This window comes from Nicotiana tabacum, chromosome 5 (assembly GCF_000715075.1).
Source record: "Nicotiana tabacum cultivar K326 chromosome 5, ASM71507v2, whole genome shotgun sequence".
Taxonomy (NCBI): Eukaryota; Viridiplantae; Streptophyta; class Magnoliopsida; order Solanales; family Solanaceae; genus Nicotiana; species Nicotiana tabacum.
Genome location: NC_134084.1, coordinates 160,790,682 through 160,862,770, shown reverse-complemented (window position 1 = coordinate 160,862,770; position 72,089 = coordinate 160,790,682). Strand labels below are relative to the sequence as shown.

General features: G+C 36.1%; 2 protein-coding genes and 1 long non-coding RNA gene across 3 annotated transcripts; all 3 read right to left on the bottom strand.

The window, feature by feature from the left end:
- Positions 1-37,954: 37,954 nt before the first annotated feature.
- On the bottom strand, positions 37,955-39,754 carry LOC107777244 (gallate 1-beta-glucosyltransferase 84A24-like). The gene has a single exon (XM_016597232.2). It carries the CDS (start codon positions 39,615-39,617, stop codon positions 38,136-38,138), a length of 1,482 nt encoding a protein of 493 aa, XP_016452718.2. The 5' UTR covers positions 39,618-39,754; the 3' UTR covers positions 37,955-38,135.
- A 7,651-nt stretch (positions 39,755-47,405) lies between these two features.
- On the bottom strand, positions 47,406-48,472 carry LOC142181056 (uncharacterized). The gene is made up of 3 exons (XM_075253178.1): positions 48,463-48,472; positions 47,745-48,136; positions 47,406-47,636 (listed from the first exon to the last, which is right to left on the bottom strand). Exons 1-3 carry the CDS (start codon positions 48,470-48,472, stop codon positions 47,406-47,408), a joined length of 633 nt encoding a protein of 210 aa, XP_075109279.1.
- Positions 48,473-48,954: 482 nt separating this feature from the next.
- LOC142180665 (uncharacterized) lies at positions 48,955-51,007 on the bottom strand. The gene is made up of 3 exons (XR_012709294.1): positions 50,848-51,007; positions 50,611-50,700; positions 48,955-49,171 (listed from the first exon to the last, which is right to left on the bottom strand). It is a non-coding gene; the product is annotated as an uncharacterized LOC142180665 (long non-coding RNA).
- Between the last annotated feature and the right edge of the window lie 21,082 nt (positions 51,008-72,089).

The following is a 72,089-nucleotide window of genomic DNA, read 5'->3' as shown; positions in this document are numbered from 1 at the left end:
GACTATTTCACCGGTCCCCCTCCTTACAACATCTCGGAGTCTTTGGGAGTCTGTGTTATGCAACCAACTTGAAGAAAACTGATAAGTTCTGCCCTAGAGCTATTCCTGATGTTCATCTAGGCTATTCCTCTAGTCAAAAGGGTTATGTTCTGTATGATCTGAGCTCCAAAATCTTCTTTGTTAGCAGGGACACTGTGTTCAGAGAAGATATCTTTCCATTTAAATACCTACATACAACTCCATCTCCCTTGTTCCAGTTCTAGAGTTCAGAGATGTTGAATGTCCTAATCTGTCCTCTACTGATGTTCACTCAATCTTCCTCTCCATCCCCTTCTCAACCTCCCTTGAATGTTCCTCATATTTCTCCATTTCCTTCTCCACTCTCTTCTGATCATTCTCCATCTTCAACTTCTACTTCTCATTCTTCCTCTCTTTCTCTTCCTTCACCTACTCATGCTTATTTAGGAAGATCTTCTAGATCGTCTAAGCCTCTTGTATGGATGGAAGATTACATTGTGATGTCTAAGCCCTCTTTCTGTGCTCACCCAATCTCACAGTGTGTATCCTATGAGTCAATCTCATCCACCTGCAGGGCATCACTTGCAGCTTATTCAGCTGTCACTGAACCAAGGACTTATGATGAGGCCAAGACAGATCCCAAGTTGATTAAGGCTATGAAGACTGAGATTTCAGCCTTAGAAACTAATCAGACTTGGACTATTGTTGATCTCCCTCCTGGTAAGACTCCTATAGGATGCAAATGGGTCTTTAAAGTGAAATACAAATCTACTGGTGAAGTGGAAAGGTATAAGGCTAGACTAGTTGCCAAAGGATATAGTCAACTTGAAGGCCTGAATTACAAGGAGACATTCTCTCCTGTTGCTAAGATGGTGACTGTTAGGTCTGTGGTGGCTTTGGCTGCAGCATCTGGGTGGTATATTTTTCAGATGGATGTCCACAATGCTTTACTTCAAGGTGATCTTCTTGAAGAGGTGTACATGCACATTCCAGATGGCTTTGTCAGCTAGGGGGAGTTATAGAAGGTTTGTAGACTTCATAAGTCATTGTATGGGCTCAAACAAGCTCCCAAAAAGTAGAACTTGAAGCTGACCAGTGCACTGACTAACATGGTCTTTGTTCAGTCATACTATGACTATTATCTGTTCACATACAAGGCAGGCTGTGATCTTGTAGTAGTGCTGGTATATGTGGATGATCTGCTAGTGACAGGAACTAGCTTGGCACTTATTCAATAAGTAAGGAAAGATCTACAACTCTGATTTAAGATGAAAGCTGTGGGAGAGCTGAAGTTTTTTCTTGGCATTGAGTTCTTGAGATACAAGGAAGGAATCTTGATGAATCAAAGAAAGTATGCACTTGAGCTAGTGTCTGAAATGGGATTAGCAGGCAGTAGAACAACTGCCACACCTCTAGAGTTCAATCACAAGCTGTCCTCTCTAGAACTAGACAATTTTCTGCACACTAATGAAACTTTAGTTGACAAAGAATTAGAATATAGAAGCAGCTACCAAAGGTTGATTGGTAGACTGTTATACCTAACCATGACTAGGCCTAATATTACCTTTGTAGTTCAGGTACTTAGTGTGAGCACGTGATTTTTGCCTCATACGAATTACTCCAAAAGAATTCCCAAAATTAGGTCTTTTCTTTAATTATGTGTTTTTTTTAGGAATTATTGTGTGATTTCCCTGATTGTTCGCATATATTTGTGTGCATGTTTTTATTAATGCATTAAAAATACAAAAATATAGCATTTTCATTTAAGATTTGATTTTTACATTTTTTGGAATTAATTAATAATTAGATGTTTTACAAAAATGAAAATTCAAAAAAATGATAACATATTTTTTGTAATTTTAGTCAACTTGTTGTGATTTTCTTTTAATTTGGCATTCAATTATTTGTGATAATTATTAGTTGGAGTTAATTAGTATTTTTAAGTTAATTTTGTGTTTTTATAATTTAATTTAGGATTTTGGTTTTAAGTTTTCAGAATTGGGCCAAAATTAAGTTGATTTAGGAAGCCCAAAGCCAAAACCCAGCCAAAAACCAGCCCAGACCCGTCCCAACCCGGTCTGCCCTTACCAGAACCAAACGACGTCGTTTGGACACGCTTTGATCAGGGCCGTCAATTTTATTTGATCGAACGGCCCAAAGATCTGCCCATCACCCGTATCCGACCCATTACATCTGAGACCGATCCGGTCTTCAGCTCACTCAAACGACGTCGCTTCATTTAGTCAGATGATCCAAGCCGTTGATCTCGTTTGATCGAACGGCCTGGATCCAATTCCACCCCAGTATATATACATCCAAACAAACCTCGCCCCACCCCCCCCCCCCCCCATCTCGTCTATCGTCTCCCTCACCCCAAACCCTAGAGACCAGCCGCCACCATTCCCCACCGCCTTCCGGTGGCGGCGCCGGCTCTGTTCCCCTCCAAAATCACACCCCAGAACCACCCCAACCCCCTCTTTCCATATCCATGACTCGTTTCCCTCGAATCTTGCCCGAACCTCTCGAATTTTAGATCTAAGGTTCAAATCCCAAAACCTCCGAACCCTAGCCGACTCCAATCCCTCCCAAATTAACACCACACAACCGCCTTGACCCCCTCATACATAATCCATCACCAGTTTCCCTCGAATACCCTTGAAGCCCCTCGAATCTGGATTGGAAAGAAAAAAAAAACCCCAAATCCCAAAAATCCAAATCGTTAGATGCTTGAAGATTTGAGATCGAAATCGACCTTATTTGTGTGTTCTCAGTCGAGAACACTCGATTAAGGTCTATTTCGGCCACAAATTCGAAGAAAATCAAAGGCCTAATTAGAGACAGTATTCAGATATTTGGAGGTAGATTTTCTGTTATTAATTTTTTCTATTTTTCTTATTATTATCTTATTCTACTCCTTTCTGTTATTAGAACATTTATTTGGTCAGTATTGTTCTATGTTATTAGTTAATAGATTGTTTGTTGATTTTGTTTGGTGTTGTTTTGTTTCTCAGTAGTTTAAACTCACAGTAGTTCTTGAATTGATTCCTGTTAATTTTATTGAAATTATTAGGCAGTCTGCTAGGAAAGTTTGTTTGTATAAAGATTGAATAACCTAAAACAATATGAATTGAGTTTAGCCTGGCCCATGAATTTAAGTTTAAAAATAGAAACTTTAAGATAATAATGGGAATTATTTAAGTGTTCACCTACTTAAGAAGTTTCTAGTGGATAGTAGGGTAGTATTTGCACTAATGGATTAAATAATTAAGTGGATAATTGAGTGGACAATGGAGTGGAGGATTAAAGAAATGAAAAGTTAAATTGGCAGTGGAAAATGCACTAATTGAATTCCCATTTAAGGGAGTTGAAATTCAGGAGAGGAAGGGTGTCTAGTACTTGGAAAATAGAGAAAGATACACTGAGAGAGATTGGAAGAAGGACATTCGGAGAGAGATATAGGAGGGAGATACACAGAAATAGATACAGAAAGAAAAAAATAATAATAATAAAAAAAAACGATTGCAGAATTTCAGAAAAATACACTGTTTCATTAAGTCATTTGGTATTTTCTGAAGTTTTCCACTAATATGGAAGCAATTTCTGGTTAGCTGATAATAAAAAGGGTTTAAGTCGAGTCTGGTTTGGGGTCTGCTGATCCACTAAGACTAAAATTAGGGTCTGACTATCGTATCACGTCCCTTGGTTTCAAAATTAGTCTACTGGTTCATTTTCTGGTGTTGAATACTACTGCTGCTGTTGGTTACTGTTGATGCCTCATTTTTCTGCTTCCTTCTTTTATTTCCAGGTACATATTCAAAATTCTGATGTAATTATGAGCTTGAACAAGGAATAAATTGCACACTTGCTTGGTTCTGAGAACTGTTGCTAGCTATTGGATTTAAATAGATGTTAGAATCATTAAGCATAGTTGAGTAGTGATTTATGGTATACAAACGGTGGATTTATTTTTATTCATGGACTGTTAGCTGATTCAAGGTCTTCTGATGCGAATTTTGTAGTCATTAGGTGATAATTGGATCTGATTTAAACTTCCAAATGATATTATTGAATGTTGATTGAAGTTACTGAATTCAAAGTAGAAGTTTAACTACAAATTGAAAATTGATTTGAGCCCAGTCATGATTTAATGTTGAGGTCAGCTCAGATGTGATAATAGTTTAATTGGACTAGGTTAGTAATATGGTTATCCACCGTTTTAACATATACATGAGAATAAGTGTTCTGGACTTAGTTAATATGTGTATTTGAATTGTTATCGTTGAATTAACGTTATGATTTATGAGTTTTCAGGTTCATGGAATTGGTTCATTGAGTTTAGTAGTTTGCTTTAGTTAATAACCTCCCTTAATTTAACCAACACCTTCAAATAAATACCTTCAGTTATTTGCATGCCTGAGTATGAAGCTACAATCAAAACAATCAATACTAGCTTGAATTAAGTGAATAAACTTGAGACAACTCAGGAGTAATTGCTCAATTCGAATTGTTGTGTCTAGGCTTTTGACTCAATATAATTTCCAGTCCTTGAATGAGCAGCCCAGGCCCATCTCTGATGGCCGTGTATATTTAGGTCCAGGCTGAAATCAGCGCATAGCCCATCATTGGCGTGAGCATGAGCGTAACACTCTCTTCGTTGGGTTTGTCTTAGAGCCCGATGGCTTTGGTGCAGATTTATTATGTGGTTGGCCTTAGTCCAACAACAAATTAATTAGGACCTTTCTTTTATCAGTAGAGACAATAAAGGTAGAAAATCATAGTCTCTTTAGGATTGACCTTTAAATAAAAATGAGATGAGCCTCGCCGAATAAAAATGCAAAATTGTGAGGCCCTCAATAAATATTTGTTTAAAATACTTAGATTTAGGGACGGGCCGTTTAGCGAATTTCATGGCCCTGCCTAAAGATAATAACGCGTTAGACTCTTTAGGCGTGATTTTAATAAAATTACATTCTTAAATTCGGGTTTGCATTTCATGCGACCCAAATCCAAATCCTAAAACGTTATATAAAAATGTGTCAAGGAACCGGGTGCATTTCATGTGACATGATCCGAAAACACGTTTGTTAAACGACGTTCACTTTCTTAAATTTTTTAATTAAAGCAGTAAATGATCTTTAAAATTGGCACATAAGTTCAACATGTATTAAAATCAGATAAAAGCTAAACATGACAGTTGAGCAACCGTGCTAGAACCACGGAACCCAGGAATGCCTAACACCTTCTCCCGGGTTAACAGAATTCCTTACTCGGATATCAGGTTCGCAGACCGTAAATAGAGTCAACCTTCCTCGATTCAGGATTTAAAATCGGTGACTTGGGACATCATAAATTATCCCAAGTGACGACTCTGATTTTTAATGTAAATAATCTCGTTTCGATTGTCACTTAAATTAGAAAAAACTCCCTTTACCCCCCTTTCGGGGTAGTAAAAAGGAGGTGTGACAGCTCTGACGACTCCGCTGGGGATCGAACCCAGAATCTCTGGTTCAGGGTTCAAGAATTCGAGCTTAGAATAACTGTTATATTTGGCTTTATCCATTATCTGACTTTGTTACCTGATTTGGGCCTAATGTGCTAATTGATTGCTTTTACCGCTTTGATATTCCGTGAACTGTATATAAATTGTTGCGAAATCCCTCCTCTCTCTGAGTCTCCTAAATCATGAAGAAGTGTGCACTTCGTGTGACTTCTTTTCTGTTAGAGTCATATTCCAAATTTAGAACGAGGTTCGGACAAGTTGCAAAGCCGGTGAAGCTTCTGTATTCCCGGTACGCTGCCCCCCCCGGCTCGAGCTGTCTGCTCGGGTAAGCCAGGTCTAGAACAATAAACCCAGGTTTTGAACCTAGTATAACAAGACCTCATGCCGGATCCCTAGTAGGAACGTTTATTTGTATCATGTGCATTTGACTTAGGGGACTCAACACAGGGGTTAGGTCCGTCTAGGACAAGCAACCTGAAATGAAAAGACCATCCTGATGCATCCTACTTGTTTTCTGTGCATTTATTTGTTCAGACTTGCATGTTGACCGACTTTTGAATCTCGGGAATATCAGAAATTTGAGAAAAAGAAAAAGGAGTGAGAGGAAATAGCAGTGTAGAGAGTTAATTACCTATTTTTAGAATAAAACCAATGCCCAAATACTGTCGAAACTCTGCCGAAATTTTGAGAAAATAAAAAGAAAATATTTTATGTTTTTAAAATTATTTTTTTTACTCAAAAAGCAAAAATGCGTGAAAAAGAGTCTTTTATTTTAGTTTGTCTTGTTTTCAAAAACGGAGAAGAAAAATAGTTTGTTTGTTTGTTATAAAAAGAACAAAGGAAAAAGAATCTTCTTTTCAAAAATAGCTAGTTTCTCTGCCCGAACTACGCAGGTTTGATTCTCACTGGATGTGAGATACGTAGGCAACCCTCATCGGGTCCAACCTCCCCTTTTGTAAAAATAGCCAAAAATGTCAAATTTTAGTTTTCGTCATAAATAAGTCAGGTGATGCCGTTTTTGTCAAAAATAGCCGAATGTCCCCAAAAGGGAAGTCGGAAGGCCGATTTTGCATAAATAACCACCTTTGGTCATTTTTAAGATTTCGATCGGTTAATCCACACAACCTTAAAATTTTCGTCTCCGAAGTGCTGAAAGGCCGTATTTGAAAAAATGGGTCTTTCATTTTAGTTTGGAAAAAAAATAGTAGTTTTATTTTGAATCAAATAAATTTACCTTTTTCTTAGTCACCTTAATAAATGTGCAGGATGAGCACAAATGCAAATGAATCTTTCACCATACTTAATGAGGTCCCCCTCCAGCTCCACATGTGGTGGAATGATCTGGGAGAAGGCAACAAAGAAATAGTGGCTAGAATCCTAGGAGGTCTTGTCGGCCTACTTAATGTCAAGCCAAAGTCGGATGTCATCGAGGCCTTAATACCATTTTGGTACCCGACCCGCAATGTGTTTTGCTTTGGGGGTTTTGAGCTTACGCCCACGCTGGAGGAAGTCGCGGGTTATGCGGGTCTGAATGGAAATCTGAGGGGTCAATATTTGCTGTCACCAAGACCGGTATCTCCGCACAAATTTTTGGATTTGCTAAACATCAGCCGGAGTGTTCAGAATGATGATTTGTCGGAAGGATGTTGCACTCTTCAGTTCTTATATCAGCGTTATGGTAATCCTCGGGGTTTCGAAGAACCAAATCTGGGACTAACCCATGCTGGGAATAGAAGTAAATGGGAAGCAAGACGAACCTTGGCGTTCATAACGGCATTCTTGGGAATCGTGATTTGTCTATAAGCAGATAAGAAAATAGAGACAGGTCTCGTGGGGATGGTTGATGTTGCAATTAAAAGGGCAGATAGCACTATAGTTCCCCTGATTTTGTCAGAAATTTACCGAGCATTGACTGTTTGCAGGGAGGGAGGACAATTTTTCCAAGGTTGCAATTTATTACTTCAGTTGTGGATGCAAGAACATCTGTGCCACCGGGCGGGGTACATGAACTATGGGCTGACTGGGTTAAGCTGTATCGAAGAATTTGAAAAACGGGTAAGGGGTATTGCATTTCCTGAGGGTACCGAAGCTTGGCTCATACGACTGAGGTCATTGACTTCCGATCAAATTGAATGGGCATTTGGGTGGTTGCCCGTTACCGAGGTGCTATATATGTCAGCAGGAGAGTGTCATATTCTTTTAATAAGTGTTCGGAGTATCCAACCGTATGCTCCCCATCGGGTACTACGCCAACTGGGAAGGTTTCAAGTTATCCCCAAAGATGAAGACTTGAGCAAGAACGTCATTGAGTTAAGTTCGAGAGCCACATTCCCGGAAGATAAAATTCGCAGATTGTGGAACGAATGCCGGTTCCTCGAGCCTAAGACTATGGTCCGAGATCTCGCTAAAGGTGAGGTGGACCCGAAGTATAATGCGTGGTTTGGGAAAAGGTTCCAGATTCTCCAAAGGCCCGCCAAAAGAGCCCATGTCCAACAGTTTACTAATGATTCACAAGAGCAATGGGGTTGGTTAGCAAAAGAAGAGAGTTACAGGGCAGAAATAGGCAAGTTGAAGCAACAGATTAAAGACCTGGAATTTGAAAATAGTCTGCAAGTTGATGCCGATCAGGGAGAAAAGAACAAATTGGCCCAAGAAAATGAGGCGCTGAAAGCCCAAATCCGACAAATGAGGATAGATGCTGACAACCAACAAAGGAGTCGGTTGGATGAGCGGTTAATAAAAGGGTTGAAAAAGGAAATCAGTGAGTGCCGGGATGATTTGAAAAAATCTGAGGGTACCATAGCACAACTCTAGGAACAATGGGCAAAAAATAACAAAAGAGCGCACACAGTACTTACAACAGGCGAGGAAGGATTATGAAAAGACAATTGCCAGTCTAAAAAGGAAGGTGACCACCCTAGAGAGCGAGGCGGCTAAACAAGCCAAGGCTTTTGAAACCGAAAGTGAACACTGCTATGATCTAATGGCCTTGATGGAAGATGAAATACAGCAGTTACAAAAATAACATCTGCATGATTCTCGGGTTTTGAAGGCTAGAGGGGATCAGATAGAACGCCTACTCCTAGAGAAAGACCGAACCAGGGACAAGATTTTGACTATTGCTCATGCTATTACCAGGAAATGTCGGGTGTGTGAAAACATGACCCGCACTACTTTCTTCTCGACAGTAATGATATTTGTGAAGTAAATCATGTATGAATTGGAACAGCTGGAAAGGGGCCTTACACTTAAGCCCGCGGCAAGGCTGAATGACGCCCCGCGGGCACCAAAATTTAAAACTTTATTGTATTCGTAGTTCGAGTCTGCATTTTCTTTTTTCCTTAGAGTTTGTTGTCTGTTAGAGTCTGTTTTTCCTTTCGCATCAGAGTCTGTCAGAAGTTTTTGAGTTTGTACTTGGTTTGGTTTCGAGTCTGTTATTTTCCTTTCCGAAAGCGTCTAGTTTGTAATAAAATGTTTATTTATGAAAAAACAAAAATTTCCAAAAATTGTGTCTTTGCCTTTCGCACTTATTTTGATAGAACTACGCACGGTCTGATTCATGCGGGGACATGATACGTAGGCAATCTCTATAGGATTCGACCACCACTAAAAAGAAAAAGGGGAAATAAAGAAGGATAGAATAAAAGAAGCTTAAAAGAAGGGGTACAATTATGAGAGGCCGGGATGACGCACGCAACCGAAGCAAATGCATGATAGAAAATGGTTAATTGCCTAGGAGCATTGCATCCCAACGTGTAATTACATATGTGTTAAACTCTAAGAACTAACAAGTTTGTTGTTTTCCAGAGAGTTCAAGAAGTTTGTTTATTTAGAGGATACTGGCACATTATCATTACCAAACCAGATCGAAGGGACCAATACTAGAAATCATGTCTATCCCGGAGGTCGACACTAGTGTTGAGGTAGAGGAGTTGGACGTCAATAAAATGAAATAGGGGATGTTCAAGCTTAAGCAACAGATGGCCGAAATGTACCAAGCCTGGTCCCAAGGGTAATCACCACCGTCTTACCCAGCCAACCCGGCTTTTACCCCACCATTATCTCAGTCTCAGGATCATCCCGCCACCAATCTAGGTTTTCCCATTTATCAACACTACCATGGCACTACTTCTCATATGCCGCAAGCTCCACCACCAAAATCGATTCCATGCCCTTCTCCGCCAGTCACCCCTGTCTTTGTGGCATCTCCACCAGCTACACTCCATAGATTCCTGAGTGAACCTGTGTTCCAAGCTCAGGACAACCAGTATTATCCCACGGAACCCACCTTAAAAGCTCCCGAAACCTACCCCTACGATCCACGTTCTGATCTCCCAAGAGAAGCTGAGAGACCAGCCAAAAATCCCGAACATGAGGAGATGTTCAGAAAAATGAAAAGCATAGAACAATACTTTAGGGATATGAGAGGGCTAGGAGGTCAGGTAAGTGTGGCTTACAAAGACCTGTGTCTATTTCCAAATGTGCAACTACCGGCAGGGTTCAAAATGCCCAAATTTGACTTGTACAATGGACACGGTGATCCGGTGGCTCATTTGAGAGGTTTTTGCAGTAAGATAAGGGGAGCCAGAGGAAATGATGAATTGCTAATGGCTTACTTTAGTCAGAGTTTAAGCGGAGCAGCATTGGAGTGGTACACCCGCCAAGATCACGGAAGATGGTACACATGGGATGATCTGGCACAAGCATTCGCTTGTCACTTTCAGTATAATCTTGAGATCATTCCAGACCGACTATCTTTGACTAAACTAGAAAAGAAGCACAGTGAAAGCTTTAGAGAATATGGTTTCCGGTGGAGGGAGCAAGCAGCAAGGGTAGATCCCCCAATGAAAGAGAGCGAGATGGTTGATTACGTTTTGCAGGCGTTGGAGCCAACTTACTTTGGTCATTTGGTGTCCGCAATTGGCAAGTCTTTTAATGAGGTTGTAAAAATGGGAGACATGGTCGAGGAGGGGCTTAAGTCCAACAAAATCGTGAGTTATTCAGCGATCAAGGCACCCACTCAGGCCATTCAAAGCGGCACTGGGGGTGTACTTGGGAAGAAGAAAAAAGAAGATGTCACGATTGTTGAATCCGGTGCCTGGTTCGGATCTAGAGGCCCGTCACCCTACTATAGCCAACCACGACCCTACCACCAAAATTACCCCCACACTCCATATAGCCCTCCATAACAGTACTACCCACCACCAAATCCCCATTTTTCCGTCCATCATGCACAAACCTATACCCAAACTCTGGCACATGCACAATGGTGTGTGCCGGTTCCGCCAAATCCATACCCGGCTCTATAAAATACATATCCACCCACAAGAGCCTACAAAAATCCCCCCGGAACGGGTTTCCGACCAAACCAAGCCTTCAAGAATGAGAGGTTACAGAAGCAAAAGACTTTCACTCCACTGGGGGAATCATATACCAGTCTTTTCCACAGGTTGAGGCAGTTGGACATGCTGAATCCAATTGAGCCTAAAATGTCAAATCCTCCTCGTAGAAATCTTGACCACTCGGTGAGTTGTGAGTACTATTCAGGAACCCCGAGGCATGATACAGAGAAATGTTAGAAACTGAAAACAACTGTGCAAGAGCTTATTGATACTCATCGGATCGAGGTTCAGGCCCTAGAAGCACCAAATATCAATCAGAATCCACTGCCAGCTCACCATGAGACCCATATGATTGAGTTGATACACAAAGGAGGGGATCCCAAGAAGCCCTCGCAGACAGTAATAATGGTCCGTTCTAGTGAAACCAGCTCAAAGGAAAAGGTAACTAATGGGTCGTTAAGGGGGCTCGCACAGAGCCTGTTATTATAAAACCAGTAACTCAGCTTCCAGTGATCAACAACAAAGCTGTTCCTTGGAATTATGAATGGGTGACGGTGATTTACAAAGGAAAAGAAATCAAGGAGAAGTTTGTGAAGCACAAGGTTTGACTCGCTCAGGAAGGTGTTTTACTCCCGAGGAGTTAAGAAGAACTAAGGATGATCTAACACCGGTGAAGAAAGTTGTAACTAAAGAAGAGGCAGAGGAATTTTTGAGGAAAATGAAAGTGCATGACTATTCTATTGTAGAGCAGTTGAGGAAAACGCCCGCTCAGATCTTATTGCTCTCATTGCTAATCCATTTAGATGAGCACCACCGATTATTGATGAAAATCCTGAATGAGGCCCATGTTCCCGACAAGATCGCCGTGAACCATCTGGAAAAGATAGCCAGCAAGATTTTTGAAGTAAACAGAGTCACTTTTTCCGATGATGAATTGCCCATAGAGGGTACTGAGCATAACAAAGCCCTTTACCTGATAGTAAAATGCGAGGATTCCGTGGTTAGCCGGGTATTAGTTGACAATGGTTCAAGTGCGAACATCTATCCACTCTCCACTCTAAGCAAGCTGAAAGTAGAAGATGAGAGGATCCATAAGAACAGTATCTGTGTGCGAGGATTTGACGGCGGAGGCAAAGACTCAATCGGGGACATAATGTTGGAGCTGACTATAGCTCCAGTAGAATTCACAATGGAATTCCAAGTGCTGGATATAGCTGTTTCCTACAATTTGCTATTAGGACGACCATGGATCCACGCCGCTAAAGCAGTATCATCAACACTCCATCAGATAGTCAAGTTCGAATGGGACAGACAGGAAATAGTTGTGCATGGCGAAGATAATTTGTGCGCTCACAGCAACACCATTGTGCCATTCATTGAGGTGGAAGATGACAAGGGACCATGGGTCTACCAAGTTTCTGACACAATATCAGTCGAGAAAGTTCCAGAGGGGAAGTGTATCCCAAATCCAAAGATAACCGCCACATCAGTCATGGTAGCGTATGAAATGCTGAAGAATGGTTTTGTACCAGGAAAGGGTTTAGGGTCAGATCTTCAAGGCATCATACAGCCTCGTCTCTTCCTGAAAACTTGGGAACATTTGGTCTGGGATTCAAGCCCACAGCCGCAAACATAAAAAGAGTCAAGAAATTGAAACAGAGGACATGGGTTCTTCCAAAGCCGGTCCCACGCCTTTCCAGATCATTTGTCAAGTTCGGTATAAGGAGTCGCCCAGTGACAGCAATTCCTAGTTCTGTGATTGATCCAGACAAGGAATTAATGGAAAGATTTGAGAAGTTGTTCGACAGTGTGAACATGGTGGAAATTGGAAAAGGTTCTAGCAACGCGGAAGTGCAATTTGTCGGGCCAACAACAAAGCTTAATAATTGGAAGGCTACTCCTCTCCCTACTCGGAAGGAGTCTTGATAGTTTGCTTTGATTTTCCTTTAAGTTTGTACGGATTATTCCAGGGTTGTAATCCGGATTTCATTTTTTTAGTCTGTTTGAGTTTGCAAACCTTGTTATTTTTTATCATTTAATAAAATACAATTTCCCTTTCTCCATCATTCCTGATGGTTTTCCTTTTTGTTTTGCTTTCTTTTCTATACAGTTCTTTTTATGCTGGTTCTAATGACATGGTATGCATAAGGAATCCTCAGCCCAGACTTAAAAATCAATCTGATTCCGAAATGTTAGTTCAAGAAGTAGATTGTGATTACGAATCAGAATACGATGATGAAGATGAAGCCTTCGAAGAAATTAGTAAGGAGTTAATTCACTTCGAAGAAAAACCCAAACTCAACCTGAATGACACAGAAGCCGTCAATTTAGGGGACACAGGCAATGTCCGAGAGACTAAAATAAGTGTCCACCTCGAGCCAAAAATCTGGGAGGAGTTAATCAAAGCACGCATCGAGTACAAAGATGTTTTTGTGTAGTCATATGACGACATGTCGGGTTTAAGCACTGATTTAGTGGTCCACAAATTGCCCACTGATCCGGCGTTCCCTCCCGTCAAGCAAAAGTTGAGGAAATTCAAAACTGATATGAGTGTGAAGATTAAAGAAGAAGTTACCAAGCAGTTGGATGTGAAAATTATTCGGGTCACTCGATATCCTGTTTGTTTGGCTAATGTCGTGCCTGTACCGAAGAAGGATGGCAAGATCAGAGTATGTGTTGATTATCACAATCTCAACAAAGCAAGCCCGAAGGATAACTTCCCACTACCTAATATCCACATTTTTATTGATAATTGTGCCAAGCGTGAGATTGGATCTTTTGTGGATTGTTATTTCGGGTATCATCAGATTCTAATGGATGAAGAAGATGCAGAAAAGACGGCATTCATCACACCCTGGGGAACTTATTGCTACCGGGTAATGCCATTTGGTTTGAAGAATGCTGGGACAACTTATATGAGGGCAATGAGTACTATGTTTCACGATATGATATACAAAGAGATTGAGGTATATGTAGATGATGTGATCATAAAATCAAAGCATCAGGCCGACCACGTCGAAGATTTGAGGAAATTCTTCCAGAGGCTTCGCAGGTACAACCTCAAGCTTAACCCCGCCAAGTGTGCATTTGGTGTTCCATCCGGAAAACTGTTGGGATTTATAGTCAGTCGGCGAGGCATCGAGTTGGACCCATCGAAGATCAAAGCCATACAAGAATTGCCCCCTCCGAGGAACAAAACTGAAGTGATGAATCTGTTAGGAAGGTTGAACTATATCAGCAGATTTATTGCTCAGCTCACGACAACTTGTGAGCCTATTTTCAAGTTGCTGAAGAAGGACGCTGCGATCAAGTGGATTGATGAGTGTCAAGAAGCATTCAACGAGATAAAGGGATACTTGTCTAACCCGCCTGTGCTGGTACTACCAGAACCAGGGAAACCTTTGATTCTTTACTTGACTGTCCTGGAAAATTCATTTGGCTGTGTACTGGGGCGGCATGACGTCACCGGCAGGAAAGAACAAGCCATCTACTATCTTAGCAAGAAGTTCACAGCTTATGAGGTTAAGTACACTCACCTGGAAAGGACATGTTACGCCCTAACTTGGGTGGCACAGAAATTGAAACATTATTTGTCATCCTACACTACATACCTCATTTCACGCTTGGATCCATTGAAGTATATCTTTCAAAAGCCTATGCCGACAGGAAGACTGGCGAAGTGGTAGATTTTGCTCACAGAGTTTGACATAATCTATGTGACTCGGACTGCAATGAAAGCCCAAGCATTGGCTGATCATTTGTCCGAAAACCCGATCGATGAAGAGTATGAGCCACTGAGGACTTATTTTCCTGATGAAGAGGTGATGCATATTGACGAGCTAGAATAAGCCGAAAAACCAGGTTGGAAATTTTTCTCCGATGGGGCTGCTAACATGAAAGGAGTGGGGATAGGAGCCGTGTTTATTTCTGAAACAGGGTATCACTATCCCGTTACAGCTCAGCTTCGTTTCTATTGTACCAACAATATGGCTGAGTATGAAGCATGCATTTTGGGTTTAAGGCTAGCTGCAGACATGGATATCCAGGAAGTCTTGGTCTTGGGAGACTCGGATCTTCTGGTAGACCAAATTCAAGGAGAATGGGAAACACGAGATTTGAAGCTTATACCGTACTGACAATGTTTACATGATCTTTGTCAACGGTTTCGATCAGTGGAGTTCAGGCATATTCCGAGGGTCTATAATGAGGTTGCCGATGCTTTGGCTACCCTGGTATCAATGTTGCACCATCCGGACAAAACTTATGTCGATCATCTGCATATTCAAGTACGAGATCAGCATGCTTACTGCAACATGATTGAAGAAGAACTTGATGGTGAACCATGGTTTCATGATATCCAGGAGTACATCAGAATGGGGATATATCCAGTACAAGCCACGGGGGATCAGAAGAGAACGATTCGACGGCTGGCAAGTGGATTCTTCTTAAGTGGAAGAGTTTTGTATAAAAGAACACCAGACCTTGGATTGTTAAGATGCATAAATGCTAGACAAGCTACGACTGTCATGTCCGAAGTACATTCAGGAGTTTGCGGACCACATATAAGCGGGTATGTGCTGGCAAAGAAAATTCTCCTAGCAGGTTATTATTGGCTCACCATGGATCGAGATTGTATCAGTTTTGTGTGCAAATGTCATCAATGCCAGATACACAGAGATTTGATTCATTCTCCGCCATCAGAATTGCACACGATGTTGGCACCATGGCCCTTCGTTGCTTGGGCCATGGATATCATTGGCCAATTGAGCCAGCAGCATCCAACAGGCATAAATTCATTCTGGTAGCCATTGATTATTTCACCAAGTGGGTTGAGGCCAAAACTTTCAAATCAGTGACCAAGAAAGCAGTGGTCGATTTTGTCCACTCAAATATCATCTGTCGATTCGGCATCCCAAAGGTGATCATCACGGATAATGGTGCTAATCTTAACAGTAAATTGATGGAAGAGGTATGCCAACAGTTTAAAATTACACATCGCAATTCTACCCCATATCGTCCCAAGGCGAATGGAGCAGTTGAGGCCGCCAACAAAAATATAAAGAAGATACTTCGGAAAATGGTAGAAAGTTCCAGGCAATGGCATGAAAAATTACTATTTGTGTTGCTGGGCTATCGCACTACTGTCCGTACCTCAGTAGGTACGACTCCTTATTTGTTGGTATATGGAACTGAAGCAGTGATACCTGCGGAAGTTGAAATCCCGTCCCTTCGGATTGTTGTTGAGGCTGAAATCGATAATAATGAGTGGGTCAAGACCTGTTTGGAGCAGTTGAATTTGATTGATAAAAAAAGATTAGCAGCAGTGTGTCATGGCCAGTTGTATCAAAAGAGAATGGCAAGAGCATACAACAAAAAGGTACGTCCCAGGAAGTTTGAAGTGGGCCAGCAGGTGCTGAAGCGTATTCTTCCACATCAGCTTGAAGCAAAAGGCAAGTTCGCCCCGAATTGGCAAGGGCCATTCATTGTGACCAGAGTATTATCCAATGGCGCTCTATGTTTAACAGATATCGAAGGAAAATGCATAGACATGACTATCAATTCTGATGCAGTAAAAAAATATTATGTATGATTTCTTTGTTATAACTGTTGATTGTTTGTATTTGGCATTATTTCGAAGATTAGAAAGACGAAGGCAATTTGTTCTACTATCTAAACACTTCACCCTTTGTTTACCCTTTTTTGAGCCTTATTTATTTCTTTCATACCCCTCTTTTGGAATCAATAACGAGAAAGAGAGAAAAAGAAAGAAAAGAAAAAGAGAAGAGAAAAGAAGTGAAAAATATAACAACAAAGAAATTCACGTGTGAACTACGTTTGACCTGATTCCTGTTAAGGATACGTAGGCAGCTTCCCGGCTTGATCATAGTAAAATAAAATATCCAAAGATCCCCAAGCAAGAAACTGGGGCATAAGTTGTATTTGTAATAAGAAATGTGATTCCAAGAGTTGTAACTTCAAACCCGTGTCAAAATTGCTTTGAGCCTTTGATACCCTTTCTTTCTAACCCCATCCAAAAGCTCACATTACGGTCCAAAGAAAGACCTTCCGATCAGTGTTTGAGACATGCCAATTCGAGCAATGTATAGAGAATTCATATTAGGGGCAACACTCCAGTTTAAGTAAGAAAAATAAAAAAAACAAATGAGAGAGTCTTATTGGTGAAAACCCTCATAGGCGCCATGAGGCGACAAAAGCTGAGAGAAAATAAAAATGAGAGAGTCTTATTGGTGAAAACCTTCACGGGCACCATCAGGCGACAAGTAATTGAGGAATCAACAAATGAGAGAGGTTTATCGGTGAAAACCCTTCAGGGAACGGCAAGTCGAACGAGGTCCGTAAGTTGGCGGAAAGTAAAATTGGGTTGTGGAAATCTTGGAGAACAAAGTAAAACAATTGGAGAGAAGATTGGTTAAATAGAATGGGCTGATTGATCCAAATGCATACCATGATTATTGGTGCCGGTGATTCCGCTCAGATAAGTTTCTTTTCCTATCTCCAACATTCATCCAAATTTGGATTTCTTTATTCTTAAAATCCTTGCATTTCATTGCTGTTAATTTTACTTCTCCAAAAGCTCTACCAAGTTTAGCCTTGTAAGAAGGAATTTCAAAGCTTACTACCATTTTCGGAATTGCACAAAGCAAAATGCAGCTGGAACATGCAAAAAATAAATATGATGGGACCTGTGGTCTAAGCAAAAGTTAAAACTGTGGAATGGTTCAGTAATGTCGCAGGAGATGTACGGTTTCAGGCAGAAAAGTCAGGAGGGGAGAATTAGTTGGGGATCTTGCAGTTAAGGATCAGTTAGGAGGTCAAAACATTCTTTTCGATCAGTCCAAAACAGTTGGACGGAGCAAAGAATGGCAAAGAGAAAACCACCTCCAGCGGGAATGCCACGATGAACCACCACGTTTTAAACTGACAAAATTTTCTTTGATGTGAAACAGGGGCAAAAATGGCATTTGATTCGGGAAATCATCCATAGGAAGAGTAAGTACTAGGCAGAATTGATCGCGGAAATTCTCAGGACCCTCCTGGAAAATAGGACTTAGTTTAAAATTCAAAATAATCATGAGTAGCGAAATTTGGCATGAGTGCACCCTAGAAGATTATAAGTGGAACCTTGAAGTTTGTATGTTTGAGATACACTTTGGACATGACCCCATGAGAACAAAGATTCCGACTTCTCTTATTTCCCAGATTAATGATTATGATTTTCTGTTTCCTCAACATTTTCCCCAAGCAGAAACGCCATCTTTTTCCGCCTTTTCCAAATTTAGTCGGATATTTTCAGGACCCTCCTGTAAAATGGGACCTAGTCTAAAAAAAATCAAAACAATCATAAGTAGCATAAATATACCCAGGGAATATAAGTTGGTTTCAAAGTTTGCATGTTTAAGATAGGATGTAATTAGGAGTTTTCAGGACCCTCCTGGATAATGGGATGTAGCTTTAAGTCCCTCTTAGATAACAAGATTTAGCGGAAGTCACACCTTTAGAAGATATAACTTAGATTTAAAATTGTCGTTTAGATAAGAACTGTCAGGACCCCCCCCTGGATAATGGGACATAGCTTTCGAATTCTTAGTAATATTTGGTAATATGATTCAGTTTAACATTCATATATGTGCCCAACCTCCAAACTAGGGCAGGAAGTTTTCTTTGTTTTATCTATTTTATTGAAGTCAGGAGCCCGCCTGGAGAGCAGGGAATACTTTCAAGCGCAGCAGTCTGGAGCCCGCCTGGAGAGCAGGGAATACATTCAAGTTCAGCAGTCAGGAGCCCGCCTGGAGAACAAGGGAGTACAATTCAAGTTTTAGTTCTTATTGATACTTGGTAATGTGATGCATTTTATACTTACATATGTTCCCAGATACCCAAACTGGGGCAGAAAAATTTCCGTTTGTTTTCGTCTATTTTGGTTGAATTCAGGAGCCCGCCTGAAGAGCAGGGAATACATTTCAAGTTAGCAGTCAGGAACCCGCCTGAAGAGCAAGGAATACATTTCAAGTCTAGCAATCAGGTACCCGCTTGGAGAACAGGGAGAAACAGTTCAAGTTTAGCAGTCAAGAGCCCGCCTGGAGAGCAGGGAATACATTTCAGTCTTTACATTTTTCAAGTTTTGAAGTTGGGAGCCCGCCCATATAACAGAGGAATACATTGAAGTTTGAAGTCAGTAAAGCGGAGGGTTACAACAAAAATCCCCAACAGAAATCAGAAGGAAGACCACAAGTCGAGCCAGAAGTAAAAGAAACAGCGGAGGAAGCACAAATCGACAAGGCAACATTAGTCACAAGATCAAGTTTGAAAATAAATCTTTGTAAAGCATAGATTATAGCTTAGTCTAGCTTCTTCATTTTTGTCATGGTGTAATAAGGAGGTAAGTAGGCAATATCAGCAGCAGCAGCAGCAGCAATAACAGCAAAATCGCAGCTTCATGGTAGTTCCAGCTATCAAAACTTCCCGAACTACATTGACCTGATTCCTTTATAGCCAAGGATATGTAGGAAACCTTTGAAGCAGAGGTTCGGTCAAATCTTTCAAAAATGCTTCCCACTGAGTGTTCAAACAGGCAAAAATCGCTCGTATCCGCTCACTTTATCTTTGCACGAAAACTCTTCGTGTTTCCGGACAAAGAGGGGCAGCTGTGAGCACGTGATTTTTGCCTCATACGAATTACTCCAAAAGAATTCCCAAAATTAGGTCTTTTCTTTAATTATGTGTTATTTTTAGGAATTATTGTGTGATTTCCCTAATTGTTCGCATATATTTGTGTGCATGTTTTTATTAATGCATTAAAATTACAAAAATATAGCATTTTCATTTAAGATTTGATTTTTACATTTTTGGAATTAATTAATAATTAGATGTTTTACAAAAATGAAAATTCAAAAAAATGATAACATATTTTTTGTAATTTTAGTCAAATTGTTGTGATTTTATTTTAATTTGGCATTAAATTATTTGTGATAATTATTAGTTGGAGTTAATTAGTATTTTTAAGTTAATTTGGTGTTTTTATAATTTAATTTAGGATTTTGGTTTTAAGTTTTCAGAATTGGGCCAAATTTAAGTTGATTTAAGAAATCCAAAACCAAAACTCAGCCAAACCCAACCAAAAACCAGCCCAGACCCGTCCCAACCCGGTCCGCCCTTACCAGAACCAAACGACATCGTTTGAATACGCTTTGATCAGGGCCGTCAATTTTATTTGATCGAACGGCCCAAAGCTTTGCCCATCACCCGTATCCGACCCATTTCATTTGAGACCGATCCAGTCTTCAGCTCACTCAAACGACGTCGCTTCATTTAGTCAGATGATCCAAGCCGTTGATCTCGTTTGATCGAACGGCCTGGATCCAATTCCACCCCAGTATATATACATCCAAACAAACCCCGCCCCCTCAGAACCCCCCCCCCCCCCATCTCGTCTATCGTCTCCCTCACCCCAAACCTTAGAGACCAGCCGCCACCATTCCCCACCGCCTTTCGGTGGCGGCACCGGCTCCGTTTCCCTCCAAAATCACACCCCAAAACCACCCCAACCCCATCTTTCCAAATCCATGACTCGTTTCCCTCGAATCTTGCCCGAACCTCTCGAATTTTAGATCTAAGGTTCAAATCCCAAAACCTCTGAACCCTAGCCGACTCCAATCCCTCCCAAATTAACACCACACAACCGCCTTGACCCCCTCATACCTAATCTATCACCAGTTTCCCTCGAATACCCTTGAAGCTCCTCGAATCTGGATTGGAAAGAAAAAAAAATGAACCCCAAATCCCAAAAATCCAAATCGTTAGATGCTTGAAGATTTGAGATCGAAATCGACCTTAGTTGTGTATTCTCAGTCGAGAACACTCGATTAAGGTCTATTTCTGCCACAAATTCGAAGAAAATCAAAGGCCTAATTAGAGACAGTATTCAGATTTTTGGAGGTAGATTTCCTAATTTTAATTTTTTCTATTTTTCTTATTACTATCTTCTTCTACTCCTTTCTGTTATTAGAATATTTATTTGGTCAGTATTGTTCTATGTTTTTAGTTAATAGATTGTTTGTTGATTTTGTTTGGTGTTGTTTTGTTTCTCAGTAGTTTAAACTCACAGTAGTTCTTGAATTGATTCTTGTTAATTTTATTGAAATTATTAGGTAGTCTGCTGGGAAAGTTTGTTTGTATAAAGATTGAATAACCTAAAACAATATGAATTAAGTTCAGCCTGGCCCATGAATTTAAGTTTAAAAACAGAAACTTTAAGATAATAGTGGGAATTATTTAAGTGTTCACCTACTTAAGAAGTTTCTAGTGGATAGTATGGTGGTATTTGCACTAATGGATTAAATAATTAAGTGGATAATTGAGTGGACAATGGAGTGGAGATTAAAGAAATGAAAAGTTAAATTGGCAGTGAAAAATGCACTAATTGAATGCCCATTTAAGGGAGTTGAAATTCAGGAAAGGAAGGGGGTCTAGTACTTGGAAAATAGAGAAAGATACACTGAGAGAGATTGGAAGAAGGACATTCGGAGAGAGATATAGGAGGGAGATACACAGAAATAGATACAGAAAGAAAAAAAATAATAAAAAAAACGATTGCAGAATTTTAGAAAAATACACTGTTTCATTGAGACATTTGGTATTTTCTGAAGTTTTCCTCTAATATGGAAGCAATTTCTGGTTAGCTGATAATAAAAAGGGTTTAAGTCGAGTCTGGTTTGGGGTCTGCTGATCCACTAAGACTAAAATTAGGGTCTGACTATCGTATCACGTCCCTTGGTTTCAAAATTAGTCTACTGGTTCATTTTCTGGTGTTGAATACTACTGCTGCTGTTGGTTACTGTTGATGCCTCATTTTTCTGCTTCCTTCTTTCATTTCCAGGTACACATTCAAAATTCTGATGTAATTATGAGCTTGAACATGGAATAAATTGCACACTTGCTTGGTTCTGAGAACTGCTGTTGGCTGTTGGATTTAAATAGATGTTAGAATCGTTAAGCATAGTTGAGTAGTGATTTGTTGTATACAAACGGTGGATTTATTTTTATTCATGGACTGTTAGCTGATTCAAGGTCTTCTGATGCGAATTTTGTAGTCATTAGGTGATAATTGGATCTGATTTAAACTTCCAATTGATATTATTGAATGTTGATTGAAGTTACTGAATTCAAAGTAGAAGTTTAACTACAAATTGAAAATTGATTTGAGCCCAGTCATGATTTAATGTTGAGGTCAGCTCAGATGTGATAATAGTTTAATTGGACTAGGTTGGTAATATGGTTGTCCACCCTTTTAACATATACATGAGAATAAGTGTTCTGGAATTAGTTAATGTGTGTATTTGAATTGTTATCGTTGAATTAACGTTAGGATTTGTGAGTATTCAGATTCATGAAATTGGTTCATTGAGTTTAGTAGTTTGCTTTAGTTAATAACCTCCCTTAATTTGATTAACACCTTCAAATAAATACCTTCAGTTATTTGCATGCCTGAGTATGAAGCTACAATCAAAACAATCAATACTAGCTTGAATTAAGTGAATAAACTTGAGACAACTCAGGAGTAATTGCTCAATTGGAATTGTTGTATCTAGGCTTTTGAATCAATATAGTTTTTAGTCCTTGAATGAGTAGCCGAGGCCCATCTCTGATGGCCGTGTATATTTGGGTCCAGGCTGAAATCAGCGCATAACCCATCATTGGCGTGAGCATTAGCGTAACACTCTCTTCATTGGGTTTGTCTTAGAGCCCGATGGCTTTGGTGCAGATTTATTATGTGGTTGGCCTTAGTCCAACAACAAATTAATTAGGACCTTTCTTTTATCAGTAGAGACAATAAAGGTAGAAAATCATAGTCTCTTTAGGATTGGCCTTTAAATAAAAATGACATGAGCCTCGCCGAATAAAAATGCAAAATTGCGGGGCCCTCAATAAATATTTGTTTAAAATACTTAAATTTAGGGACGGGTTGTTTAGCGAATTTCACGACCCTCCCCAAAGATAATAACGCGTTAGACTCTTTAGGTGCGATTTTAATAAAATTACATTCTTAAATTCGGGTGTGCATTTCATGCGACCTAAATCCAAATCCTAAAACGTTATATAAAAATATGTCAAGGATCTGGGTACATTTCATGTGACGTGATCCGAAAACACGTTTGTTAAACGACGTTCACTTTCTTAAAATTTTTAATTAAAGCGGCAAATGATCTTTAAAATTGGCACATAAGTTCAACATGTATTAAAATAAGATAAAAGCTAAACATGACAGTTGAGCAACCGTGCTAGAACCACGGAACCCACGAATGCCTAACACCTTCTCCCTGGTTAACAGAATTCTTTACTCGGATTTCTGGTTCGCGGACTGTTAACAGAGTCATATGTTCCTCGGTTCGGGATTCAGCCGGTGACTTGGGACACCATTAATCTCCCAAGTGGCAACTCTGAAAAAATAATAATAAATCCCGTTCCGATTGTCCTTTAAGTGGAAAAACTCCTTTATGCCCTTGCGAGTGTAGGTAAAAAGGAGGTGTGACACTTAGCCAATACATGCATGCTCCTAAGCAGTCTCACATGGATGCAGCTATGAGAGTAGTTAGATACATTAAGGGCAGTGCAGGGCTTGGGTTGTTTATGCCAGCAGATGGAAGCACAGAACTATCAGCATTCTGTGACTCAGATTGGGGAGCATGTGTAGAAACCAGGAAGTCAGTAACTGGCTATATGGTGAAGTTTGGGCAGGCCTTGGTGTCTTGGAAATCAAAGAAACAAAGTATTGTTTCCAGAAGTTCTGCTAAAGCAGAATTCAAAAGCATGGCATCAACTGTAGCTGAGATCACTTGGTTAATTGGACTGTTTAAAGAGCTTGGAGTGAAGGTGAATATGCTTGTGCAACTATTCTGTGACAGCAAAGCTGCAATTCAGATTGTAGCTTATCTCATATTTCATGAGAGGACCAAACACTTTGATATTGACTGTCATTTTGTGAGAGAAAAAATTCAAGATAGGCAAATACCAACACATCATGTTGGAACTAAGGACCAGCTAGCTGACTTGCTTACAAAAAGCTTATGCAAGCCACAACATGATTATTTGGCAGGCAAGCTGGGAATGAAGAACATATTTCATTCCTCAGCTTGAGGGGAAGTGTTGAGACTGGTAATTAGTTGTAGTGGTGTAGGTGTGTGTCCAGCTATAAATGAGCTGTCATTAGTGTAGAATTAAGTTAAGGAGTTAGTTAGTTAGTTACATGTATAAATACTTCAATTCTAGATGCTTTTGTAATTCAGCTTTTGATTCAATGAGAATTCATTCTTCTCCTTCTCTCACTCGCTCATTTCCTCTCAATGCATCTCCATGGTTGACCTCCATTAACAATTAGCAGCAAAGCAGGGGTTAAATCAAATTAATTGCATTCGGCGCAGCTTCTATAGTTGGAAATTGGGGTTAATTAGAAGAACAAAAAGTTCAGAAGAGGAAAGAGTAATCACTAATGTGGTTACAGAATAAAAGAAAGAAGGTAAAAGTGAAGGTGTCTAATAAAAACAATACCCCTCACTGTACCAAACCAAATAATTAATTTTAAGAGCCACAAATTACCGTGAACGTACATATCACTTTACCATGGTTAAATGATAAAAGTTTATGTAAGCTATAAATAAATAAATATAAATATAAATACTATATTAAAAACGCAAAGGTCCTTAGTGAAATACCGTTCGCCTTTTTTACCCATTCAAAATAAAGTTCACACTTCATAAAATAGTCATTTCATTATTCTTCCTAATATTTAGGATTAAAAATCGGTAATACTTTAAGAGACCAATTTTTACAAATATTTAGTAATTCCAAATCAAGTAGATTTTGTTTATTAATTCTTCCTTATTTAAACTATGTAATAAAACAAATTTGTAGAAGAAAAATAATAATAAAAGACAATCAAAGTATTTCAGTAAAATTAATTACATCGGTTTGAATTCCTTTTACGTTTGTTCATGGTTCGGTTTGGATCGGTTTTTCCCTAAAAAGAAATCAAACCAAATATCAAATTTGGTTTGGTTTTGGTTTTAATTAAAAAGGAACAATTACACTGTATATCACCCGACCCATTATAACCATAAAGAGCCCACATTTTGGGATTTTACACGCTGAGGCTCATATTGTATATATCTTGAAATAATAGTTTCAATGTTTAACCTAAACAATCTTTACTCATCTCTTCTAGATTTTCTCCTCTTCTTCTCTCCACTCTAGTGGCCACATCTCCTAAGTTTGTTGTGAAGTCAAGATTTTGATATCCAAACCAAAATTAGGTTGAGGGAGTTAGAAGCTTTTCAGATTCGAAAATTTATGAAAGAATCGTGCTCAAATTCGAGTGGGTGCTATTGAAATTAATTGATAATAGTCCAAGAAGCTTCAACCTAGAGATTTGGTTCAGTTGGACTACTTTGCAACTCTTTGAGAGCGAATTTGGTGAGGTAAAATTGGGAAAAGAAATGGGTTCTTGATTTTTATTGAAATTTCTTCAAGATTGAAATTCTGGATTGAAAAAACCAAACTGGGTTCTTATTTTTGTTGAAATTTCTTCAAGATTGAAGTTTTAGATAGAGATTTTAAGCCTATTCCAATTTATGAGTTTTTTTTTAATAGACATGGGGAAGATGTATTTTGGTGAAAAAAATCAAATGAGTGTTGATTAATATCGGTGAAATTATTTGGATGAAGCTAAAAATATTAAAAAAACTTTTAGTAACTAGAATCTAGAGTACTAGATTGATTGAGCCTGATTAACATTGGTTTTGAGAATCATACCAGTTGAAAAAGGAAATTGAAAGTGAAATTCAGTTTTCATATACAACATTATACATCATTATACAATATTATACAGCATTATACAAAATTATAATAAGTGTATAATATTGTATAATGTTGTATATTAGGTGTGTAAGTAGTGTTATACAACATTACTCTTTCTATTCGCGATTTCTGTTCGATTTTGGTGCAGTGGTCTTTCTCTTTGAAGTAAGTTCCTATTTCACATGTGCGTTAAAGCTAATTTTGCTTTTCTGTGTTGGTGAAGTACTAGAATACATTATTATACATTCCATATACGAGTTTATACTAAGTTATAAATTTTTATACATGTACAACATATGTGGACTTAAAACTGAAATTAAATTTTTTCTTACTTTTTCTCGAACAATCGATGTATAAAGTCAATTTTTTTGTTGATTTCTCTGCCAAATTGGGAATTTGTAGCCATTTTTTTTCAATTTTATTTTTTATTTCTTTTGTTTCTGCTATTTAGAACTCAGGACAGAAGAAAATTTAAATTTTTTTCAAGTTGTATTATAGTTAGTTTGTATTGTTGTAATTGCAATAGGAATGTATATGATCGACTTAAGTTGGTTGTGTGCAAAGAATAAAGAATCACATATAGATTTGTAAAATTATATCCGGACAATGATGTCATATTGTGAAACTTTTATGGGCTACACGGATGAAACTTAAAATGATGGCTATGTGGATGAAAAGCACCTACGCTGACTGTATTTTTATGCAATTATCCCAATTAAAAAAAACGTACCAAATCGAATATAGGAGTAGCTATTTTAAATTTATTATTACACTTATATATATGTATACTTTTATACAAAGTTTTAAATTTTTTATAGTAAATATTAATCGTTTGCACTTTTAGTACAGTTCTTTACCTTTACATTTTAGTTTAATTGGTAGTTTTCTTTTGTTAAGTGTAAGAATTTATTTCATGTTAAAAATAATATATTTTTAATTGAGTCCTTAAATTATTCATCACTGTTTGATTCAATTATCATCAATATATCTTGGTAAATAATAGATTTCTCAAAGGGCAATTGATTTGATAGTGTTACGTTGAAAATGTGGTCGCTGAAATGTGTGTTTGATAGTGTATATCTTATATTTAAGAAAAAAACCGACAAATAACCGAAAAACCGAAAAACTAACATAAACTGAATCGAGAAAAAACCAACTTAATTGGTTTGGTTTGGTTCTAATATTTAAATTTCAAAACCAAAACCAAACTAAAGTAAAAAGTATCGATTTTTTCGATCGGTTTGGTTCGAATTTTCGGATTTTTATGAACGCCCCTACTTTTTGGGAGCCTTTTGTTTTTTTAATTTCGACCAATCAATTCATTAAAAATTAGGATAAGAAAAGCAATGTATTTCAATAAAAATGATTACATTCGTTTGAACTCCTTTTATGTTTTGGAAGTCATTTGTTTTTATAAACTTTAACCAGTTAATTTTAAAATAATTAGTTTAAGTTTTTTTCAGCTCTTTCATTCCTTTTAGATTTAGGAATCTTGTCTTTTTGTTTGTTATAACACGTGAAAAAATCACATTGGGAAACTTTCGAGCATGTTGAACTCCTTTTAGGTTTAAGAATATTTTTCAAAAAAAAAAAAAAACCAGTTAATACTTTAAGATTATTTAGGTAAAAAGTTCATTATATTTAGTAATTTCGAATCAACTAGATTTTGTTTATTATATTCTTCTATATTTAAACTAGGTAATATGACAAATTTGTAAAAGAAAAATAATAATAAGAGAAAATCAAAGTATTTCAATAAAATTGATTACATCCATTTGAACTCCTTTTACGTTTGAGAGTACAACAACAACAACAACCCAATGTAATCTCACAAGTGAGGTCTGCGGAGGGTAATATGTACGCAGACCTTACCTCTACCCCGAGGGGCAGAGAGGCTGTTTCCAGGAGACCCTCGGCTCAAAGAGGCAACAAGAGACACTATATTAGCACTATCAATAGACTCATAATAAAACACCATAAAATACCATAAAATCCATAACATAACATAAATACCATAAAAAACAAAGTAACAGCAATATAAGAGATATAGGAAATACGAGAAAGATGTAAGGTATTAATACACAGAAGATAAAGCTCATCATCAGTAGTTGATCAATAGCATCCTAAGACTAATTCCTAACTGGCTAGTCTCACTCTAGTGCGCTGTAAAAAAGACATCACAATTTCCCCTAACCTACAACCTTAATGCTCGATCTCCACAATTCCCTGTTTAGGGTCATGTCCTCAGTAACCCTAAGTCGCGTCATATCCTGCCTGATCACCTCTCCCCAATACTTCTTAGGTCTCCCTCTACCTCTCCTCGTACCCACCACCGCCAGTCGTTCACACCTTCTCACCGGTGCATCAGTGTTCCTCCTCTGAATGTGCCCGAACCATCTGAGTCTTGCTTCCCGCATCTTGTCCTCCATGGGGGCCACGCCCACCTTCTCTCGAATATCTTCATTTCTAATCTTATCCTTCCTTGTATGCCCGCACATCCACCTCAATATCCTCATCTCTGCAACTTTCATCCTCTGGATGTGTGAGATCTTCACCGGCCAACACTCGGTCATATACAACATAGCAGGCCTAACCACTGCCCTATAAAATTTACCTTTCAGTAACAGTGGCACTTTCTTGTCACACAGGACTCCCGTCGCTAACCTCTATTTCATCCACCCCACCCCTATACGGTGTGTGACATCCTCGTCGATCTCCCCGGACCCCTGAATAAACGACCCCAGGTACTTGAAACTACCCCTCTTAGGGATGACTTGAGAATCAAGCCTCACTTCCACTCCCGCTTCCGTCGGCTCTGCCCCAAATTTGCACTCAAGGTATTCCGTCTTCGTCCTGCTCAACCTGAAACCTTTGGACTCAAGGGTATGTCTCCAAACCTCTAACCTCTCGCTGACGCCGCGTCGTGTCTCGTCGATTAGGATTATGTCATCATCAAATAGCATGCACCATGGCACCTCCCCCTGAATATGATGCGTTATAGCATCCATCACCAGGGCAAATAGGAAAGGGCTGAACGCAGACCCTTGGTGCAACCCCGTAATAACCGGAAAATAGTCTGAATCGCCTCCTGCTGTCCTAACCCGAGTCTTAGCTCCATCATACATGTCCTTAATCGCCCTAATGTAGGCAACCGGGACCCCTTTAGCCTCTAAGCATCTCCATAAGACCTCCCTAGGAACCATGTCGTACGCTTTCTCTAGATCGATAAACACCATGTGGAGGTCCTTCTTCTTATCCCTGTATTGTTCCACCCTCCTCCTAATAAGGTGGATAGCTTCTGTGGTAGATCGCCCCGGCATGAACCCGAACTGGTTGTCTGAAATAGACACTGTCCTTCGCACTCTCATTTCTACCACTCTCTCCTAGACTTTCATGGTATGACTTAGTAATTTAATACCTCTATAGTTGTTACAGATCTGGATATCGCCTTTGTTCTTATACAACGGGATCATTGTACTCCACCTCCACTCTTCGGGCATCCTATTAGTCTTGGATATAACATTAAGCAACTTAGTAATCCATTCCAAGCCTGCTCTACCCACACACCTCCAAAGCTCAACCGGAATTTCATCTGGTCCGGTAGCTCTGCCCCTTCTCATCTTACGCATTGCCTCCATGACCTCATCGACCTCAATGTCCCGACAATCACTTAGTTCATGGGGGCTGTCGGTGTTCCTCAATTCACCTAGTACAATATCCTGATCCCCTTCCTCATTTAGAAGTTTATGAAAGTAGGTCTGTCATCTCCTCTTTATCTGGTCATCCCCCAACAAAACTTTTCCGTCCTCATCTTTTATGCACCTCACTTGGTCCAAATCCCGAGCCGTCCTCTCTCTCACCTTAGCGAGTCGGAGTAACTTCTTCTCCCCGCCTTTGTTCCCTAGTTCCTCATACAAACGAGCAAAACCTGCCGTCTTTGCCTCCGTCACTGCCATCTTTGCCTCCTTCCTAGCTACCTTATATCTCGCAATGTTCGCTCTCTTCTCCTCCTCACCAGTGCTCCCCACTAACCGCAGGTAAGCCACCTTCTTCGCTTCCACTTTATCTTTTACGTTTGAGAGTAATTCCTTAAAAAGGTTTAGGTTTTTTAGCACTTTCAACTCCTTTTAGATTTAGGATTTTTTTTTGGGGCTTTTTTTTTATAACACATGAAAAATTCACATTAGAAAATTTGTCGAGCACGTTGGACTCCTTTTAGGTTTAGGAATATTTATTAAAAAGTTAACCAATTAATTTAAAATTATTTGGTTAAAGAGTTCATTATTCCTTTAAAAATAATATTTTAGGTAAAATATTTGAGCACTTTTACCACTTTTAGGTTTAGGATTTTTTCTTTGGTTTTTTTTTTTTTTAAATTTAGAGTACCTTTACCTCTTTTTAAATTTAGGATTATGTGTTTATCAAGAATTCAACTTCTCCTCCGAAGCATTAAGTCTTTTCGCAAAATATTTATGAAATTTTATTGGACAAAATTGTAGCTTAATTATTTTCTAATATTTAGGAATTTGATATCAAATACAATTTTTTTCAAAAAAAAAAAAAGGAAAAACCAAAGTTGACACCTAAATGGGAGAAATCAAAGTAGGAAACAAAATATCGTGCACCTAGAACTCTATTATGTTTAGGATTCTTCCTTCCAAGTATAATCGATTTAATTATTTATTTACTACTACTACTTATATACATCTAAACGGTATAATTCTGAAGCAAAGTTGCTATATCTTTTCTGCAAAAAAAAAAACGTATTTATTGTTAGGTCTAGAAATAAATTGTGATGATTAGTTTGTGAGATATTAGATTAGAAATAATGGTAATGAAGATATATTTTTAGGAAAGAATCTTAAAGTTGTCATTTCATTTGGTCATAATTTTGATGTTCGTCATATAAAAGATATATCTACAACTTCTTAGAATTTAGAACTTGCATACTCGCGACATTCATGCTCTATTTTTCAAGTTATTTCCTCAGACCTCAAATAAGTATAAGGTCATAGAAGGACTAGAATATTATTGCGAGCAATTAATATAATTAGGCTGTCGAGATTTTTTAGATCAGAGTCTCCTTTATTAAGTTAGCTAAACAAGATTAATATTCATAATATTTTCAAGCATTTAAACCTTTTTTAATATTTTAATTTTATAACATAATGTTTAATATAATATTAATGTAATTTTTAAATATATTTTTATTTATTTAGACAGGGTATATGTGCATCGCGCGTACCAAAAGACTAGTTATGTAAAAACGGGTGCAAAGAAGTATTTTCTTGCCTAATACCATTGCCCTTTTCAAATATCTAACAAATTGGATGCAAATAGGTAAAATATTCTTACTTACAATTAAAGTTTGAAATTAGTTAAAGCATTTAATAGTAATACACTTGATAGAAGTTATGCACAACGAATTTAGGCATATGTCATTCTGAATTATGAGAAAGTAGAAGAATTATGATATTTATTTAAATTAACTCTTCCAAAATAATATTGAAGCTATCATGAGCGTCATATATGGGCTGCTACAAATTTCTCATTTCATGTATAGAAGGATATTTTATATTACCTTCGTTGTTATTTTGAGAAATGCATTATTTTATTTTATTTTTGGTAATAGAGCTGCATAAGTTAATTTAACTTATTTAGAAAAATGATCAAAATACTTGTAGAATTTCAGAATTAAGAAGATAGTTGTTGTTAGACTATCGGCCAAATGAATGCAGGTGATAGGGGATGGCACACCTACCGAGTGGCATACAAAAGTAATAAATGGAGAAAAAGATAAAATTAAAATAAGAGGTGGTTCACCTATAGCCTATTTTAGCATAGTTATGAAGATAATAAATAGGAAATATTCAACAAAAAGAAGAAGAAAAAAAAGGACAAAAAACTTTAAAATTCAGTAGGTCCCTTCAAATGGATAGGTTTTCAAATCTTTGGGAGTAGTTCAAACTTACAAGCTGATTTGGATTGATTGATTAACAAGTATAACAACCAAATGTTAAAAGTTAACACGTTTTGAGATTATCAATTATCAAACAACTAAGCTTAAACTAATTTTGTGTAATTTGAAAAGTCGACTTCTATTGTATTTAAAAAGATGGACTTTAGATGGGTAAAAGGAACTACAATTCCTTATAAATAGATAGCTACTAAGAAACTTACCATTAAGTATTATTTTTTCTCCTTTAATAATTCTCAGAAATTAATTTGTTCTAAAACCCATCTCATTAGATTAACACTAACTCCAACAGAAATATTAGTTGCATCCTCCCTCTATCATAATTTATCTGATCCATTTCTCTATTTAGCCCGTCTCAAAAGAATAATATCTTTATGTATCAAAAAGTTTAACTTCAAACTTTTCATTTTATCCTTAATAAGATGATTAGGAGAATGATAAAAATATGATTTTTGTGTCATTATTGATTTTTTGACCACAGTAACAGAAATTTTGAGAAGCCGCATGTCAAAGAACACGTTGGGCAAGATTTTCTCGATTGCCAGAATTTTAAAGCACGAGTGGTAGAATTTATGTATTATGGTGATCAACGGGGTTTTGCCACAAATCCTTACAGATCACTAGAATTTTTCAGCATTCTGATTGAAATTTTGATGATCGTCAGAATTTTCGGTGATTCAAAATTCGGGTGATCATCAAAATTTATGGTGCTTCAAAATTCTGGCGAGCGTGCTCTAAACTTTTAATGCGGGAATATTTTTTCAAATATTTTCTTAACAAGGTCAAAATGTAAACAGTAATTTTGAAAAGGTCCATCCATCGTCATTTCTATAAGATGATTTATGGGATCTTTACACAAAATGCCCCAGTCATATTTACTGTTTACTTTTTCTAGCCATATACATAGATTATACATTCATTATACATAATTATACATATATAATATATATATATATATATATTGTATTATACCTTCTCCGGCTATTGTTAATTTAAGCAATTGGGTGCGCGACTACTGGGGTTAATTCATCATGATTTATACACGTACCAATATTTATGCCTTGATTTGAGTTTAGGCTCTCAAGATTAGGCCTGACTGATTGAGTTTTGGGCTTTCCTGATTGGGCCTCAGTTGATTTGAGAATGAAGTTCTCCCGTTGTACTGGACTGAAATTAAAAAATAGCCAGATTTATAAGTGGTCATTGAAATATAATCACAATATCAAAAGTATCGAAATTTAGCTACTTTTCATGTAAAGATAAATCTGAACGAAAATATTATTCAAAATCCGAAAAATATTCCAGCATAATATACTGGAGTTCCAGTATAATATAATGAAGTTTCATAAAATGATGGTCCATCATAATATGCTGGAAGTTCATACACAGGTGTTCCAATCTCCAGTATATTATGCTGGAACTTTCCGTGGGTTGGAGTTCCAGCATAATATGTTGGAAGTTCATATACAGGTGCACCAATCTCCAGTATATTATGCTGGAACTTTTCGTATTGCAGCAAAATAGTGACTATTTTTCAATGACTTTACAAACGCTAGCTATTTTTCAATTACCAATCTAAAAATTGACTAGCTCGTGCTATTATCACATTGTACCGTGTAGGTGGTTAGATTTAGCATACACTGCCACTAGATTAAAGGATTAGATTCAAACTAGTACTATATTTTGCTTATAAAATGCAACCTAAGGGTGTCAAATTAAATGGGCAGGTTAATCTCCAGTATATTATGCTAGAAATTTTTGTGTGTTGGAGTTCCAGCATAATATGCTGAAAGTTCATATACAGGTGCACTAATCTTTAATATATTATGCTGGAACTTTCTGTGTTACAGTAAAATAGTGGCTATTTTTCAATGACTTTGCAAATGCTTGCTATTTTTTAATTATCAGTCCAAAAATTGACTAGCTCGTACTATTATCACGTTGTACCGTGTAGGTGGCTAGATTTAGCATACACTGCCACTAGATTAAAAGGATTAGATTCAAACTAGTACCATATTTTGCTTATAAAATGCAACCTAAGGGTGTCAAATTAAATGGGCAGGTTAAACTATATTTTGGCAGATTTAAACGAGTAGAAATTATAACTTGTTGGGTCACCACCCTTTATTAGGTTTGCTTGGGTGAGAGTGCGTGGAAATTTTGGCTAAACAATTCATGGTCATAACCCCCAACTCACTCAACACATTATTATTTTCCATACTTTTTTTTTTTTTTTATGGGTATGTATTTAGAGGGGCATTTGCAACTATACTCGCTTTTTGGGTCACGTTTTAACTTGTGCCAGTTTTGCAAAAAAAAATTACAAGTGTACCCACTTTTTCTTGTAACTTCAGCAGACGTGCGGGCTTGAAGTAGCAAGTATGCTGAACCAAGTGTGCTGAAATTTTTGTTTGTAATTACTGAACTTAAGCATAGTAGCTGAAGTTTTGTTCTCTATTTGCTGAAGTTTTTGTTTGTAATTGCTGAACTTAAGCATAGTAGCTGAAGTTTTATTCTTTATTTGCTGAAGTTTTTGTTTGTAATTGCACTAAATAAGCTGAAGTTTTTGTTTGTAATTGCACTAAATAAGCTGAAGTTTTTTTGTCCTGGATTCATTAGTTTTGTCATTAAGCTTTTTCAAAAACTTCAACAGCGATGCTGAAGTTATTTAGTTCATTTATAAAAACTTCAGCACTAAATAAGCTGGAATTTCGTTCCTGGATAAGCTTTTCCAAAAACTTCAGCAGAAGATGCTGAAGTTATTTAGTTCATTTGAAAAAACTTTAGCATTAAAAGCTGAAGTTTTTTTGTCCTGGATTCATTAGTTTTGTCATAAAGCTTTTCAGAAACTTCAGCAGAAGATGTTGAAGTTATTTAGTTCATTTGTAAAAATTTCAGCACTATATAAGCTGAAGATTTTGAAAAAGCTTTCTAACATAGTAGATAAATAATCAGATTGCCAACAGTATCTAAATCATAAATTTTGAAAACAATAAACGTGAAAAGAACAGAACTATCATTGTCTACTAACTTACGTACGTGGAAATATTCACAAATTATTGTCTACTAACTTACGTAATTATTTATAATTTATTTTTAAATAATCTGATAAACATATTTATGGCAATCGTCCCATGAACTGAAGTTTCATAGCAGCACCAACAACAGCAGAAGAAAGAAGAAGAAGAAGAAGAAGGAGGAGAAGAAGAAGGAGGAGGAGGAGGAGGAGGAGGAGGAGGAGGAGGAGGAGGAGAAAGAGAGTGAAATTGTTTAAAAAGTAGGTACAAGTTTAAACTTTTATAAAAAAATAGGTATAGGTTAAATGGGGGTGATCAAATAGGGCGCCCCGTGCAATTTTTAAAGATTAAGAGTAATCTAAATAGGTGTGGAGTAAATTGTTTGGTTTCTCTAGATAATTGTGAATTTATCCCCGCCCCCAAAAATTAAGAAGTTATACTTTGTCGGTTGTTAAAGTCTGTTTTCCTTTCTATGGGATAAATAAATACCCACTTTGGGAGCAGCCTTTTTAAACTAAAATAGAGAGTTAGAGGTGTAGAAAGGAACCGACAAATCGCACCAATCCGAGAAAAAAACTAGACTATGGTTCAATTTGATTTGATTTGGTATTGAAAAAAAAAACTCGTCCATAATTAGTTTGGTTTGGTTTTAACTAAAGAAAGTCAAACCGAAATCAAACCAATCCGGCATTACATATATTGAATGACAATGTATTGAATATCTATTTTTTTGTTTTGCAATGATTTAAATAAAAATGCATAACCTATTTTTATTTTTTCTTTAGCGTATAGTCAGGTAATTAGTACTCCCTTATTAGTCTACTTATTTGAACATGACTTAGTACTTTTAGATTATGGTTATTTTTATTATGATTTTTTAATTAGCAATATTTATATTATGTGATTTTATTGTTTTATTGTTGAATATTTTAGGATAATGCAATGACACATCTCATATTTTGTATTATTTTCTTGAAAAATACCTTATATAGTTGTATCTTACTAGGATTAAAGAAATATTTGGAGCACAAGTTATATGTTTTATGCTACGAAGATTTTACCAAAAAAAATCGGAAAACCCGAAAAACCCGAAAATCCGAGAAAAATCGAGATTAAAAAACCCGTGTTTTATTGGTTTGGTTTGGTCGTTAGATTTAATAACCCGACACAATTGGTTTGTTTTGGTAATTGCAAAACCCGAACCAACCCGATCTATGTACACCCCTACATAAAGTAGGATGTGTAGGTTTTTTTGCTGAAAAATCAGCTTGAGCAAACCAAAACTTCGATTCCCTCTTTGTAGATTTTTCAAACCAAAACTTCGATTCCCACTTTGTTTTTTGTCCGAGCAAGCTAAAAATTGAACTTAGTGTTCCCAACATCTTGATCTACAATTAAAAACTAAAGAGCACGATTTAGTGTCCTGTAGCTCCAAATTTTGAGCTGTGAACCGTAGCTGCATTTTTGGTGATTTTCTTCTGATCTTCTCTTGTTTGGTTATTATTCTTGTTGTTATTGAGACTCCGTATTTTACTTTGATATTAGTCATTTTGAAAAACTTTTATAACTCTTTCACTGATATAGTAGAACTTTGGTCCCTAGGTTTTTTTACTATTCACTAAAGAGGTGTAAATCTTGGTATTCCTTGGAATTGGTAATATAATATAATATTAATTCCAAATTTGACGACATTGATATATTTAAGGATTCGCACAAATCATTTCCACTTATCATTGTCAATGAACTTGACCAGCATTTATTTTTTAAAACAATTTCATTTAATGCTAACCATGTGTCCCAAATTTCCTCATTTAATCCGTGCTAAAAGTTAACTTTGTGTTGTTTCGCCACATACCATCTCCCTTAAATTGATTTCCTCATTTAACGCTTGAAGTTCTAATATGCTTACAGACAATATTCTTTTAAACAAAGAAACAATTGATTTGCTTTCGAAATGGCAAATTAAATATTTATGCAAACAGTACAAATAAATACTTTATACTCTCTCCTTTTCCTCTAATTTTCCTTTTAATATGTTTAAAGAAGAATGACCCTTTTATATCTAGATCCAGCAAGCTTACCCCAGAGCGATGTCAATCAACAATCAACAACCAATAATATCCCATATATATATATATATATATATATATATATATATATATATATATATATATATATATATATTGTGTTTCCTATACGAATATAAATTGGAGCTGTTTTTGAATTTTTGTGAGTGATTTATAGGAAAAACTTTGAAAACAGTTTTTTGAAGTTTTTCGAATTTTTGAAAAAATTCTAAGATTCAACTTTAATTAAAATTTGAGATTATATATATATGTATATCTTATTAAGAGTGGATTAATATCCTCATACTAAGTAAGCATTTGGACACAAGAATTGTAAAATTCCGGAAAAAGTAATTTTTTTAAGTAAAAATAGTATTTGAATATTAGGGTTGTGTTTGGACATGAATATAAATTGGAGCGATTTTTGAATTTTTGTGAGTGATTTAAAGGGAAAACTTTGAAAAACAGTTTTTTGAAGTTTAAAAATTTTTGAAAAAATTCTGAGATTCAACTTTAAGTAAAATTTGAGATTTTCATGGCCAAACACTTGTTCCGAAAAAAAAAGTAAAAAATTTCTGACAAAATTATTTTTTTTATGACCAAACGGGACCTAAAAAGCCTAATATTGAGTAAAAACTCAAATAATTATCGTGGTTTAAACTTTAAAGTGTACTCAGTATTACAAACTTTACTGATGCATCATTTATAATAGGCATAAATATTTAGCGTGTCCATCTAGAAATACGCTAAACAACTTCAATTATTATATGATACTGTAGTTTTCGCTACCAACCAAAAACACCAAAATTCCACCACGTAATTTCCGCCAACATTTCCTTCTAGAAAAAGACCCCTTTTTAGAAGCAGCCAAGAAGAAAATACGAATTACTCGTAGTAGTTAGGGTTTAATAGTAATTCTACTAAACTAAGCTCCCGTTATACACGGGTCCGAGAAATAGCCGGGCACAAGGGAGCCTAAGTACTAATTGTACTGATCCTCTAAAATTTCATTACACCAGCCTCGCCCAAGAGAGAGCCAAGTACTAGCTATGCTTAGCACGGTTCTGTACATCATAAATATAATTATTATATCCAATTAATACCTCATATATTCAAGAGTTTAAGTTTCTTACAATTAAAATATAAAAGATAATTATATACAATCTTTATAATAATGTAATTAAATGCAAATCTCCATACTACAGTCATACACAAATTCCTTGATATCTATAGTTATTAATTTATGGAATATGAGACATGAATATGTTATTACAAATTCCTTGGTCTCTAATTATTTATGGAATATGAGACAACGATATGTGGTTATCATTTTAAAAAAATACATTACACCTCGTTTATGGATTGACTAACGTTACCTTTATGTTGCTCATGCTCACTTCTAACATAGTCAACAAAATCTTGCAAGTTCCTCTCGGAGGAGCCACCCTCTGCCACTGCTTCCTCTGCCGCCTTCTTCCATTTCAACGCATTATCTTTCATCTCCGCCGCCTTTGGTCCACTAATAACCTCCCTCACGCACTTCTCCACTTCTTCCCTCGGAATAATCCTATTTTCAGCCTCGCCTCTACATAGTCGAAGTCCAACTTTAAAAACATCGACTAAATACTTAGCATCCGTGACTTGATCACCCCATTGAGGAAAAGCCAAAATCGGCATACCACTAGAAAGCGCTTCCATCGTCGAATTCCATCCACAATGTGTCACGAAACAGGCTACCGACGGGTGCACTAACACTTGTTCTTGTGGACACCATTGCACTATTTTCCCCTTATCTCCAACTTTCTCTAGAAATCCATTAGGTAACACAAATGGCTCAAAATTTTGGACTTTAGTAGGTGGCTTAATTACCCACAAAAAATTAACCCCTGAATTTAACAATCCATAAGCTATTTCCTCCCCTTGTTCCCTTTTTAAAATAACAATACTACCAAACGAAATGTAAACCACAGACGATGGCGATTTTGTATCTAACCAATTTATACAATTTTCGTCAACCTTCATAAAATCACCTTGGACATCATCACTTGTAGAAGTTGCCAATTTAGGGTATTTGAATAGTGGGCCCACAGTTTTGATAGGAATATTTTTGGAAATCAGGTAATTGACAACGTCAAGTTCAAGTTCTTGGAAAGTTTCCATAAGTAGAAAGGACAATTTGGATAAATTCTTGTATTGACCTAAAATGGCTCTTCTTAAAAAACCATATGGTGTACTAGGATGCAAGAAGCTAGGAATTTCATCGTACTTTAATAAAGGCATATAAGGTAATTGAACATCAATTTCAGGTTGTGATTTACTAGGAAATGGAACTAAATTATTGTAATAATGGTAATAAGCTGAAAAACTAGCAGCAGATTGTATCCAAAGCATAGCACTAGGAATTCCAAGACTTTCAGCAACATCAGAAACCCAAGGAATAAAAGGATTATTAATCAAACAAGAAATAGGGCAACCTTGTTCTTCGTATTTCTTGATCATTTTTGGGAGAATTTTCTTGCCAGTTAACTCAAGATGTTGTAAGTAGGAATCTAAGCCGTTTCCATTCGACTTAGAATGATCCCAATCATCGTCGAAAAATTCGAATCTCATTATACCATTACCATAAGGAATTGGTTCACTAGTTGTGATTTTAGGGTTGGATTTTTTCATTTCTGAACCACAACTTTCAGGTGCTGAGAAAGTGACAAAAAGGCCCTTGGCTGCTAGGCGTTTGCCTAGTCTAAGAAGAGGATTTACATGTCCTTGACCTGGAAATGAGACCAGAAATACATGAACTAGTGCACCTTCACTGACTGTAGATCCCATTCTTAACTCTTTTTCCAGAGGAAGAAAGCAGTACAGGGAAGAGAAAATATAGGTTAAAATAGTGTGTTACACTAAGAGTGGAGATATTGGGATCTACTTATATAAATGGAGGGGCGGATAGCCTTTCAGCTACGAGTTCAACTGAACTGAATTTGTTATTTTTGACATAGAATATAGATTTATATGCAAAAACAAGCTAAAATCTAAATAAGTGAACCCATACAATGACTACGAACACTTAAAATTTTAAAAGTTAAACTCATTACATTTAAATTTTGGATCCGCCAATGAATCAAACTTTGTGTGCAACTTTAGTAGACAATTTTGAATTGAATTAATTTCCTGTGGACCAATGAATGGTCACTATGCTCCCTCTTTTCTCTACGTGCGACAAAAAAAAAATTTAAAAAGAAAAAATCGGTTGGCTACCAAGAAACGGGAGAATATACGAATTGAAATGCACTTAAATATTATTTTTCGTCGTCTCATCTATTTGTTTGTATACTTTAGGGGTATTTTATAATTAGAAAATTTCCAGTCATTCTCTTATACTATACTCTTTCGATACATTCTAGAAGAATTTGGACGATCATTAGAAGTAAAACAGACTGAGTTGCCGAGGTTCTCAAACTACTTAGGACAAACTCATTTACTTAGTGAAAAGTCAGGAGCAATTAAGAGGGAATATATAGGATTTGATATTGAAGAAATTAATACTCTTCTTTCATTTTATATGACATTTTTTTAATTTGTCATATAAAAATGAATATTTTTATATATAAAAATAATTTAACTTAAACTTTTTTATCTTATCTTGAATGATATGGCTTTACAGTCATAAGAAATATTTTAACCACAAATTTTAAAATGATTTCTTTCTTTCTTAAATTATGTGCCATCTAAAATGGGAAAGAGAGAATAGCACGTTTTGTTAAACATAATCAAAAAATTTATCCAGATTTGCTATAAAATTCAAATACAGTTAGGAGTGAAAATTTTGTATTTTTCCATATATAAATGGTATATATATATATATATATATATATATATATATATATATATATATATATATATATATATATGTTTGATGTGTCGCGTAATTTTTTCTATATTTATTGTCACAATTCACAAGTCACATGTTGGGCTACAACGGTCCAACGACACTCTTAATATGGTGTGATATTGTTTGATTTGGGTCAAGCCCGCGCGGTTTTTCCCAAAAGGCCTCGCACAATTTAAAATATTCCTACATCTTATATATAGACTTCCAATCTTTTCAGCCATCAATGTGGGACTTTGTTCGCACACCCAACAATCTCCCCCTCGAACTAAATTCCACGTGACCCATTGTCACGATCCACGAGGGCCAATCTCCGAAATTCATTGTGTGCCACCCACATTGTTTTAGTATAATGACAACCGAAGCCTACAAATAGCTTCTTCTTGTGTGCGCACCGCTCCGCACCATCACTTTGCCATCTCCATACTCCTTCCGCCGAACTTGGGCCTTGATACCAATTGTTGGGCTAAAACAGCCCAACGAGATAAGCCCGCACGGTTTTTCCCAAAAGGTCATATGCCATTAAAAAATTCATGTACCTTATATGTAGACTCTCAATCTTTAAGATGGATCAGGGAATACAATAGCATGAAGACTTTCGATATGACAAAAAATAAAGACTTTTGATAGACTCACGGGTCCATCCTCTCGAATTGTATTTTTCTTTGTGGATACGAGGTTCTGATATACTATTCCTACGCATCTACCATTTTTATTTTTCTTGCACTTTTTGATTTTATAAAAAAGGAAAAGGGCAATAAGGGGTGTTTGTTTGTTTTACCACAAATGCAGACTTGAAAGATGTGATCACAAACAGCAGTGGCGGAGCCACATTGAACCAAGGGGTGTCAGGCGACACCCCTTACGCCGGAAAATTATACTATATTGTTAGATAAATTTTTATTTTATTTTATGTATATTTACTATACGTTGATTCCCCTTGACTTTTTGATGTATCTAATTATTTATATTTTGATACATCTCGACAAAAATTCTGGCTCAGCCACCGACAAACAGGACAAATTTCATAACTTAAAGGGTGTCATAATTTGCGCCTTCACCAATGTGTAAGAATCATTTGTATTTTTCAGGATAAACAAGACAAGTTTCATAATCCAACTTTCTAGAAGTTGCTGATCATATGAGTTATTCAATTGCTTATACAGCTCCTTGGAGTATAATACATTAATGCTTCAACCAATAGACAATCAATTCCTGCAACTAAGGGGGTAAACGGACAAGTCTGATTGGGTATGTGACCGGTCGAAAATGAGTAATGTAAAAATGAATTATTTGATCCGATTCGTATTTAATAAGGATAAAAAAATAAGTTAACCGGCGGATAATATGAATATTCATATTATCCACGGCTTCTTAAATATGATTACTTTTGGGAGAATTCCTAGTCTCCCAAACTTGAAGAACCCAAATTTGAGGCTTTACAAATGTAACAGTTAAACCCATTGGTTATCCATTTTCTAGGTGAATAATATGATTCTTATCTATATTTGACCCATTTTTAAAAAGTTCATTATCCAATCTATTTGTTACAAATAATGTAGGTTGATAACTGTTTTATTTTATCCATTTTGCCACCACTACCTGCAACTATTCAATAAAATTGCACCCTTGTTTGGTGAGAAGTCTAACACTGTGGCAGATATTTTGTCTAAATAGGTCATACCAATAATGTGACAAATATCTTTTCACGTTTCATTTCATCGTCTTAGTTTGTATTTAACTCTTCATTTAGTTTCAATTTACGTGAACCTATTTTCTTTTTAGTTTATGTCAAAAAAAATTGATTCATTTTCATATTTGGAAATAATTTACCTTTATATAATGATTTATAACCACACAAAATATACATGTCTCATTTTACACCACAAATTCAAAAGTATTCCCTTTTTTCTTAAATTTCATGTTGAATCAAATGGGTTCACATAAATTGAAACGGAAGGAGTATTATATTAATGACCCTTCAAATGAGGTACAGAAGAGAGGGGTCACATCTGGTAATAGAGGACTGAGGAGTAGTTAGTAAATCTGATAAAATGTGCCCTCTTTCGGCGATTTTTTTTTTATTTTATAAAAGTGGAAATTAATTTTTGGGTTCAGTTAGCAGCCTTGTAGGCGTACGCGCACAAATCATACTATCAATGATGATATTATTAAAAAAGAATCAGGGTACAAGTCAAATTAAATACTCCATAAACTCTGCCGTTTGGATTGAAAAATTTATGAAGGAAATTGGATTTTAAATTCTCAAAAACCACACGATTATATAGCTAAAAGGGAAAATGCCACGCCTATAATCTTCCCAAGCGTTATTAATGTGGCTACTACGTTATTTCTTTGGGAAGCTTCTAAATTAGGTCAAAAGTGTTTTTTTCAAAAGTTCTTTTGGTAAGAAACAGTTTGTGTTTGGCTAATTTAATTGAAAAACACTCCTGAACAACAATTAATATTTGGTCAAGCTTTTAAAAACTCTTTCTAAGTGTATTTTTCTCAAAAGTGCTTTTAGAGAAAAACTAATTTTTTCTGCTTCTCCAAAACTGCTTCTGCTTATCTCCAAAACTGCTTCTGCTTCTACTCAAAAGCACTATTTTCCTCTCTAAAAGCTTGGCCAAATACTTCAACTTTGAACAAAATACTTTTTTTTTTAATTAAGAAAAAGTATTTTTGGTTTGGAGAAGCTTGGCCAAACAAACTATTAGTACTAACTTATATCAATAAAAGGGCTTTCCAATTCTTTATCAATTATAAACTGTATTGAAACCCATCAATAATTTTGGTGGAGACCACATGACATATTCAAATAAGAGAAAAGACAGGAGCAACGCAGATAGATACAAAAACTTGAGCTAAATTGGCTATATGCTTGGACTTCTTAGGTTATCCAGATTCCATAGACTTTCAGCAAATGGGAAAAACAACCTAGAATCTTCTCGGCACTCCGCACACTCTTTTTGGAGGAAAAAACAGATTCCGTGTTTATCAAAATTAAATCATGATTCGCTTTCGTTGGATTTTCGGGTTTCTTAGAATTTTTTGTTATTTAAATATTATTTTAATTTTACTTTATTAGTATATTTTTGATAGGTAAATATATATTTAGTGAAATATTAAAAAATTGACAAACATACTGTTGCTCCCAAACGCACACGCAAGTATACGTGATCGTACAAGTAATAAAATGATAAGTCGAGTGTCGAACCCACAAAGACTTATATCAACTACCGACTAACTCACCAATATTATTATTCAGTCAAGCTAACTTCGAGTTCAAGAGTGTAATTATACTAAACTACAATTCTAAGTAATAACTAAATTATCAAGCAGTAAACTGATTATCATGTATTCAATAGAGACAAATATTCTAGGGTTGTGATCGATTCACCAATTCTATTGTGTTCTAGTTAACTCTCCCTCTCATACAATTCACTCATGGTTGCTAATTAATCGATAATTGCTCTCATAGCCTTCTCCCGAAGTACTACTCGCCTATTCAAAATAGATTAACGCTTATATTCCTATGAAATCAATCTATTAAGAACACATTAAGATTACGATATTTAATTAAGCACGATTACTAGGTATATTCCTATCCTAACCACAAATCCGCTTAAGATCATGCTCTCTTCAATTCTTCTCTAATCTAAACACGGCTTTCCCAAGCATAACATAGATAGTAAATAGAACCTAACTGCTGGTCAGAAAATTAAGCAATTAATCACATAATTGAAGAAACAATCATATATTAGTAAATTATAATCAATGTTAAGTCAACGTTAAACAACAATATTCATGGCTAAATCACAACCCCAGAACAATGGATTTTTAGCCACTCATAATACTAGCAAACAATTGCATAAGTTTTGAATAATTGAAAATACTAGAAAAGATGAAGAAATCTGAGATGTTCTTGCTTTCGGATGTTTCTTGTGTGTATTTTCCTCCAAAGTGGCGTCCTTCCTCTCACAAATAAGTTTAGTCTTGCTTTTATACGTGTTTGGTAGGTCTAGGGCCGAAATAATCGTGTCCCGGGAGAATTTGGACAACTTTCACGCCATTGGCGCCCTGGTTGGCGCCAGTCACCCTCCATGGCGCTGTAATATTTTTGATTCTATTTTTGGCGTCACAGGTGGCGCCAGCGCCACCTGTGGCGCTGAAATATGTCATTTCCCTGTTTTTGTTCGTTTTGGCTCTAATTTTGCACATCGCCCCCGATTGCTCCCGGATCATTCCTACATATGAAAATACATCAAATTAACATAAATTAACACATTTCACATCCTAAATCCACGAAACAAAAGCAAGATATGAGGTGATATCCATACAAATATATATATACTTTAAGCACAACATCAACACCCCACACTTAAACTCTTGCTCGTCCTCGAGCAATGGGACTATCAAATAAACTCCAACTACGTATAAGTCTCAATTATAGAGGAGCACTTTAAATTTTAACCACACACTATACCCTTGACTATGATCAATACAAGCACACAAGCATGAACATACAAAATTTCACATTCTTCCCGTTTAAGCATGCCCAATTATAACCTTTCAATTTACTCAATTCCAACAACCTATTTGTCACCACCCAACCTCAAAAGCCGACTTGTAGCCATTGAGCAACCTCAATTCACGTACTTACCCAACAAGAAAGTTTACAACATTACCAATCATTCATGAGATAATGTGCCCTCACCAACAAACGAAAGAGTGAATATAGATTAGTCCACACATTCAAATATGCTTTTGAATATAGATTAAGGACATCACACAATTGAACAAAATTCGCTCACTCTCACAAAGAATTCATATGCATCTCATGGTCTTACCATAAGCTTGCCCGTAGTGTATATCTCTACTAATTTAAGTTAGTCAAGTCTAAGAAAAATTACTATTTTAATGTTGTAATGTAGGCTAAGGGACGAGTATGATACATTTAGAAATAGTCACTAACCCTCCTAAGCACTTTAATACACTACATTCATAATTCAAGCATATATTCTTCTTAACAAATTCACTTGCCACAAACCATATGCAACATAGCCCTTACTTTCATTTAAGCACTTCTATACTCCACTAGCACAAATTATTAAGAATTGGAGGTGTGTATTTTTCTACATACTTTCACTATCATTTTTTTTCACACACTCCATACATTAAAGTTCATCGGCTAGTGACTTTTGATTTCAACTTTTAGTGCACCAAGGGCTTTTCCATGGTTCCACTCAAAAACTACCCCCCAATATCTCACCTTACTTCTTTTAGCAACTAAGTGCCTTAGGCGGTAAAGGTTCAATCAATCTCAAACTAAGAACAAAATAGGGGTATGACTTGTAATGTGGTTGCCAAAGAAAAGGTCTATAGGCTCAAAGAGGCTAGCAACGAAAAATTTTATTTTTATGTGGCAAACACATCTATGATCAAGCAAGAAAATGCCGACGTCATCTCCTAGATTAGCACAACTTACAATTTCGCTTCAATTAACACACGAGGCAAGTTCTAGACTACACAGGATAGCACAAAAAAACATAAATCCTCACACACACGTTGCACATGATTCAATCAAGACGGTTCTGTTCAACTCTCAAGTCAAGCAAACACATATAATTGAGGAATTTAAGCAATATTGCAATATACAACATACAAGTCAAACAACTGAGAGAAAGCGTCACAAAATAGGCTATTTGCTTTACTTAGGCTTTACAATTCAAACCAAATACACGGAAAGATGGAACGTATGTCATATCCTAATGTACCAGCATCAACCATGTCAATGAGTTTCTCAGAGAAACTCAATTTCTTCATAAACTACTCCTAAAAAAAAAATAAAGTACCCGGTTCGAGCTATATCCTTGGAAAAGAACCGGTGCCCAAAGAAAAACTAAGGAATACTACCTAACTATTCTAAAAAAAATCTTTTTGGTATTTTTAATCGGACTTTATCCCTCAAGAAAATTGTCCCAAAGATCCATCGTCGGGAAAAAATCTGAGCTTTTTCTAAAAAACATTTTGTTTTCAACTTTCATTTTTTTTTCATTTTTTTAACCTAGACTATGTCTACTACGAGTCCTAAAAGAAAATTTTAATAATATAAAAAAAACAATGTTATACAATTACACTTCGAAAAGTAGTTTTCCCACCCCACACTTATATTATGCATAGTCCTCGATGGATGATCACAAAGAAAAATATTAAGTAAGGGTGGGAAATACTCCCTGAGACCCTCTCGAGCCTAGCTCGGCCATGATCCTCAATCTTAAGGGTCAGGATGACCCCACACTTAAGCTCAAACATGCTCCTCAGCTTCAACTTTGGGTACTCAGACTTTCTCTACTCTGCAACATAAAAACAACACAGAACTTGAAACTATATATAAAAAAAATTAAATATAGGCTGGATTGCCTCCCAACAAACGCCTTGTTTATAGTCGTGGCATGACTCTGCTACTCTGCTTAGACTAGGCCCTTTCTCTTTTTCTTTCTCTCATGAAGTCTAGCCTTTTTGCACGCTCTTAGAGGGTCTCCTCTTTCATCTCTGGCTCTTTTCTCAATCATCTTTACACACTCAGCTTGCAATACCACCTCCTCTAAATCAGTTGTCCCGTCTGGATCACTACAATTCACATAAGGACTCTGCTCTATCCCCTTCGATTCTACCATAGTAATCATGCACAAGTCCTCATTATGCTTAGGGAGCTTAAGTGCCTTTTACACATTAAAAGTGACTTCCTCATCATCAACTCTCATCTTTAACTTTCCTTCTCTCACATCAATAATTGCTCCACCGGTAGCTAAGAATGGTCGCTCCAAAATAATGGGTACTTCCTCATCCGCCTCGTAATCAAGAACAATAAAATCAGTGGGAAAAATAAACTTTCCCACTCGAACTAACACATCCTCAATAATTCCTTCTGGCATAACTAGTGACCTATCTGCTAACTGTAAAGTGATTGTAGTAGGTCTAAGCACCCCCAATCCGAGTTGCTTGAACAAAGAGGATGACATCAAATTTATACTAGCCCCCTAATCACACAGGGCTCTACCTACTTCTTGTTTTCCAAGAGACAAATGGATTGTGAAACTCCCAGGATCCTTCAACTGAAGGGGAAGTTTACTCTGAACTCTAGCATTACACTCTTCAGTCAGTGCAACTGTTTCGAACTCTGTATGTCTTCGTTTATTTGCCACAATATATCTGAGATACCTTGCATACTTAGGCACTTCCTGCAAAATTTCCACCAAAGGCAAATTCACACGCACTTGGCTCAAAATATCTAAGAATTTCTTGTACATAGCATCATCTTTTTGCTTTTGAAGTCTTTGTGGAAATGGAGGTGGTGGCCTTGTCACAATTTCTGGCTTTTCTTTCTTATTCTCCTCAACGGGCTTAGGAACTAATTCTCCTTCAGGTCTAGCTGTATACTTCTTTTTCTCTGGAACTTCTTATAATTCTCTTTCATTTCTCAAGGTAACCGCATTGACTTCAGCCTTAGGATTAGGCTCAGTATCACTCGGGAGAGCTCCAACAGGTCTAGTATTTTGATTTGCTGCTAACTGCCCTATTTGCCTCTCAAGATTTCTACAATCGGTCCTGAGCTGTTGATTGTCAAGCAACAACTTCTTCAGCAAGTCATTTGTACTCTCTTCTGTTTGTTGGGATGAGTTCTGAGGTTGATTGAAATTTCCTTGGGGTCTATAATGATTTTGATTCAGCTGATTTTCACCCCATGAGAAGTTGGGATGATTCTTCCAATTTGGATTGTACGTGTTCCCATCACTACAAGAAAGTGTGGAATTTGCAACAAATTTTTTCGTTGCCTTATATTGGATATTGTTGTGAAAAGTACTTTTGGCAACGGCAAAAAAATTGTTGCATGCCGTTGCAATAAATGCTGATGGGAAAAGTTTTTGCAACAACAAAAATTGTCATTGCCAAAAGATGACTTAACGCAACAAGAAATATTATTGTCATAAATTATATTTTAATTATACACTTGGCTTATAAAAATATTTAGCAACAAAAATTATTGTTGCGATAAATTATTATTATTTTCACAACAATACTAATTGTGGCAAAAAATTGGCAGGAGGGTAATTAATAATTTGTTATAAAGGCTTTTCGCAACAAGTATTGTTGTAGGCACAAATCACTTTTTGCCAATAATATTATATTTTTTGTTGTACAGCTAGCAATAATAAATGTATAGTTGTTACATACACAAATCACATTTTCTTTTAAAGTGTATATGATATATATATTTGCAAAGGTCAATACAACTGATGCACTACGTATTTACATACTTTCAAAAACTAAATACTACTAAAACACATGTTCTTACTTAAAAATAAAAACAAGAGCATCTACGGGGTCATAATTTCTAATCTAATAACAACCCAAAAGTAAGTCTTTCTTCTAGTAGCTTGAGCATTAGATGGACCATATTGTCAGCTATGTTGGTTTATTCATCCTCATCCTGCAAAAGAAGATAAATTATAATTATATTTTTTATAAAAGAAAATTATAAAGTACACAAGTACAGATCAAAAAAAGAAAAGTTTGGGCACCAATGAATAATATAAAAAGATTCTTATAGCCAAAGCTAAAGCTAAGAAATTATCAAGTAAGAATTATATGGAAGACCGTCAAAATCATGCCTATAGTAAGCTAGTTGTCTATGAAGCCTTTATTAATCTAACCTCATGATCATGATTCATGAAGAAGCAAAAGTCTACAGAAAACGAAATTTTACATGTCAAAATTAGTAAGTATACAATATATGTATTCTTGGACACCACTCCAAATGTTGTTCTACAACTACAGTTGGTCCAACCAAAGATAGCTTAGAATCAATCTATTTCACTTTTCTCTTCAGCATTATCCCTTTATTTTTTATTTCACCAAGTCAACCAAACATCCTATGAAAATCTATATATACATGACTTGCATATACGCTTCCAAAATCCAGAATAACAGCAGAAAGAACTTTACAAAGAGAGAAAAGGCAAAGAGATCTTTTTCTTTACAAAAATGGGTGCTATATTGGAATACTTTTGGTCTCTCTCATTACATCATGTCTCCTCCATATCGTTTCAGCTGCAACCAGGCATTATAAATTTGAAGTATGTATATTATTGCATAGTTTCCTACAATTTTATAGCATTGAATTGAACTTGACATTGCCAAAGAAAATTTATACTATAGGTGTATTTTACATGATGTAGCAGGTTATGTAGAAATTAAATCTCTATATATTTTCTGTGCAAGAATCAGCATTACTTATTCCATGTTTTTCATCTCTTTGGATTATATTTCAGATCAAAATGCAAAATGTGACAAGACTATGCCACACCAAGAGTATCGTGACAGTAAATGGACAATTCCCTGGACCTAAAGTTGAGGCAAGGGAAGGCGATCGCCTTGAAATTGATCGAACTTGCACCATGTAACATAAAAGAGGAAAGCTAACTACCTACTATAGAAATCCTACCATGTACTATACATGCCTGACTAATCAATCTTTCAGTACTAGGACCAGGACAAATAACAATTCCAAGTAACTTTCAAGGCACTCCAATTTTTTTTCTTTATCAAACTATTAAGCAAAACTATGCTCTTTCTCTATTGTAGTGATTACAATGCACAAATGTAATTTGTAAAGTTTGGGGGACTGTTCATAAAATAGTATCGTTATACCCGTTGTATTTCTATTTAACTTAGCATTCATTGTTGCGCATCTCACATAAAAGAGCACAGAAAACATAAAATGTTATGGTCATAATATCTCAATTTGGTGATTTTGAACTCAGATGACAAAACTAAATAAAGTGCAACTGAAAACTATAACACAAACATGATATTGAACAATATCAACCAACAAATTTATTTTTATAAGACTTAGACAAAGTTTCTTACCGTGATGTTATTCATAAGTCTTGAACGACTTGTCTCATTTGAACCACTTAAATTAGAAATAATGTTGAGAATTCCACCAGAAACTCCATTCTGTTAAACATAATAAAACTGCATAACTTAATTTGTCATACAAATCAGTGGAAAGGAATGATATGGGAACGAGTCAAAAACAAAAATAGTAAGAGCTAGCGACATAAGTAATTAATCAAAACTCGTAAAAATAAAGACATATGTTACCTGTTCAAAAGAAATTGCCGGGAATGATTTGGTTTTGTTTCGCTCACTCATTCTCTGCATTGAGTATGAGTCCGTAAATATATATTTTTTGATGTACTATAAGAAGTAGAATAAGAAAATAAATAATATAGAAAATTTCAGTGAAGTTAGTAAACCAAGAAAGAAAAGTTTTTTAAAATGTGGAATACAGTCAACGGAAGACAAAATGAAGAAGGTAGATCATCAATGAAATAAGAGATTAAATGTATAATCTGTTAGAAGGAAAACCTAATAACTTACGTGTTCTCATAAGCAAGGGAACATATTAACAATTATTTAAAACGAAGCATCCTTTGGAAAATGAAAGGCTGGCTTAACAAAATGCTGAGAACTAAAAGAAACAGATCCAGATCACTTGAGTTTTAACAACTCTGAAAATGTTGTCAGCCTCCCAAAACAGTTAAAATGCTAATTTTCATTATTTGACTATCCATGAGCAATCCAATTTTTGTAATTTACCTTGGTTTAATGAAGGGATATGGTCTTTTACTTGTCATCTAAATCATAGAGTAGGTAAGTTTCCCCAGCCAAATTTTTTCCCCCGAGAGCACTAGTTGCTACTTTGGAATTCTTTAGAGAAAAGGGTCCTATAAATCAGGTTATATAACAGAAAGTACTATTTAAAAAGGATTTTATCTGCTCTACAAGCAAGAATTTCGGGTAGCAAACAAGTGGTCCTAGGTCAGACTTCACCAATATCCAAACATCTGTAGCACTAGACATATCCTTATCAATCCTCTGGGTTAAAAATCTAATGCAAGTAAAAAAAACTATAGACTGCCATAGCAAAAAGAGCAGGATAAATTGTCATGTTATAGAAGTTGGATTTGGTCGTCACAAGGAAATGTCATGTTATAACATCATGTCTCAACTTTTGAGGCAAAAGTTTGTTTCCATACTGGCAGAGAAAGGCAAACAAACACTAACAGAAAGTGTTAGGTGTAGTTTTGTTTCAAAAAAAAGGCTTAAAAGCTTTTGCCTTTCTCTTCTGTATCATATAGGAGATTAAGATAAATTGTTCAAGTGTGTTCTTCCTTTTTCTATGATTCACTGTGTAATATCTGAATGTCTAAATGAAGTAGTTCAAACTGACCAGACTTTTCATCAACACTGCCTTTCTACTTCATCAATTTGAAACATTCAATTTCTACTCAATTCTTATAATCTGAGTACCACTAGCATCATGGTTCAGACAAACTTTGCACCAATACTACTCACTATCTGTTTACATATTCACATTTAACTTATGTATGTATTTACTTCTATAGATTTAAAGATGTGGAGAAATGGTACGTAAACTTCGCTTTTTCAAGGAACAAATGATAAAGGCAGGGTTTACTCCTTCAACAAGGACAATAAACAGTCACTCTTGGTTTACTCATGGTTAGACATGGAGGAGCTTTACAACTATGTTGTCCCTCCCCTTTGAGCAAAGGATGCAAATCTAAACAGTCACTCTTAGGCAAGTAAACAAGAAAAGGAAGAAAGCACAAAGATAAGAACAGTAGTCTGACAAATCTTTGGCTTGAAACAAACTGTTGCTTTCAATAAATAATTATTTTTTGATAACTGGTTGCTTTGAACAATATCAACACAACTTGAGCTACTGAAAATGGCAAGTACAGTAAGTGTTCCAGATTGAAAAGTATGGCACTTGCGGCTAATTCAACCCCAAAAGCACTATTACTGAACAATAATGTTTACCTGGATAGCGCAATGAGACTCCTGTCTCTGTATCATCTTATACTTAATTCAACATAATCGTAATTTAGTGATAATAATTCTTTTCCTCTGGGATGATATCTGCTTCTGTCAGATCAATTTTTAGCAACATATACATATAATGTACACACACAGAAGTACTCAGAGATGCGCACACACAGAAAGTTGTATACCTTTTCTTTCACACTTTCTTAGATGTAAACCGAGTGTAAGGGAACGTATTACTAATTTCTAAGATTTTTCTTTTCTCAATAAATACTTAGTAAAACAATGCATTCTTCCCAACGTTGGAAATCATCTACCATTGTAAATTAATTGTATTGCAACCAGACTCTAGTAATAATTCTATGCATATGATGATTAATAAAAAATTGACTTTACTTTGGATTCAACGAATAGCCATATACATGAATAAAATATTCAAAGAACTAAAATTGGACAAAGGATATAAAGCAAACTTTTTTAGAACGTCTCTGTTTCAGAACTAAAATTGTGCATGCTGATTTATTGGACCTCTGCTCTATTGCCCCACATAGTATATGGATTCAGGATTCGTGGGGCACATGTCACTCATATGATTTTCACCACACAGTTCGCATCAAAGAGACATATGTTGTACATGTTGCATCTGTTGTGTTTGTTGCATTGTCATTCTATTCATCTGATTTGTCAATTTTGCTATATCAGCTCTCATGGCTGAGAAATCATCAAGCTCAATCAACCCGGCTGCTTTCTGTTTAATTGCCTTTCGTGAATCCCCATCTCCTTGCCAGTTATGATCATTAGCAGTGAAGTTATTTAGCAGGAGTTGGATTTCACTATATGGTTTCGCCATGCAACTAACCCTACAAGCTGAATCAAGATTCATCTTTGAGGCCTCATTTAGCCCGTCAATAAAAGTGTGTCCCAATACCTCATCGGTCTGACAATGGTTTGGGCAATCTTTGAGTAGCTTCTTGTATCTTTTTCAAGCTTGACGAAGTGTCTCGCTATCTCGTTGTTCGAACCCAAGAATCTGACTCCTCAACGACTTTGTCTTCTTAGTGGGGAAAAAGTTGATTAAGAATTTCCTTGCTAGATCATCCCAAGTGTGGATTGAGTTCCCAGGCTCTTTCTGCAACTATTCCTTAGCTTACCCCATCAGTGAAAAGGGAAAAGTGTCAGCCTGACATAGTCCTTGGAAACGTTCGGATAATTGTAGGTATCTGTAATTTCCAAGAAATTCTAAATGTGCCTCCGCGGATCTTCATGAGATAGACCCACATATTACCCTGTGGACTGAATCGGCTGTACCATGTACTGTTTGAGTTCAAAATGCCCTCTGATCTCAGGTTTCACAATAGCCTAAGTCATATTAGCAAGATTGGGCCTTGCGGCTTCTATCACCGCACGCTCTGCATTACCTACCATCTCTATTGGCTGTGGTTGAACTACGATGTCCAACTCTCTTTCTATTCTAGTTCTAGCTTCGACTTCCGTCCTCACTCTGTGAAGTGTTCGTTCAATTTCAGGATCAAGGGGAAGGAGATTGTTTGCGCTTTTACTCCTCCTCATTCAAGAGAAGAGCATGTGTTAACACAAACAAGGTAGACTGAAAATTAAAACTTGAACAAATAACTAATAAAAGCTTAGTAGCTAATTTTTTTTAAGTCCCCGACAACGGTTCCAAAAACGTGTTGCTCCCAAACGCACACGCAAGTATACGTGATCGTACAAGTAATAAAATGATAAGTCGAGTGCCGAACCCACATAGAATTATATCAACTACCCACTAACTCACCAATATTGTTATTCAGTCAAGCTAACTTCGAGTTCAAGAGTGTAATTATACTAAACTACAATTCTAAGTAATAACTAAATTATCAAGCAATAAACTGATTATTATGTATTCAATAGAGACAAATATTCCAGGGTTGTGATCGATTCACCAATTCTATTGTGTGCTAGTTAACTCTCCCTCTCATACAATTCACCCATGGTTGCTAATTAATAGATAATTGCTCTCATAGCCTTCTCCTAAAGTACTACTCGCCTATTCAAAATAGATTAACGCTTATATTTCTATGAAATCAATCTATTAAGAACGCATTAAGATTACGATATTTAATTAAGTACGGTGACTAGGTATATTCCTATCCTAACCACAAATCCGCCCCCAAAGGTTAAGATCATGCTTTCTTCAATTCTTCTCTAATCTAAACACGGCTTTCCCAAGCATAGCATAGATAGTAAATAGAACCTAACTGTTGGCCAGAAAATTAAGCAATTAATCACAGAATTAAAGAAATAACCATATATTAGTGAATTATAATCAAGGTTAAGTCGATGTTAAACAACAATATTCATAGCTAAATCACAACCCAAGAACATTGGGTTTTTAGCCACTCATGATACTAGCAAACAATTGCATAAGTTTTTGAATAATTGAAAATACTAGAAAAGATGAAGAAATCTGAGATGTTCTTGCTTCCGGATGTTTCTTGTGTGTATTTTTCCTCCAAAGTGGCGTCCCTCTCACAAATAAGTTTAGTCTTGCTTTTATACGTGTTTGGTAGGTCTAGGGCCGAAAGGACGAATTTGGATAACTTTCACGCCACTGGCGCCCTGACTGGCGTCAGGCACCCTCCACGGCGCTGTAATATTTTTGATTCTGTTTCTGGCGCCACAGGTAGGGCTGGGCGCCACCTGTGGCGCTGAAATATGCCCTTTTCCTGTTTTTATTCGTTTTGGCTCTAATTTTGCACATTCCGCCCCTGATTGCTCCCGGATCATTCCTACACATGAAAACACATCAAATTAACATAAATTAACACGTTTCACATCCTAAATCCACGAAACAAAAGCAAGATATGAGGTGATATCCATACAAATATATATACTTTAAGCACAACATCACATATTATCTATTAAAATATTCTTATGGGAGAATTTTCTTGCTAACACATGATAGTTATTTTTTTAGTTGTCTGACAATAATTTTTAGTTGATGTACACTTTCAAGGTTAACCGAGTTTAGTAATTAAATATAAAAATCAATATGATACCTAAGTAATAATTACCACTTTAAATTCGAAAAAGATATAAGAATTTAATAGATCTTGACATATGAATATGAAAGAACAAAGATATTGACCCATTTCAGTAACGCTTGATAAGAAAATCATTATACAACCTATTATTTAAAGTTAATAAATATAGAGCACTTCATATTCTATTAAATATTATATCCCGTAAGTGAATCCCAAATATTTCTAGATATTATTTAAAAAAAACTCTATATAAAATCTTAAAAGTATATATAAAAATTATATATTTATACGTCGGTTGGTACGAATTTTTTTACTCAATACCAAGCCAAATCGAACCAAACCTAGTCGGATTTTTTAATCGATTTGGTTTGACATTTCGGTTTGGTGTGGTTTTCCGATTCGATTTGTACACCCCTAGAAATGATCCCTCTAGTCAGAGGCGGAGCTACAATATTGGTATGGGTTCGGATGAATCTAACAGTTCATTTCCTTAGTTTGGTAGCAAGTATAATCGAGAATCCAGTAATTAAATCGAGCTATGAGTTTGGTGGCATATTCATAGCGCATAAACTTTAAATTTTGACTATGTCTCTGCTTCTAGCTTGCTTATCATTGCAACGAGAATACAATAGTGGTACCTATCTATTACAAGCAGATGCAGATTTAGAATTTAAATTAGTACTCGAAAGGTTTAAGGTTTCGAACTCTTTACGAATATGAATTAAAGACTTAATACTTATAACACATCTCAAGAGTTTTCACGTGTATATCTATAGTATTATGTAAAAATTGTGTGTTCAATAGTTTCCATTAAGGGTGTACATAGGTCGGGTTGGTTCAGATTTTACAATTACCAAACCAAACCAATTGTATCGGGTTATTAAATCTAAAGACCAAACCAAACCAATAAAACTCGGGGTTTTCAATATCAGATTTTCTCGGGTTTTCGGATTTTCGGTTTTTTTTCCGACAAAATCTTCGTAGAAACATATAATGTATGCTCAAAATATTTCTTTAATCCTAGTAAGATACAACTATATAAAGTATTTTTCAAGAAAATAATACAAAATATGAGATGTGCCATGGCATTATCCTAAAATATTCAACAATAAAGACAATAAAATCATGTAATATAAATATTGCTAATTAAAAAGCCATAATAAACATAATCTAAAAGTACTAAGTCATGCTAAAATAAATAGACTAATAAGGGAGTATTAATTACATTACTAAACGCTAAAGAAAAATAAAAATAGGTTATGCATTTTTATCTAAATTATTGCAAAATAAAAAATAGATATTCAATACATTCTCGTTCGTAGTATTGAATTGAATGTCTTTTGTTAGCATTAGTATTGATTTGATTTTGGTTTGGGCTTTTGTTAGCATTATTTAATTTACTAATATTAATGACTATAAAACTTATTGGAGCATACAAAAGTTCTAAATCCAACCTTGAAATAATACCTTAAAAGATAAAATTATGAAATTTTTTAAGAAATATTTATAAATTACATCACAATAAGTATATTTATATATTAAATATATCTAAAATTTCTATATATGTAATGTCGGGTTGGTTTGGTTTCGGTTTGACTTTCTTTAGTTAAAACCAAACCAAACCAATTATGGTCGGGTTTTTTTTTCCAATACCAAACCAAATCAAACCAAACCAAAGTCGAGTTTTTTTCTCGGTTTAACTCGGACTGTCGGGTTGGTGCAGTTTATCGGTTTTCTTTGTACACCCCTATTAGGGGTGTACATAGGTCGGGTTGGTTCAGATTTTATAATTACCAAACCAAACCAATTATGTTGGGTTATTAAATCTAAAGACCAAACCAAACCAATAAAACTCAGGTTTTTCAATCTCGATTTTTTCGGATTTTCTCGGGTTATTCGGGTTTTCTCGGGTTTTTTTCCGGTAAAATCTTCGTAGAACAAAACATATAACTTGTGCTCAAAATATTTCTTTAATCCTAGTAAGATGCAACTGTATAAAGTATTTTCCAAGAAAATAATATAAAATATAAGATGTGTCATGACATTATCCTAAAATATTCAACAATAAAGACAATAAAATTATGTAATATAAATATTGCTAATTAAAAAGCCATAATAAAAATAAACATAATTTAAAAGTACTAAGTCATGTTAAAATAAGTAGACTAATAAGGGAGTATTAATTACATGACTAAACGCTAAAGAAAAAATAAAAATAGGTTATGCATTTTTTATCCAAAATTATTGCAAAACAAAAAATAGATATTCAATATATTCTCATTCGTAATATTGAATTGAATATCTTTTGTTAACATTAGTATTAATTTGATTTTGGTTTGGGCTTTTGTTAGCATTATTTAATTTGCTAATATTAATGGCTATAAAACTTATTGGAACATTCAAAAGTTCTAAATCCAACCTTGAAATAATACCTTAAAAGATAAAATTATGATTTTTTTAAAGAAATATTTATAAATTACATCACAATAAATATTTATATATTAAATATATCTAAAATTTCTATATATGTAATGTCGGGTTGACTTGGTTTCGGTTTGACTTTCTTAGGTTAAAATCAAATCAAACCAGTTATGGTCGGATTTTTTTTTTCCAACACCAAACCAAATCAAACAATAATCAGGTTTTTTTTCTCGATTTGACTCGGATTATCGGGTTGGTGCGGTTTGTCAGTTTTCTTTGTACACCCCTACCTTCATTCGTGGATATAAAGAGCTGGAAAGATTCAGAAAAGTGAAAATTCCATTTTAGGTAATTTGGTTTTAGTTCAAATTATGGGTCTCATTGGATTGGATTTCTCAACCCACAATCCGCAACCTGCCCAGCCCCTGCCTGAATTTAAAAAATAATTGTTATAACCTGCGCACCGCCCCGCACCAGCATACACTTAAATCCGCACCGCACCAGCATACACTTAAACCCGCCCTGCCCCGCCCCCACCCGCTCCATTGCCATCCCAAGTTGGCTCACAGCTAGAATTCTGATAATCCGGATCACAATCAACTGCTAATTTGAACTCACAGAAAGAGTCTTGTAATTCGTAGTTCTATAGCTGAGAACTCAATTGAAAGAGTCCTTGAGTTTGTTGTTCTATAACCGTGAACTCAAGGATTTTATCATGAAGTTAATTTGTGGTTCAATAACTTTGAATTCACGGAAACAACAACAACAACAACCCAGTATAATCCCACAAGTGAGGTCTGGGGAGGGTAATATGTACGCAAACTTTACCCCTATCCCGAAGGGTAGAGAGGCTGTTTCCAGGAGACCCTCGGCTCAAAAAAGCAACAGGAGACGATATATTAGTACCATAAAAATGCATAATAAAATAACAGCAATATAGGAGATATGAAATACAAAATACGAAATACGAAATAGATGGCTGGTATAGTAAAAACTAGCAGGTAAAGCCCTGCATCAATAGACGAGCAATGACATTCTTAGTCTAACTCCTAACTGGCTAGTCTCACTCTATTGTGCTATAGAAATATTCACAATTTTCCCCTAACCTACAACCTTAATGCTCGACCTCCATAATTCCCTGTCAAGGGCCATAAAATTCATGATTCTACGATTGAGAACTTAAAGATTGTGTTCTTGAGTTCAAAGTTGTATTATAGTATGATGGAGTTTACAGACAGTGTCATTTGTAAATTTTTGAACTCCAACATATCATTTTAAAGATTTTCGTGTTTTAGCTAAGGATATTTTTATTAAATTTTATTTTCGTATTAAAATGTAGTTATATTTTCATTACATTTCAAATGGAAGCTGAATTTTGAACACGGCCTTAATAACTGATTATTCCGCCTATTTTTCCCCTTATTTTGCAAAGTTTCGCAGGCCTCATGCTTATTAATCTATATGTGAAAGCACAATTCTTATGCTACTGAAATCACACACTTCGTCCCTATTTCTTTTACTTTTATTCTGTTAAGTTTGCATAGTTATGCTTCCCAAATTTCCCCCAACCCATCTAAAAATGAAATCTAGATCTGTTTCTTTCTGTTTAATTTGAAAATTTTGCTGTAATGATATAAGATTCCATCTTACTCTAAAATTATAAGACTTCTATATTAGCTGTTACGTAAATCTCAGTATTATATTTTCACTAATATAAAACCAACTAAAATCATTATTGGCATAGTACGTAGAATGTAATGCTCCCTATTGAAGAATAGGATAACACGCTTATGTTTCCATTTAGCCATACATTGTTGTAATTTGAAGTTTGAAAATCTCTGCGATTTTAAAACCCAAATCTTATGAATATTTTCCACTATACAAAATAATTGGAGACTTTTATCGAAAGATATGCGATTTATAAGTCACATTCATTGTATTTGGTTTATAAGTCAGCATTTAAGTTGCGGTTTTTGTGTCGGTTCCACATATCCGATCTTTAATTTTTGTAAGTCCCATTTATCGAAAGATATGCGATTTATAAGTTGTATTCAATACGTATATTGGATTTATTAGCCACATCTAATATGCGATTTACGTACGTTCTCCTTATTATTCCGTCACAACCTGATCTTGATGTTCAATTACCAGCCATGCCTCTATCGAAACATGACGAAATTCCTAGCTTCTTGCACCCTTCTCATTACCATACAATGTTGAGGAGTGGTATTTTAGGTCAATTCAAGAAATTGTCCAAACCATTTTGTACACTATGTTATGTCGAGGAAGAGACAAACCCGAAATAAAGAAGATAAAGAACACCAAATTTCAAGATAGGTTCATCTTGGCGGGTTCAATTCTAGCCGCAACATATTTGACGATAATCGTGATTTTTGTTTGAGAAATTTGACCGGTGTGCTACGCACATTGAGACAAACTTTGTGGTGGAGATTTGGAGATGCAACCTGTTGAAGGCTATGTGAAGAAGGTGGATCAAGTTTATTTTGTCAGAAAATTCCGGCCAAGGGTGAGAATTGTTAGGTGTTTGCCATAATTTTCTTACCATATTTGGTTTTCCTATTTGTTGAAGGAAAGGACAATATAATTACCTTAATTGAGTTTTCCTTTTTGTAGAAGGAAATTATAATTCTCCTATACTTGGCTAGTACTTTTTCTTGTAGGAAAAAATTTGGAGTTCTATAAATTGAAGATTTGTGTTTCTCATTCAGTAGCATCCACAATGTAGCCATAGGGGCTTGAGAGTAGTATTTAGGGGGAGAACTTTACGGGACAAGTGTTAGTATGTCACTTGTGTTTGTCTCTTCGTGAGGTTGTTCTCTCGATATTTTGTACTCTCTTTTATATAGTGGATTGCTCATCTCCACCGTGGATGTAGGTCAGTTGACCGAACCATGTTAAATGTTTGTGTCTCTTTTGATACTTCTCCTTTGTTGTATGATTTATCGTCGTTCAAAGTTTGCTTTGCTAGCTTCCGCATGACACTTGCCTTTTACGGTCCTAACACACTAATGGACACTTTCCAAGAACTTGAACATGAGGTCGTGTAGCATCTTTCCAAAATTTGTCCCATCAAAACTATAGGCCCTTTATTCTAGTACCCAAAATTACTCTCTCCCAACGGATCATTAGAAGATTTTCGTGGTGTGGCAACTGCGTCCTACAATGGCTTGATTCAAAACAACCATCCTCTGTTGTGTACATATCATTTGGGAGTTTAGTCATGTTGAAACAAGAACAAGCTAAGGCAACGAAATGGCGTACGGGTTATTGAGTTCAGGACTTCAATTTGTCTGCCTTCATCAACAATATTTTTACGACATGTAGAAAGAAATAAATGGAGACAGTGAAATTAAAATTACACGTAAAAACTCTCATTAACATAAACCTTAGTGATCTACTGAGTTTATATAAGTTCTTCTGGTATTTTATCTTTAATTGCGTTGGTTTATTGATTTGTCTACGAAAATCATAGGTCCTATTATAAAGGGAGAATTACACTCCTTATCACTTAATTCAATAGCCCATCAAAAAATGGCCCATGTTTGAAGCCCTTATCCAATATAGCCCAGGTTGTATATAATGTGAAAATTACTTTTTACCCATTAGCCCACTCCTTTTAATTTTTTTCTCTTTTCTCTGTTCTTCTTCTCCTCGTGTCCCAACTTTGCATCCCAAACTTTCTCCATCATTGTTATTCTCCATCAAAGCTCCTCCAGATTCAAAACTGATAATCACTATTTGGGTGAAGAAGAAAAAATAATACATAAAAGAATTAGTTTTTTGGAGTCATAAGAAGATCACTTCCTTCAATGGAGTGGAAAGAACTGTGTTTGCACTAAAGAGGTTCACTTGGTAGGTTGTTGGATCACCAAACTAGAAAGAAGGTATTGGCATGGTCTCAGTCTTATCCACATTCCACATGTAATTCTAATTTCAGTGGTTGATTAAAAACTTGGAAAATAGAAGTCACCATTAAAGGTGTTTCAAAGCTTCGATTTCAGAAATTGCGTTTTTTGATTTGTTAGTTATTTGGATTGGGTGTTGTCCCAATTGATTGGAATCATCAAAAGTAGTTCAAAACTTAAATTTGAAGTGTTTTGGAGTAAATTTAAGCTAGATTTGAGTTAAATTTCAGAAGATCCCCAAGAAAGAAGAAGAACATGTGAAGCTCCATTGATAGGATTCATCTGTATAAGAATGTATAAAATTGTATAAATGGTATATAATATTGTATAAACAACTCTCATACACAATAATACATTATTTACATGTATTTAGTAAAATTCTCACATATTCTTCTTCTTCTACACGTATATACATAGGTATTACGGACATTTTTTACAGTGCTTATACATCTTTATACACTTTTATACAACTATATACATAATGTACCTCTTTGTATAAAAGTGTAATAGTCGTATAAAAGTATATAAACATCTCTGACGAACTTCTTATACGATTTCACTTGCAATTCTTGTTCAAGACTAATACAAAACTCCATTAAATGACTTCAAACTTTGTATACAACCTACTTAGACTATTTCTAATAAGTTCAAACAATACCCACTCCAAATTTCTCACAAAATCATATTTAAAATTTAACAAGATTAGCATTGAAGGAGAAGAGATTTTAGGTTTCTCGCGTCTGTTTTTGCATTTTTTGTAGATGGGATATATATGTATAAACTTGAGGCAAAAAGGAGAATGGAAACTCAAGGATCTTTCACGCTGGAAGATCTGGAGAATCCAAAAAAAAACAAATTCGGATATGAGTTAATTGATATTTGGCTACACATTTGCAAAATTGTAACTGAGCTAAAATACTACAAGGTCACCTTATGGAGTGATCTATTGGTGTAATTCTTCCTATTATAAATAGTATTTTATTTATGGTGAATGTTTATATTTTAGAGAGATCTTAGGGTTTGTTACTTGGTGGCTAAGTCACTTTTTTCCTATAAATAGAGGGGTTATATTCCATTGTAAATCATTCCAAGATCAATAAGAATTCTCTCTCCCTACTTTTCTCTACAATATTATTCTTCTTCTTCTTTTATTGTTTTATAACACGTTATCAGCACGAGACTCTAACCAATTGAGTAGAAGCTTTGGGATTGAGCATAATGATTGTCAATTGTTCCATGAACTTCCTTCATGATTAATTTCTGGATTTAAGGTATGTATTTTACCGTATTTTTCTCTTTTATTCTATAATTTGATTTTAAATACAAGCAAAGACAATAAATTTTGATTATAACTCTAGTGGAGTTAGTAAGAAATTATAACCACTCGAAGTGGTAAAATTTCTATGTCTTGACATGATCAAAGTCATGTATGATCATGAGCACAAGAAACAGAAACCCGTTGTAACGACCCGACCGGTCGTTTTGTACTTTTGCACTTTGCTCGCCAGTTCTCGGGCATGACTAGCCCCGTCTGATATATTATGACTTATGTAAATCACCAGTTTTGGTTTTCAGGGTAATCAGAATGGATTTGGAAGAACAGTTCTCAGTTTGAAGCTTAAAATTTGAAAGCTTTGACCAAGTTTGGATTTTAGTATTCGATCTCGGATTTGGATTTATATGATTTTGTTAGCTCCGTTAGGTGATTTTGGACTTAGGAGCGTGTCCGGAATGTATTTTGGAGGTCCGTGGTAGATTTAGGCTTGAATTGGCAAAATTGGAATTTTAGCGTTTTCCGGTTGATAGGTGAGATTTTGATATAGGGATCGGAATGGAATTTCGGAAGTTGGAGTAGGTCCATCATATCATTTGTGACTTGTGTGCAAAGTTTCAGGTCATTCGGACGAGGTTTGGTAGACTTTTTAATCGAAAGCAAAATTTGGAAGTTCTTGGAATTCTTAGGCTTGAATCCGATGTGATTTTGATGTTTTGATGTTGTTTTGAGTGTTCTGAAGGTTGGAACAAGTTTGAATGAGGTTATGGGATACGTTGGCATGTTTGGTTGTGGTCCCGAGGGGCTCGGGCGCATTTTCGAATTGATTCCGGGCTATTTTTCCTTCATGTTTCACTACTGTATTCTGCTGATATCTGGTGTCTCAGTTCTTCATCGCGTTCGCGAGGCAAGTGTTACGAACGCGTAGTGTATTCTTATGGCAACAACAAATTGCTCTTCGCGATCACGAAGTATGTCCCACGTTCGCATAGTGTTAGGGGAGGACTTCTTCGCGTACGGCTATGGGATATCGCGTTTGCATAGAGTCGAGCTAAGAGCTGGGCTGGAGGAACTTTCTTCATCATGTACGTGAGTCTTGGGCCACGTTCGCGTAGTTCTGTATCAAGTGTGTATCACGTTCGCGAGGCTGGTGCCGCGAACACATAAAGCATTTTTGATGGCCGGTGTTTTTGTTCATCGCGAATGCGATGGTTATTCCGCGTTCGCGAAAGAGGATGTCTAGGCAGAATGTATGAAAACCCATCTTCGCGATTTTTAGCCCATTTCTCACCATTTTTGAATGGTTTTGAAGCTTATTGAGAGGATTTGAAGAGGGATTCAAGGGTTAACACTTGGAGGTAAGATTTTTGAACTCAATACTCGATCCTTTGTTGATTCTTACTTGTTTAAAACATGAAATATGTGAAAATTAAAGCCTAAAATTAAGGAGATTAGGGCTTGAATTTGGAGAATGTAAATTGGGAATTTGAGGTCTGATTTTGATGTTCTTGGTATGTATAGACTCGTGGGAGGATGCGGATTTTATTAATGTGACTTTTATCGGATTTTGAGGCGTGGGCCCGGGGGTCGGGTTTGAGCAATTTCGGAAGTTTTGATGTAAATTGAATATTTTCGAGTGGGCTTTGTTCCCTTAGCATATTTTAATGGTTATGTACTGATTTTGGTTAGATTTGGAGCATCCGGAGGTCGATTCGAGAGGGCAAAGGCCTCGCGGGCTAGAGTTTGGACCGGATCTAGGTGAGTAATGAATGTAAATGTTGTCCTGAGGGTATGAAACCCCGGATTGCATATCGTTGTGCTATATTGAGGTGACGGACACGCTAGATGACGAGCGTGGGGTCGTGCACCATTGGGGATTATGACTTAGTCCATCCCGAATGACTGTTTTACCGCGTATTTGATTGAAAACTATTTGCTATCATCATGTTTTAGGTTGAATGCCATATTTGGGCCTCGTGCCAACTATTTGAACCCTTAGGGAATTTTTACTGCTATTTCCTCATTGTTTTGACGATATACTTGTACTCAGTCATGCTTTATTCTACTGTTTACTCTGTTTTAACATATTAAATAATATTTTGGGCTGAGCATTATGTTTTACTGTTGCCCGAGTAGCTTATGAGATTATGACTGAGTAAGGCCGAGGGCCTGTGTTGAGAGGATACTTTGGGTCGGGCTGCATGCCTCAGCAGAGATACACTGATTATGATTATGAGACCGAGGGTCTGAGATTGTACGCCACGAGGTGGCTTGTTGATATGAGGCCGAGAGCCCGTTTGATTATGCCACGAGATGACTTGATATTGTGCTTGGGCTGTGAGGGGCCTCTCCCGGAGTCAGTACACCCCTAGTGAGCGTGGTTACCCATTGTGATATGAGATATAGCTCGAGGGGCTGGTTTTGTTCTATTTTGCTAAATTTTGGGATTTATTTCTTATCAATGACTTAAAATGACTTATTAAAATTGTTAAAAATGAATTTGGAAATTATGTCGGTTGGCCTTGTCTTCACGAGAGGCGCCATCACGACCGAGTCTGGATTGGAGTCGTGACAAGTTGGTATTAGAGCCTAGGTTACATAGGTCTCACGAGTCATGAGCAGGTTTAGTAGAGTCTCGCGGATCGGTACAGAGACGTCTGTACTTATCCTCGGGAGGCTGCGGAACCTTTAGGAAAAACTTCACATTCTTGAATTCTTATCGTGCGTCCTTGATTCAGCTTGAGATGTAACTCTTTGAATTCCTTCCACGCATTCATATGCGCATATGAGCGCTCGGTATCAGCTGTGCATTGGTGGCTTGTGATTCCCTGATCGAGGGGTGAGATGTGATCTCCGTGTGTTGATGTTGGTCTAGTCTGGAGGACTTGAGGCCGGATTTTGCCTATAGCCTGAGCTCTGAGGCATTGATCTTGTGAGCATGTGCTTTTGGATCTATATGTCCGATAGTGCCCCTATTAGTGGGAGGGATGACTGGATAACTACGTGACGGGTGTGATGTGACTGAGAGATGTGTTCATATGAATTGAATGAAACAAGAAGAGTCTGCTTGAGGACAGAAAGGACTATTTGGTGCTTGATTTCCATCTTGATTGATGTATAGCCCCGAGGTATGGGAGTGTGAAGAATCTTTTTATGTTTTCTAGTTGGGAAGTGAAGTAAATTTCATGTTGCGATATGAGTTCAGACTCAGGAAGAGTAAGTGACTGTGAAATGTTTATGCTGGTGGAAGGGTATGAAGAGATGTTTTTTGAGGCGAAACAGATGGGTTATCTCATGCGGATTGTTCTGAAGTTTGCGTAATCCTTTATGTTATTTATTGGAAGATCTCTGTTACTAGGGAAATATCTGTGTTGCAATTTGAATTTGGGTTGCCTAAGAGAGTGGGTTTACTTGTTACGAGAGTGAATGCGAGATTTGCAGATGATTTAAAGTACTAGATGGTCTGTGTTTCATGAGCTTATGATTCAAGGTGCAACATATTCATTGGAGTTAATATGGAAGATTTGTTTATCAAATCTCTGCCGACATCAACCTTCACGAAGCTAGTGTACAAATTGGGATGTGAAGGGTCAAAGATGTGAATTGATGCTCTCATCAAGGGGAGTTAATATGTGTTGCACTCTTTTTCCCTTACAAGATTGTTACACCCCATATTTTCGTACATGAAAGTACGCCATAAATAAATTAATGAGAGCCCGAAAGTGAGATGTCACGTCTAGCAGTATTACATTACGGCGATGTCGCGTTTCACAGTATTAAGTTACGACGATGTTTCACCTTGAAGCATTGTACGTTAAAATTTCGTTTTCAGTTAACTGATGTAAAACTCGGGGATGAGATCATCTTGACGTTAACATACTTACGTTATTTATAGCAAGCAATAAATAAGTGTTATGAAGAATAAGAGGGTACACAGATTAAAGAAAACGAGTTTTGTTGAAAGTGGTTAATTTGGAATAAAATACGAGTCGAGCGATAATACCCGATAATTATGAACTAGTACCATGTAAGGTACCATATGACCGCGATAGTATAATATATAAAGTATATATGAAGTATATTAAAATAAGTTGAATTTTAAGTTATTTGGGGAAATTTTTAAATTATGCGGGTAATTGGTTAATTACCGGGTAACGGGACATTACCCGATTAACTAATAAGCGAATAAAAACCTAATAGCTATCCCCCAACCACATGGCAAGAATCCACAAAAAGCTAGAAATGACTAAGTAGTCATCTAGTCTAGGTGGCAATCTAGGAATTTGGGATTTAATAAGGAAATGGATCTTATTCCATTATCTGGACAAAAAGCAAGAACAAGGACGTTCAATTCCAAAAAAATAAGAAAGTTACTCCACCTTTCCAATTTCAAATTCATGCTATTACAAAGGTGATCAAGTGGCTGTTACGTGCAAGGATTATGTTTTATTCAAGCCTACTCAAGAACAGTGGAATGCAAACATCCTTAGATATCAGTTTCAAAGGAGTTCTGGGATTCTTGGTGTGGTATTTACTTGCCTAATGTGAATTGGTTCTTGAATCCAATTGCCAAGTGATAATGTCTTTAATGTCTGCAGTCATATGGATTTTTTTCCTACTCTAGGTATGTTAAGGCTATCCCTTCTTTCTTTTGACATGATCCATACGATACGAACGAAACGTGCAAATGCACAAATTCTATTAATGACTCTATTCATAGAAGTGTTAGAGATACCTATGTTCTTGAATTTTCACGTGCCATAATATTTTATTATCTGTTCATGGGTCTCAGAAAAATATGAAAGTTGAAAAGAGTTTACTTTATGATATTACTCAGAGGAAAAATGGTCTTATGACATTCCGAATGATTTTATTGACGTACTTTTCATGCATTGTATTCATGTGCATTGACCGATGACCAGATGGCGTTATATACGCGTATATATGTAAATATATGTATATGGGATATGGGAAAAAGTTACGGCATTATATACGCACCACCACCTGATCAGTTGGGATATGATGATGATGTTGCCCACAGTGGCCGAAATATGATTCAAACGGCGTTATATACGCATATATATGTAAATATGATTCAAACGGCGTTATATACGCGTATATATGTATGTATATATGTATATGGGATATGGGAAAGGTTATGGCTATGGCGTTATATACGCACCACCACCTGATCAGCTGATATACGATGATGATTTTGCCCCCAGTGGCTGATATGATATGATGGGATGCCCTCAGAGGTTGATGATGTTATGAAACATGTACCTATGCACGACATGGAATTCATACGTATATGCATGGCGCTAAAAGTAATTTATGATTTACAAAGTTATTCAGACTTACAGGTTGAGTCATGTACTCTATATGTCTTCCATATCTCCTATGTATTTATTTATGTGCCTTACATACTCATTACATTATTCGTACTGACGTCCCTTTTGCCTGGGACAATGCGTTTCATGCCCTCAGGTCCCGATAGACAGGTCGAGAGCCCTCCATGTAGGCTATCAGCTCAGCGGAAGATGTTGGTGCGCTCAATTTGCTTCGGAGTTGCTTGTTTGGTTAGTATGAGTTAGACGTATATTGTTTGGTATGGCGGGACTCTGTCTCGACCTTTATGATATTTATGTATTCTTAGAGGCTTGTAGACATATGTCGTATACGTGAAAGATTGTACGGCCCTGTCGGCCTGTATTTTGGGTTTATAAATGATTATGTTGGCCTATTAGGCCCGTATGTCACGTGTATATGTTGATGTAATTAAAAAAATACGTTACATTGGTACTCGGTCGAGAAAGGTACCGGGTGCCCGTCGCTGTCTATCAGTTTGGGTCGTGACAAAGATTTTGTCTCACTGGGTTTTCCTTGCAAGATTTTTAATGAGGCAACCAAAAGGCATATTTCTAAACATGTGTACTCTTTTTCCTTCACTAGAATTTTTTTCCCACTGAGTTTTATTTTAGTTAAGGTTTTAACGAGACACATTATCTGTTGAATAGACATTCAAGGGGAGTGTTATAAATAGTATTTTATTTATGGTGAATGTCTACATTTTAGAGAGATCTTAGGGTTTGTTACTTGGTGGTTAAGTCACTTTTTCCCTATAAATAAAAAAGTTATATTCCATTGTAAATCACTCCAAGATCAATAAGAATTCTCTCTTCCTACTTTTCTCTGCAATATTCTTCTTCTTTTATTGTTTTATAACCGGTCCACTTTTATCAAAACTTTTTTCTTAGCTTTGTGTCCGGCTGCCTAGAACTTGGAAGCCAACCGCCTGCCTTGATATTTTCAAAATATTTCGCCAGTTCTCTTTTTGGAATAACTATTTAGTAAATGATTTTTTTCTATTTGTTTAAAACTTATGGACCTTTTATATTACTGTATAAAGTTCCTTTTTGAGCCAACTGAAAATCTTATGTGAAACGTAAACCATTGTATAAAATTATATAAGTCAATGCAAATGTTAGAAGGCAGTCTAATGTTTTGTCATATGATCTATATCTTCTAATTTTATTTTGGAGATAAATGTTCTGTAGTTACTTTGTTTAGTTATATTCCCTTGTTTCATAGAGGAAGCAAGCAGGGGCGAAGGTAGCCTTTCGCTTATGGGCTGAATTGAATGTTTAATTTTCGATACGGAAAACAGATTTATGTGTAAAAATCAATTAGAATCTCAATAAGTATCGGATTTAAATCCATAATTTTTACAGTACAACGAGTTTAATGGTAAAGATTTTATAAATTGAACCCACTAAATTTAAATTTTAAATCTGCCTCTGCAAAAAAAGAGCACCCTCCCTAGGAGGTGTGCCTACTTTCTCTTAGAAGTTTTGTTGTTTTCTTAATTTGTTTTACTTGGTGTGCCTAAGTTGTGGCTTTGTATAGTTTTGCACTTGGTGATTAACAAAATTTAATTAGTTATCCAAAAAAATTATGGTTGCCTCCTGGTGATTTTATTTGAGCACTTTCTCCCTGCAAGGGATGAAGGTAGAGCGTGGGATGCGGGTTTGACCGAATTCAATAGATATAGTTCAAATTAAATTATGCATTTGTCTTAAGAAATTCATTGAATATGTACAACTTATTAATTTAAAACTCAATAACTTAAAAGGATTACAATTCCGAACTCATAAGGTTCAAATAGTGGCTCTGCCTCAGGATCTATAGTTTCTTTCCAAAATTGTTATTTATGTATTAAAGTTTTTAAAAAGTAGAGTAGTGCCCTTTTAAGTCGGTAATTTATATCATCATTAAAATATGAAACAATTGTTAGAGATATACGTCGTCTCACATTGATAATTAGGAAGGAATTCATAGTATTCTTGAGTTACTTTACTCAATTCACTTAAAGGTTTTAGATTAGATGCAGAACTTTTTTCATAATAATGATATGAATTTTTCATAATAATGATATGAATTAACTTTACATTTAAGGTATATAGAACTCTAACATATGATAAGTGTGACTGAATTTTGAATAATCTTCTGAAATCGTATAACTTGTTTAAAGTGAATGACTTTGTTGAAAATACTAATCAGAGCTCGAATCATGTAATCTAGTTGCGCAAGGCAACTAAGAAAAGAAGTTTGCCTTACAAATAAAAGTGCATGATAATTAGACCAATATCAACGATAATGGACTGACTACTGCTTGCAACCGAAAGTCATCAATCTTTCGAACCTTTATTCTCAAACATTTCCTGCTAAGTAAGTGCTAATTATTAACCACCCATTGTGGAGCCTCCCAATTTATTTGGCACATTTCCAAAACATGCATGCATGTAGTACATTGTGTTACTTTCTTTAGTTCACTGTCTGCATTAATGGCTATATTATATTCCTCATATATGTTGTTACTTTTTTAGAGATGTGGATACTTTGAGATCAAACGTGTCCATTTAGTCCTACCCTTTTCTGTGATGTTGACCTAGAACTAAAAAAAATTAAAGTACATCTTCCTTTAACAAATTTTTAAATGAGGCAATTAATTCTAGTAATTGTTGGGCTAAACCAGCCCAAGGATACTCTTAATGTCATGCCCCAAACCTGGGGAAACGTGGGAGAGCCTAGTATGGCCGAGCGTCGATGAACGAGCCTACTACGACTGAGTAGTTATATATACCGAGCCTTATAGGGTCGAACAACTATTTTACTTACTATATTGAGAGAGTGAGTCACTATCAGCAGGTAATCATATCTTCAGATCATCTTTGACTCCCAGTTACGTTCAGTTATTATATTATGATCAGTTCAGTTCAGCTTTCGGTTATTCTATTGCCTTACATACTCGGTATATTATTTCGAACCAACATCCTTTTTGCCGGGGACGCTATATTTCATGCATATAGGTCCAAATAGACAGCTAGATAGACCTTCCCAGTAGAGAGAGTCAAACCTCAGCTTGGCTGGTAAGCTCCATTTCCTCGGAGTTACCAGGTCTAGACCTTGGAGTCCATTTTATATATACAAGTTTGATGGGTAAGTCGAGGTCCTATCCCGACCATGATACAGTTCAGTTATCTGTAGAGGATTGTAGACGAGTCCTGTATATTTTGTATATCAGTATTGTGGCCTTGCCAGCCCTGTGTACATGTTAGTTTGGTACTGCTGGTTATAGACATTCATAGTGGTCTCGTTGATGTTGACTGTTATTGTCAGCTCACAGGTAGGCCTCGTCGGCCTAAGTTGAGGATTACCCCTCCAGAGTTTACAGTCTTAGAGTGGTTCGGGCCAAATATGGCACCGGGTGTCAGCCACGCTTCCCCTAATTTGGATCGTGGCACTTAACATAGTGAGACATTGTCTATTTTG

Excerpts from the sequence above, each read along its gene's own strand:
- LOC107777244 (XM_016597232.2), bottom strand. The coding sequence starts at position 39,617 with ATGGGATCTACAGTCAGTGAAGGTGCACTAGTTCATGTATTTCTGGTC.
- LOC142181056 (XM_075253178.1), bottom strand. Across the intron at positions 47,637-47,744 it reads TGTCTCTTGGAAAACAAGAA|TTAGCAGATAGGTCACTAGT; the intron begins GTAGGTAGAGCC and ends ATCACTTTACAG.